General features: G+C 41.3%; 2 protein-coding genes across 4 annotated transcripts in view; one reads left to right on the top strand and one right to left on the bottom strand.

Moving 5' to 3' along the window:
- The window catches only part of ATM (ATM serine/threonine kinase), a 113,632-nt gene extending 92,524 nt beyond the window's left edge, over positions 1 to 21,108 (top strand). Inside the window, exons 51-63 of one of the 2 annotated variants that reach the window (XM_034758832.1) lie at positions 2 to 115; positions 616 to 774; positions 2,183 to 2,321; positions 3,310 to 3,392; positions 5,176 to 5,316; positions 6,683 to 6,799; positions 9,513 to 9,662; positions 10,292 to 10,457; positions 12,122 to 12,208; positions 12,310 to 12,424; positions 15,913 to 15,976; positions 16,967 to 17,103; positions 17,227 to 21,108. In XM_034758832.1, the coding sequence (XP_034614723.1) occupies positions 2 to 115; positions 616 to 774; positions 2,183 to 2,321; positions 3,310 to 3,392; positions 5,176 to 5,316; positions 6,683 to 6,799; positions 9,513 to 9,662; positions 10,292 to 10,457; positions 12,122 to 12,208; positions 12,310 to 12,424; positions 15,913 to 15,976; positions 16,967 to 17,103; positions 17,227 to 17,407 (1,653 nt within the window). In that variant the 3' untranslated portion in view covers positions 17,408 to 21,108. The remainder of the gene's footprint in view (position 1; positions 116 to 615; positions 775 to 2,182; positions 2,322 to 3,309; positions 3,393 to 5,175; positions 5,317 to 6,682; positions 6,800 to 9,512; positions 9,663 to 10,291; positions 10,458 to 12,121; positions 12,209 to 12,309; positions 12,425 to 15,912; positions 15,977 to 16,966; positions 17,104 to 17,226) is intronic. The other variant, XM_034758834.1, reaches the window with a different exon arrangement.
- A 3,643-nt stretch (positions 21,109 to 24,751) lies between these two features.
- C1H11orf65 (chromosome 1 C11orf65 homolog) lies at positions 24,752 to 55,736 on the bottom strand. Of its 2 annotated transcripts, XM_034759525.1 has the most exons (9): positions 55,682 to 55,736; positions 48,735 to 48,813; positions 46,253 to 46,345; positions 43,303 to 43,356; positions 39,466 to 39,669; positions 35,069 to 35,202; positions 29,485 to 29,655; positions 29,179 to 29,234; positions 24,752 to 25,293 (listed from the first exon to the last, which is right to left on the bottom strand). In XM_034759525.1, exons 2-9 carry the CDS (start codon positions 48,801 to 48,803, stop codon positions 25,112 to 25,114), a joined length of 963 nt encoding a protein of 320 aa, XP_034615416.1. In that variant the 5' UTR covers positions 48,804 to 48,813; positions 55,682 to 55,736; the 3' UTR covers positions 24,752 to 25,111. The 2 variants fall into 2 exon arrangements, with proteins under 2 accessions (XP_034615416.1, XP_034615409.1); XM_034759518.1 differs by lacking the exons at positions 48,735 to 48,813; positions 55,682 to 55,736 and having other exon boundaries at positions 46,253 to 46,417.
- Between the last annotated feature and the right edge of the window lie 16,353 nt (positions 55,737 to 72,089).

Here is a 72,089-nt window from a genome sequence, read left to right as displayed (position 1 = left end):
GACAATTGCAGAGAAGATTCCATCATACAAGTTTTTGCCTCTGATGTACCAGCTGGCCGCTCGAATGGGAACCAAGATCATGGGCTGTCTAGGATTTCACAAAGTTTTAAATAATGTAATTAATACTAAATCATAAGTATTGTGATTAGATTAATGGTACAGAGATGCATCTTACTTATGTTAAAACTCCTAAACAGAACATGCATCTTCCTTAGCACAATTCTATCTTGACTGAGTCATGTAGCCTAAACTATTCCATTACAGAATGAGATGTAGCAAACTTGAAATATAAAACTTGTTTTTTGTTCTGCCAATTCTCTTCACTGATTTAGGAGTCTTCTTAGAATAGTCAGACCATTGTATTAAGAACATATTTTATATAGTATAGACATCAAAATACAGACTTAGCTATGCTGTTACTTTATTTTTTTCTGTAAAGGACCATGAAAGGTAAAAAAATTCAGTCCTTTCTATGTTGATTATAATATGAAAGAGTTGAATAGTGTTTTATTGCACATTTGCTTCTTAATTTAAAATCTTAGTTTACTGCTCTGATTTGTAAGTCATTTTAATTTTTATTATATCTTTAATAACTGACTTGTTATTTCTTGACAGCTAATATCTAGAATTTCACTGGATCATCCACATCATACTTTGTTTATAGTATTGGCTTTGGCAAATGCCAACAAGGATGAACTCTTGGCAAAACCAGAGGCAACAAGAAGAAACAGACTAACAAAAAATGTACCGAAAGAAATCTCCCAGCTCGATATGGTACTCAAATCAAACTGAATTTTGTTTATGAATCACATAGTTCTGGGTTATGAATCACATTTAGTATCATAATGTCAGAAAGTTAATTTACTTTAAAAGGATGTTATAGTGCAGAGTTTCTTTTACTTGAATTTTTTGGTGGGATGAGGAAGAATGGGGAAAAATTAAATATTCATTTTTAAAATCAAAACTTGTAATTACGGACATTGGGGACCAACTAGCCTTGACAGTTGTTATTCAAATCAATTATTACAGTGGTTTCAGGGGGAAAAAAATCCTCACATTTCCTGCGGCCAGTGGTCCCTCAGTTCAGAGTATCATAAAGGAGGTTTTTTTTAGATTTTTCACCCTGTGAGATATTGTAAAGATATTTTAGCTGCATCAAGGGCTTGAGTGGGTTTATAAGCGAGAAGTCGATAATGACCAAAGATTTTTCTGTTTTAATGTTAAGTTAGTGTTTAATGTAAATCTGTAAGATAAAAGTATTTGGGTTTGTGCAACATGGTTCTAATATCTTTATTTCTTTCCCAGAGAAAAAGAGTAATGTTAATGCTATAAACCGTAATGATTTGTAACATTATATCATGGCTTCTTTTTTAAGTTAGTGTTATTGTTTGATTGATGATTATAATTGCTACGATTACGATGATTTTCCCAACCTTTCATTATTGGAGCCCCTCATTGGCACTCCTTGGGCACTTTCATTGTCCCCTTGCACTGTTGTCCTCTCATAGTTTCTGGCTTCTCTCCTTTTTCCTGTCCATTTCTCGTCGTCTTTTCGGGGGAGGTTTCCTTATCTTTTTTCCATATTTGTAGTTGGCTTTTCTCCTCCTCTTTGATAGTTCTGATCCCTTTCCCCAGCTCGTCAGTAGGCTGTATGTAGCTGTGGATTGGGGCTTCCATTGGTGTGCTAAATTGAGCGAAGTACCACAAAGTTGGGAGCAGAGAAGGGAAGCTTGGACGGGCAAGCTGCTTGAGCCTTCAGCCTCGTACATGTGAGCTGCTCCCCCAGCCAGCTACATTAGGGACAATAGCAGAAGCAGAAAAGGGGATGGTGGGTGGCTTTCCAAGAGCCACCAACCCCTTTATTTGCCCCATGTTTGCATAGGATGGAGAGTGGATCTGGTGTCCTGCAGCTTTCTCAGTCTCACTCCTTCTCCACTTTGTTTGGACATACCCACCCCCACAAATAGTTCACTGTCCTTCCCACCCCAGGTTGGAAAACACTGAATTAGCATTTATATGAATCCAGGTTTGTATTGCAGAGGATATTCAGTATCTGTGTTTCCTCTGTTTTCCCAGGATAGGTTCAATTCTACTTGATGGCAATATACTGTGTGTCTTTGACCTGGTAAGGAGTAACTTGCAAAATGTATTTGGTTTTTTGTTTTTGTTTTTTGTTCTGTAGGATCGAATGGAGGCTGCCAACAACATAATTAACATTATAAAAAGTAAGAGACCTCAGATGGTTAGAGGTGTAGAGGCACTTTGTGATGCGTACATAACATTAGCAAATCTGGATGCCACTCCATGGAAATCTCAAAGAAGTAAGTATTTGAAAAGAGGGCTTGTTGGTCAGTAGTTGGGCAAGGTATTTAGAGTCACAATTACTAAGCTTTACTCCCAGCTCTACCATTGCCTTATCTTGGGGCAGTCACTGAGTCTCTCTAGGCATCAGTTCCCCCAGCTGTAAAATAGGCATGACACTGCATAGGGTGGGGATAGGTCAGTTAACTATTGTTTTCTTTGAAATCCTTGGATGAAAGATGCTATTTAAATGTTAAGTATTATTACCAAAATGCAGACGGGCTGCTGTACTGCTACTATGTCCTAATTATGTTAAATATAAGACCTACTCTGATTTAGAAGTCATATAAAACAACTTGCACTTTGAGGTTCAACTGGAGTGGTTCTTGGATATGAGACTTCCAGAGAATTCCTAGTGCTACTGGGAGCAGGGGAGGCCAGGGGGCCATGACCCCATCCCTTTTTACTGGCCATAAGGGCGAGCAACAGGGGGGAGGGGGCAGAGAGGAAGGAGCGGAAACTGGGGTGTTGTGGGGAGGGGTGGTGCAGAGGCGAGGTCTGGTGGGGAAGTGATGGCGTGAGGGTGGGGTCTCGGGGAAGGGGCAGCGCGGGGGCAGGGATTCAGGGGGAAGGGGCAGGGTGGGGCGTTGTGAGAAGGCGTGAGGCGTCATGAGCTCGGGGGCTTGGGGAGAGGGGGCAACGCACGGGTGACAGCTCGGAAGGAAGGGGTGGCTCGGGGGGTGGGGCCACAGTTTGGTCATCGGTGGCCCCCCTACTTTTAGGGAGCTTCCATTACTCTTGACTGTGAGAGAAGTGTTTTCATTACCTCAGTTTGGCTCCCTAGATGAAAGGGCCCAAGGAGTGCTTATGGCAGTAGCTGCCCTTTCCCTCACTCAGATCTTGGGTTCAGGACCCAGACTGAGCAACCTTTTGGGGGAAAACAAGGATAAACTGATAAGTGTGAACTGCAGTTGTTGATTTAAAATAATGCATTGATTTTAACTGCAGAAGGCATAAGTATTCCTGCTGGCCAGCCTATTACTAAACTAAAGAACTTGGAGGATGTTGTTGTTCCCACCATGGAAATTAAGGTGAATAAAGTTGAGATATATTTACAATTTAATATCCATCCATTTCTTCTCAATGGAAGTCAGGGTGTGTGGTCCTTTGCCTGTGATCTTTGCTTTTTTCCCCTTTGCTTTAAATGCCCTCTTCCCCTACCTTTGTTGCATTTATGTATGTGCTTATGAGTACATATTTACATATTTGGATCATAGAATCATAGAATATCAGGGTTGGAAGGGACCTCAAGAGGTCATCTAGTCCAGCCCCCTGCTCAAAGCAGGACCAATTCCCAACTAAATCATCCCAGCCAGGGCTTTGTCAAGCCGGGCCTTAAAAACCTCCAAGGAAGGAGACTCCACCACCTCCCTAGGTAACTCATTCCAGTGCTTCACCACCCTCCTAGTGAAATAGTGTTTCCTAATATCCAACCTGGACCTCCCCCACTGCAACTTGAGACCATTGCTCCTTGTTCTGTCATCTGCCACCACTGAGAACAGCCGAGCTCCATCCTCTTTGGAACCCCCCTTCAGGTAGTTGAAGGCTGCTATCAAATCCCTCCTCATTCTTCTCTTCTGAAGACTAAACAATCCCTCAGCCTCTCCTCATAAGTCATGTGCTCCAGACCCCTAATCATTTTTGTTGCCCTCCGTTGGACTCTTTCCAATTTTTCTACATCCTTCTTGTAGTGTGGGGCCCAAAACTGGACACTGTATTCCAGATGAGGCCTCACCAATGTCGAATAAAGGGGAACGATCATGTTCCTTGATCTGCTGGCAATGCCCCTACTTATACAGCCCAAAATGCCATTAGCCTTCTTGGCAACAAGAGTACACTGTTGACTCATATCCAGCTTCTCGTCCACTGTAACCCCTAGGTCCTTTTCTGCAGAACTGCTACCTAGTCATTCGGTCCCTAGTCTGTAGCAGTGCATGGGATTCTTCCGTCCTAAGTGCAGGACTCTGCACTTGTCCTTGTTGAACCTCATCAGGTTTTTTTTGGCCCAATCCTCTAATTTGTCTAGGTCCCTCTGTATCAGATCCCTACCCTCTAGTGTATCTACCACGCCTCCTAGTTTAGTGTCATCTGCAAACTTGCTGAGAGTGCAGTCCACACCATCCTCCAGATCATTAATAAAGATATTAAACAAAACCGGCCCCAGGACCGACCCTTGGGGCACTCCGCTTGAAACCGGCTGCCAACTAGACATGGAGCCATTGATCACTACCCGTTGAGCCCAACGATCTAGCCAGCTTTCTATCCATCTTACAGTCCATTCATCCAGCCCATACTTCTTTAACTTGGCGGCAAGAATACTGTGGGAGACCGTATCAAAAGCTTTGCTAAAGTCAAGGAATAACACATCCACTGCTTTCCCCTCATCCACAGAGCCAGTTATCTCATCATAGAAGGCAATTAGGTTAGTCAGGCACGACTTCCCCTTCGTGAATCCATGCTGACTGTTCCTGATCACTTTCCTCTCCTCTAAATGTTTCATAATTGATTCCTTGAGGACCTGCTCCATGATTTTTCCAGGATATTTTTCAATAGATTTTGGTATATTTTTCTGATATTGTATATTCATTTCTTAATATAGATATTGTTTCATTAGGTTTTCATATGCTTATTTTTAGTGCTAATATGATTAATAAACTACTTGAACTTGGAGACTACAGATGTCCTATAATAACAATCTTGCATCGTTTAAAGTCTGCTAATGAAATTTGCAAAGCTTCGGGTTTATAGATAATGAAACATTTTTCCTCACTAATGAATATGATATTTTATAGTAATTTTTAATTATAATTTCAGGTGGACCCTACTGGGAAATATGAAAATTTGGTGACAATAAGATCATTCAAGCCAGAGTTTCGCTTAGCAGGAGGCCTGAATCTGCCTAAAATAATAGATTGTATAGGATCAGATGGAAAAGAGAGGAGGCAACTTGTCAAGGTGAGCTCTATCTGCTGTAGTTGCCAGAGGGCAGTGTCCTGTTTCTACAAGTCATAGACATGGAACCAAATTTTTAAATGTATTTAAGTGTTGCTTTGCTAAGTGTTTCAATGCTTAACTGACTTAGGAGCCTCACTCATTTTCAAAAGTGACATGAAGCATTTAGCAGCGAAGAGTCCTGTGGCACGTTATAGACTAACAGATGTATAGGAGCATGAGCTTTCGTAGGTGAATACCCACTTCTTTGGATGCATGTAGTGGAAATTTCCAGGGGCAGGTATAAATATGCAAGCAAGAGTGAGTACGGCTAGAGATAACGAGGTTAGTTCAATCAGGGAGGATGAGGCCCTCTTTAGCAGTTGAGGTGTGAACACCAAGGGAAGAGAAACTGCTTTTGTAGTTGGCTAATCCTGAATGGCTAGCCATAAACTAAGTATATAATATACGAATTTGTATATCTCTGTCCTCCTACAGTGTGCACATGTACTGTTGCCCACTATTGGATAGAATATGAGACCTGCTGAAGTGTGTGATTATTTATGTTCCTTCTAGTGGCTGGAGTGTGTATTGAAATAAAGCACTGTACTTTTACACTGCTAACCAAAGATGTGCTCAAAAGTTCATGCTTGTTGGTATAGAATCATGTGGGTAGAAACTCTTTATTCTAAGTGTTTAGTCTTGTTTTTCTTAGAAATAAAAGGATTAGTAGTTGGAGAGATTTTAAAAGCAGAGACTTTGAAATTTCAAACATAGGTACAAGATTCTAGAAAAGTTACTTTAGAACGGATTGATTTGATTAATGATCTCTAACTCCCTTTATTCATTCCCAAGTGGCTTTAAAAATAGTGACTGCATTAGTTCAACCAGCTTCATTCTAGCCCAACTGATTGCACAGTGATATAGCACTACTCTTGGGAAATGTGGGTTTTACAGATCTCTAGCAGTGGTAACTAGGACTGTGTTGCAATTGTGGTACACTGAGACCTCTGGAAAAGCTGCGATCTGCAGGCCTTATGGCTAATTATGGGATAGAGTGTAGCTTTGAATGAAATGACATCTTTAAAAGCATGCTAACATAAGTAAGTTACATAGGGTTTTGGAAACCCTAAAAATCAAAAATCAAATGTTTGCAATGCGAAGAAGGAATAAAAACTGGTAGATGAACTTTATTTTCAAGCTTCTGAAGTGTACTACAAAACCAAGTATTAATTATATTTACATAGTTTGACTTGGGTGAATAGGAGAACATTTAATTTTTATGTTTTGTGGAGGCTGTTGCTCTTCTAAGAGCACCTTTATGGCAATAAAGAGGAAGTTGGATGTTAGAAGAATTGTCCTTTAATTGCCTTTTGTATTTCTTTTAAAGGGCCGGGATGACCTGAGACAGGATGCTGTCATGCAGCAGGTTTTCCAGATGTGCAATACACTGCTCCAGCAAAACACTGAAACCAGAAAAAGAAAACTCACCATCCGAAGATATAAGGTAGCCTCCAGCTGCTGCTGCAGCAGAGTTGTGATAAATGGCTCTTGTGTAGTTTGACAATTTTACTCTCTTCTTTTATCTCTATAACCCAAAAGCTAGCTAAAAGCACGGTATGTTGTCAAGAAATTAACTATTTCCTCAGGTGGGGCAGAGTTCAGATAAAGCAAAGGTTACCATTTAATTTTCTCCAGTCTATAAAGTCCACGGAAAAATTATCTGATGCCCTGATGTCTATTTAAATACCCCTGGAAGCTTTCTTTGTAGAGACTTGAAAGGGTAAAATGAGAAAGCCATTTACTGCCACTCAGTTGTAAACTGCTGACCATTAGGTTTCAGCACACAAGATCATTTAAGTTTTCTCTTTAATTTCAGTCTTGTAGGATCCCTTACAAGTTCAACTGAGTCCAACAGCCCAATCCAAAATCTGCAAATGCAGGATCTGAATGTCAGAACTGTATTTGATGAGACAAAGAATGAATTTAATATTTCTGGATATAAAAAATTAGTTTGGACATAAGCTTTTCCCCTTTTTCTTCCCTCTAATGTGTATGGTGTGTACAAACATATTATAAAAGAATTTAAGATGAGCTGCTAATAAATAGTTTTAAATGAAGGTTGAATGAGCTTTGTCTTTGACAAATTGGAACTGTGTTTCAGTCTGTGAAGGGATTTATCCTAATTAGTTATGTATCCTATAATACTTTCAAGAACTCATAGGTGGATTTCATTATGTCTTGCTTAAATAGTTTTCAATCAAACTTGGTATATTTTGTAAACGTGCAAAATGAAGGAGGACAGGGAGGAAGGAAAAGTGTTCATAGGGTTTTTAAATGTATATAATAGAAATTACCATGAAAATACAAACTCCCTCTTTACTGTGAGATTTCAAGTCTTTCATAATCCATCAGCAATGAACAACAAGGATAAGAAGACAGAAGATGTACAAAAACCAAAGGAGTAGGAAGGAATCAAAACTAAAAGAGATGACTACCACTCAGCCAGAGGATTATTTAGTCTCTGTACCAATTCAGTCTGCTAAGGCAACCAACAAGGAGGGGGCAGTTAGAGCCAATTGTGATGTGAACATCTGTTCACTAGTACCTGGCAATTGTTACATGGTATCTTAATACCCGCAATTGCTTGTAATAATCCTATAAAATTTGTGTTGAACTATTAGTAATCATTGCATCATTTTACTACCTGACCAAACATGGAAACTCAGCAGGGTAATTATGTTGTATTGAAGTATTAGTAATAGCTGTAAATGGTTCCCTAGCAGTTTCTTTTGATAAAATGATGTCTTCCAGTTGTGCTTATAAAAAGCTGTATAAAAACAAGTATGATGCTGTATGGAATCTGGGGGACACTTTAGGATATTATGAATACCAATATTAATAGATTCATAGATTCTAGGACTGGAAGGGACCTCGAGAGGTCATCGAGTCCAGTCCCCTGCCCTCATGGCAGGACCAAATACTGTCTAGACCATCCCTGATAGACATTTATCTAACCTACTCTTAAATATCTCCAGAGATGGAGATTCCACAACCTTCCTAGGCAATTTATTCCAGTGTTTAACCACCCTGACAGTTAGGAACTTTTTCCTAATGTCCAACCTAAACCTGCCATGCTGCAGTTTAAGCCCATTGCTGCTTGTTCTATCCTTAGAGACTAAGGTGAACAAGTTTTCACCTTATTGTAAATATTGTAAAATATTGTAAAATTGCAATGAGTTATGTCAGATATGCCATGTAAGATATCTGCAAAAATGTTATAATTTGCCAGATATGATCATCTTGTTTATATGTGTGTATCACTGTTGTATTATGAGTTACAGATATGTATGTATGTCTGTATTTCAAATTTGTGCTATGCTTCTGGGTGACACTCCCAGACAGTTTGGCATCAGCACTGCCTAGCCTGCTTGATGGTCCATTAAGGACCATCAGCTATACAACTGACCCATTGAGAGAAGGCAAGGGATACACCTTATGACTCAGCAAGGTATGCAGGGGCATGCCTATGGACAGAAAAGGCTTCCAAGCCATGTGCTGGGCAGCTTGTGTTTGAAACAAAGGAAGCATAAGCCGCATGGCAAAAGACTATAAAAGACAGCTGCATCTTCTCCATTTTGTCTTCAGTCCTGCTTCTTACCTCTTGTTATGTATGTGACTGTTTTACCATTTAACATCTCACTTCTTGTTCTTTCTTTTTTCTTTATTATAAACCTTTAGCTTTAGACACTAAAGGATTGGCTGGCAGTGTGGTATTTTGGGGAAGATCCAAACCTATACTGACCTTTTAATGTGGCTGACCCTTTGGGGTCGGAAGAACATTTTGTATATATGAGCAGATGTTTTTTTTAAATAACTTCACTGACCTGGACCTAGGTGCTGACTGGGAGTCAGAGAACTGGGATGCAATAAAGGGGGCTGTGTGATTTCTTTTTTGCTTCTTGATAACCAATGTGGGGAATCGGAAGCACCGTTTGTGACTGGTTGAGGAGTTTAACTTCAGTGTTACCCCACCAGTCTTGGGAGTATCTGCTCTCCCCTTTGTAGCCTGCCCTGACCTTGGCATTTCCAGTGAGGGCTGCCCCAGGTACACTGGGTCATAACAAGGTATGTGGAACTCAATTGTACAGTCTACTGTAATACACATGCCTTTTTAAGAGATACATGTTAGGGTTGTGGTGTTGGTTTTCTTTTCCCAGGTGATTCCCCTTTCTCAGAGAAGTGGTGTCCTGGAGTGGTGCTCAGGGACAGCTCCCATTGGTGAATTCCTTGTGAATCCTGAAGAGGGAGCTCACAGGAGATACAGGCCAAAAGACTACAGCAGTACTTACTGTCAAAAGACAATGATGGTGAGTCACAATAGCAAAAAATCTTGCTCATTTAGTGTCGTGCAGAGATTCTTTAGAGTTTTGATCTTTTAAAAAATATATATATATATAGTGTTAATGAATACATTTCTGTTATAAACCCAATATTTAAAACCGAGAATATAGGCAATGAAATAGAACTAGTTAACTAGATCTCCGGGTTTATATGACAATAACCTGAGATTAACTACTAAAAGTCTAAATTATAAAGTAAAAACTTGGCATGTGAAGGATCAAACTATAGTTGGATCTCCAATAGTATGACGTGATAATCCCTTCCATTATCAAAGCTCGGTTGAAGTTCAGAATGGACCTTTTGTGGAAGCCCAACAGGGTATGCCATATTTTGCAGAATTAATTTACATTTGTCAGTGTTTTTCATCATAATGAGAGAACACAGTAATTTATGAAAACTAGAAAATAATTTAATTATTACCATGAATACAGAGAAGTTTTGTCACAGCTGCAAGATTGTGTATCTATGTTAGAGAGAGAGAGAATTTGATATGGGAGTAGAGCATTGTGTATTTCTTTCCAAAGAATGGAGTAGGCTCCATCCAAACTAGTTAATGGGTGAAATCATGGCTAATTTATTTGTGGTTTGTTTAAAGGATGCACAAAAACTGCATTCTGAAGAGAAATACAACATCTTTATGGACGTTTGCCAGAATTTTCAACCTGTGTTTCGCTATTTCTGCATGGAAAAATTCCTGGACCCAGCTGTTTGGTTTGAGAAACGATTGGCATATACTCGCAGTGTGGCTACATCATCTATCGGTATGTAAAGCAACTGCTGTCATTGTTTTCAAGATAATATATTTTCAAACCTAATGTTGGTAATAACTAGCATAACTATAAACAAGGAGATTAGAACATTTTACGTTAACAGCAATTAAGCTAAGACATATTGAATGGGAAATAAAAAATAACAAAAACAGGTTGTTGTTTTTTTAAATGATGACTTCCAGCACCCAGTTTATTGAAACACTGATTCCATTTGTCTCACTAGAAAGACAGTATCAAACATTGCTCTTTTGCTTTTTATAAGGTTTTTTTAAGTCCTAGAAGATTTAAAACATATTTCCAATTAAACACTGATTTCCACTGCCTTCCCTCCCCCAAGAACTGAATCAAAGGAAGGCTCCATTTTTACTTTTTTTGCGAACCAGCATCATTAGTGGCATTTATAGTAATATACTCAATTTGGGGGGGGGAATTTTTATCTAACGGCTGCTGCAGTTAACAAGGAAATGCAAAAAGTGGATTTTTAATAAGGTAAAATTGATATTTTTTTTCTTAACTCATGGATAATTGAGTTCTGGAGTTAAAATGAATATTTAGGTTCTGGACGACATCCGATAGCAGAGTGAGTGTTAAAGTAGGCTCTATCTTAGGTCTAAACAATATGGCAAGAATCCCTATTTAATATAAGATGAACATACTTAGCATGTTGCATGTATGCCTTCTCCTAGGGTAAATTCCTGTGCAGTGGGCCTGCACACAGCCCAATGACATGTTTAAGACCTCAACATGCAGCTTAAGTGGTGTGCACAGCCCTATACAGAACCATAACCTTTCATACTTTTTCACACACAAAAATAATTTCCATACTTGGAATTCAGTATGTTATATACAGTACAATGGAATCTATTGATTGACATATGTCGGGGAGACTTATTTGTGAATGACTGAATTTAGCAAATTAGTGGGTTCATTGTCAGCTAATAAGGAAAAGATCATGCATCACAAAATGCATGTTGTACATTTATTTTGACAATTGTTGTTGTGTTATTTATTATATGCCAGAATGAACTTATGAAATACTCTGTATTGTAAAAATATGAAACCTCGCTAGTAGTCACTCACTACAGCATCTCCTAGCAAATCTTTTTGCTGAAAAGTAAGGAAAGATTGCTTCTTTTGTATGTATTTATAAAATTTATAGATTAGCAAAATCCAGATGTGAGAGTTCTACTGCATATTAAATGTTTTTGACTTGTTCTTTATTTTACTGTGAATCGACTTTCTTTCTTGGACCAGTTTTATGAAGTCATAGGGCTAAATTGTCTGCTGATGCAAATGGGAAGAACTCCTCTGAAATAGACCTGTGCACATTTACATCAGCAGAAACTTTCACCTATTTTATCTAATTCATCTCTTTGGTTGCAAACTTATTGCATGACATTTGGTATTCTATACTGGAGCTACATGTATACATATAGAACTGTGTGTATTATTTTTCTCTTACTTTTAACTTGTTTACATAAATCAAGCTTATTCCATGAATATGTTCTATTAGATTTTTCAGCATTTTTACAAAGGTGATTGTGTAAGGCGTAATCATGTATTCTAAGGAGCAATCATGTACACTAAAATGTAAAGTAGTTTTACAAATCATGATTTCATACAAATCGTTTCATTTTGAGATAATCTCTTTTCAGTTGGTTACATACTTGGGCTTGGAGATAGACACGTACAGAATATCCTGATAGATGAGCAAACTGCAGAATTGGTGCACATAGATTTAGGTAAGAGGAAAAGTAAAAAAAAAAAAAAAAAAAAAAAAAAAAGCTTTCAGTTGTCTTTTCCTAAACATTTTTGTAACATTTCACTATATCTCTTACTTCAGGGGTTGCTTTTGAACAGGGCAAAATCCTTCCCACACCAGAGACTGTTCCCTTTAGGTTAACCAGAGACATTGTGGATGGGATGGGCATCACTGGCGTGGAGGGAGTCTTTAGAAGGTAAGCGATGCTTCTTAGGCCTAAGAGGGCAGCCAAAGGTCTCCTAAATTATGATTGTTTATAGTATGTAATATAGTGCAGAGAGTGTTGAGAGAACTCTTAACTTCCTATGGAGAATAATCAAATCGGAATTAGTGCCATGTAACAATCAATTATGGAATCTTTAATATTGTCCTTCGGTTGTACAGCTTCTCTCCTCATTCATCACTAATGGGTTAATGCTGCCCAGTGATGGAGTTCAGAGGTGGTCAGTTGTTGCTGGAGACTCCCATCAGTGCAGGCCACTAGATTTTCTCCCTTTGGCAATGGAACAAGTTGATGGTGCAGTTTCTCTTGACCATTTCGTTTTATGGTAGAACCCTTATTTTACTGGGGAGTGCTGGGGAGCACTCTGCTAGGTCTTTCCCTTTCGTGGCACTAGTGCCCCTTTGTGGGTTCCTCCGCCTGGTGTGATATCCAAATTCTGGAGTCCTCAGTGAGTAGTTTAAATAATAAACTTTATTAAAAAAAAGAAAGTAAAACCATAAGCACTGGAGTGCTGTTGGTCAGGCAGAATCACAGTAGGGCAAACACACGCACACCCTTAGCCAGATTGCTTGTCAAAGAACTGATAATAATGTACAATATATATAGGTGTTATCACTTGACCAATCAGTACAGAAAAACAGGTTACGAAATCAGAAACTGTTGCTGGGTAAGATAAGAAACTGGTGCTAGGCAGGAACAACCATAACAGGTTCTGGAGACCTGCACTTCTCTGGCCAGGAGTCCCTTCTGCACATGTGCAGATGCGCAATGGTAACCCAGCAGACACCTTGATTGACAGCCCTTAGGCTGCACTTGCTCTACTCACCCTATGCTGTTAGTGCAGCCTATAGTGAGTAGTTCATAAAATAGAAAACCTCAAAGTCACTGTACATACGTAGCATAAGTTGCCTTATGATGCACTGCATCACTTTCTTCTTGCCTTTAGACCACTGCAAAGCCATTTCAAATGCTTCGAAGGCATCAGAATATGAAGGCATGTCAACTTGCTCATATAAAACTGGTTGTTTGTAAGACTGGTGTCGAGAGTCTTCTGTATAACTTCAATTTTGATTTGTTTTCGTGTGATAGATGTAGCTGCACACTAGCCAAGGAAAACATGGTTTTTACCTAATAGACATAATGTTAGAAACCCCTCCCTCCACTGCATCTAGAAATGAGACCAGACATCCTTTACCAAGGTCCTAATTCCCCCATCCAGCCCATTTATACTTGACAGCTTGGCTGTTGGGACAGAACTATTAATCAGGCTTGCACTATCCTCCAGAGTGAATGGGAGTTTACTCTTCTTCAGGAAACTTGAACACGAAAGGTCTAACCTGAATCTGGATAAAGTTTATCTTGTGGTATCAAGGGAAAACAAAACCCCCAAGAACCCTGCTACCCAGCTATTCTGGATTTTCTTCAGGACAGTCTGATCTCAGAAGGTAAACGGGCTCATGCTGACTAGTACTTGGATGGGAGACTCCCTAGGAACGTTGGGTGTTCTCAGCACCCAGAGTCTTAAGAAATAGGTGGTAATAGTCACAGCAAGGGTCAGGTCGCAAGTTACACACCAATAACCATGCAATAGGTAACAGGACCAGTTAGTGACCGGAGGAACAAACCAGTTCAAACTGGACACTGCTGCAAAGGATTTATATCCCCTGTTCAAATGAAGAAAAGCTCTTGAAGCCAATGCCGAGAATTGCTCACCCTGGGTCAAAACAGACATGGCTCTGGCCATAATTTTATCACCTCTGTAAGATCCAAAACTTTATTGTCCTGGCAGGGCTCATCCATAGCCAGTTATCTCCAGTGGCTGGGATTGCTGGTGTCATGCCTTGGCTTCATCCCTTGAGTGGATTCCTCAAAATGCACTTGTAGAAATTCCTGTTGAGGACATGGAACCACACACCTGATGCAGTGCAAAATTGTGTGTCATTCTCAGATCACATCTGAATGTCTCTTTGTGGGCAGCTGAATACAAACAACATGCAGACAGTTGACCCAGTTTTCACCCTGGACTCTTTCATGCTCACAGTGGAAGCAAGATTCATTGCGGGGGGAGGGGCACATACCTGGAAAACAAATTTCCAAAATCTCAGCATACACATCCTTGTAGTTCACTTTGACAGCTCTGTCAGTGGCGTGTCTGACCTAAGACCACAAACATGGCCACATAGGATCAGACCAGCAGTTCGAGTCCAGTAAACTGTCTGTAACAATGACCAGTCAATATGTAGGCATCTAAGAGCAATGGGGGGAAAGTGTATGAGCCTCATCAAAGGAAGACTTGCAAAGTTAAGTGTCCATTCCCCTACAGAGGTATCCTTTAATAAGAAGATACTACTGGGCTGGTTCGGCTTTTGACATGTTGAAACTGTCTTCATTCCATACAATCTCAGAAAAATCCTCCATATCTTTTGGCTCAGAACAGTCTCAAACCAAGACCTATTCACACAGCGCAGCCAGTAAGATATGAGCACCATCATTACCAGGAGGCGCTGGAGATGGATTGGCCATGTGCTTCAGATGGAAACCGATTCTATTACCGGAATAGCATTAAGATGGGCACCTGAAGGCAAGTGAAAATGAGGCCACCCAAAAACAACATGGGGAAGAGCTGTGGAAGCTGAGCTGAAAAACCTGGGACACAGCTGGGGAACCATTGAAAACCTTGCCAAAAACAGGCAAGAGTGGAGGAGCTTCGTCACTGCCCTAAACACCAGAGCGTAATGGGAACATGATGATGATGACTGGGTTAGTTCCCAGATAACTTCTTAGTTTATATTGCTTTCTTTATATGGGGGAACAGCCATTCTTACCTATTATTTTACTATAATTAAAAATCTGTTCTCCTTTCCTCCCTACTTCTGTGATTCGCTGCTCACTACTTCCCATTAGTGATGAATGAGAAGAGGTGCAACAGAATGAGAAATTTCTTACCTGCTAATCGTCTTGCTGTTAGCACTTTCTCTCCTCATTCAACCCTCCCTGGCAGTTTGGTGAGTGACTGGAATACAAATGGATTTTTTTGTCTAATAGGATACTTAGACATATATTAATTAACCTTAACACAATTATATCAGGTTTTTGTTAAGTTGTTGCTAATAAACGGTTGCTGGAGTGTTACTGCAGTTTAGGAAGAACTCGTCTGCTGGCCTGAGCTGAAGTTCATGGCTAGTCTTGAAGCCTCCAGCAACAACATTGGGCTGCCTACAAATTCAGAGGTGTGGGACAGTAGCCCATTAGTGAAGAATGGAGAGAGAAGCTGCTAACAGAAAAATTTATCAGGTCAGAAATTCCTCAGTAATTTTCTAAAATGGAAGCTTCAGTGAGGATAATCTTGTGGTAAAATAATCTCTGAGAAGGGTATGAATACCAGTTGTTTAAATGATAGAAAAATAGTCTTTGGAAATGGGAGAAAATCCAAAAATGTGATTTAAAAAAATCTTTTGTAGATGCTGTGAGAAGACTATGGTTGTTATGAGAAATTCCCAAGAAGCTTTGCTGACTATCGTGGAGGTAAATGTTTCTTCATGCTTCCTGATGGAAAACTGAAAGAAAACTTTTAATTCCCTGCCTTCATATATACAGACTGGAATGTTGTGATTCTTACTGTCAGCTACAAATGAATATTTGTAACAAGCTTTTTCACATTGTAGTTCCATTGCATTTTCCAGAATTACTCATGCATGTAGCTTTTTCAAAACAGTCACCAGCTCACATTGCTGTGGTAACCGTTTCAGGCATATAAATTATTAAAATAAATTGCCTGTTATTCAGTATCCAGAAACTTCCAAAGAGAAATATAGCATTCCTACCAGGACCAATGCCATGGGAATTAAATCCCTTTTATACAGTACTTTCAATAGACAAAATGTGGTGATTTCATGCAGTGTAATAGAAAATATCAGTTTGGGTATTTTGCCCTGGCAACATGATGTTATTTTTAAAGAACATAATATTCAAGGCACAACCATAAGACAATGGTCCTGCTAATGAAAGCAGGGGGCTGGACTCGATGACCTTTCGTGGTCCCTTCAAGTTCTATGAGATAGGTATATCTCCATATATTATATTTTAATGCTAACACAAACCAAACACTCAGCAAAATAAGAGAAACAACAGTGTTTTGCTACACAAGCTTCTTAATAATTTGAAAATTAAAAAGGAATTAAAAAAGGAGAATTAGATTGTGTACTGAAAACCAATAACAATATTTAATCATTAAAAATAATGACCTTTTAATTGTAGAGATGGGACAACGTAGCAAAATTTGGATTGGATCAGAAGTTCTCTGGTGCCTGGGGATGGTCAGAGGTGTAGGGTTTTGATTCTGTACCATGTCTGCTTAATTGAGACATTCTGATTCTACTGGATTGTGCCAAATAAGAGGATCTTAGCCGTGTGTCTAGCATGGGCATCAGCTGTTTTATTTATCTCTTCCTGTTAGGGCATTGAACTAGTTGTAGTTTAAAACTTAATTTAAACAGATAATTCTTTCCTATGTAGGTGCTGCTCTATGATCCTCTCTTTGACTGGACCATGAATCCTTTGAAAGCATTGTATTTGCAACAGAGACCAGAGGATGAGGCTGACATCAACTCCACACTCAATACCAGTGATCAGGAATGTAACAGAAAAGCCAGGTAAGAGGTGCTTCTTTATTTCTTGCCTTGGATTTCATACTTTTCTCTTCTTACCCAAAGTTGTTCATCCTATTCGGGCCCCGTGTATAATCTGATTATTTGTCATTTTTATTTTGCTATCAGAGATGACCAGAGTTTTAACAAAGTTGCAGAACGTGTCCTGATGAGGCTTCAGGAGAAGCTGAAAGGTGTAGAGGAGGGAACAGTGCTCAGTGTGGGAGGACAGGTGAACCTTCTGATACAGCAGGCCATGGATCCCAAAAACCTCAGTCGGCTCTTTCCAGGGTGGAAGCCCTGGGTATGATCTTGAAGTATCCAATAGGTTTTAAAGAGTGAATAGGAAACCTGTTTTATTTTGGGGGAAGGGTGGCTGGGTCAGCATTTCATATTGATGTTTCTTAATGGAAATACTGTATCGGAATCAACAGTGTAGATTATAAAGCAGTAGTACTGAAACAAGTGTTTAATTTTTAAATGATTTTTATCAGATTATATTGTTGATCTCCAGAATTGTGTTCACCATACACAAAACCCAAAGTACAGTATTCTGGTGTTCCTATACCACACTAAGAAAATCTTTTGACCTTCCAGGAATAGATACTTTTTGCTTGCAGTGAGATGGCATGTACAGTGTTCTTGCAAAACCTTTTTAAAACATTCATCTAATCTTGGATATCAGTTAAGCATCTAGAGCTTGATTTGTGTAACATTTATAGACTATATTATTACCTCTACTGAATGAGTGATTTGTAAGCTAAAAGACATCGAATAAGTCACTTAAATGTGTTACAAAAGAAGAAGAAACACTATATCTTAAAGCCTATGTTGAAGTGATACTGGACAAAACTACAAAAAGGGAAACGTTAAATATAAAAGTTTAGTGCTAAAAATAATTTCATATCCAATGAACTGATAGGTTCTTATGTATTTTGTAGCCTAATTATATAGCTGATGATGAGAAAATGGGACATTATTGCACAGTATTTTCTAGATAAATGATCTTTGAGCCAAGCATAATATAGTGCTGCTTTTTGTGCTGCTGTAGCTTAAATTGTTTTGACACTTTCCTTGTATAAACCATGATTTTTAGCGTTTTAAGCAATGACATTAACTTTATCTCCAGCTCACCTATTAAAATCCTGATCCTGGCCTGAAACCTGACATACAGGGTCTAGCTCAAGAGCAAACACTCTTTGGATGTCTGAAATAAATGTGTTTGGAAGCTTTAGAGTTATATTTTGAATGCACAACTTGTTTATTGAGTGTGTGCAGTTTTACTTGTTACATTTCATTGCTTGCCCCTTTGTAATATATGAAACTGCCTACTTTGGTAAGATAGTCAATAAGCATGTGTAATAGGGAACTCTGTTCAGTCCATAGTGTCCATGTTATGCCTTTTGAAATCCTTCCTGAAATATTTTTTGTTTTATTTAAAAAAGTACAAATAAAAGATACAAAGTCTGACAAAATTCAACAAAATCCTTAATATGGACTTTCTGCCTTTTTCATAGCAGTGTAAGTTAATGATGGAGTGTTGGCCTAATTTAGCATTTCACTGACTTTAGTTTGCCTTATTTTTGCCATTTCATTGTAATTTTAAAATTTATTTTTTCTACACACATTTTATTCCAGACTGCTGGTAGAAATTAAGACAAGTCTTTTTTAGTTTGGTGATGCTGCAGACACATATTTCTGTTAGAGACAAAGTGGGTGAGGTAATATCTTTTATTGGACCAACTTCTGTTGGTGAGAGAGACAAGCTTTTTAATATACATTTCTCAGACCTGAAGAAGAGTTCTCTGTGGCTTGAAAGCTTGTCTCTCACCGGTGAAAGTGGGTCCAATAAAATATATTACCTCACCCACTTTGTCTCTCTAATATCCATACATTTATGTTCACACCCATCAGTCTTGGATTCAGCATTAAAATTGCATCCTGGGTTTCCTACTCTAGAGAGTAAGGGAAGAGTGAAATTGACTTCCATTAGGGGACAGTAGTTTGTAGCTACACCTCAGAATTAAATGTGTCTGATAGGACAAGTGCCCCACTATACTGTAGTATTAATGACATCATCTAGGAAAAGGAGAAGGGTCTTGGCATGCAACTGTGGGATGGCAAGCAGGAGCACACGGAGCAAAAAGCCTTTGGCCAAGATTTTCAAAAATAGGTGCCTAAAGTTAGGCTGCTAAATAAGTGTGACCTGATTTTCAAATGTACTGAGTGGTTTTAGTGGGAGCTGCTGGATGCTGAGCACGTAAGAATGTCCGGTAACTTACCTAGAGGCCTAAATATGAAATTAACCTTAGGCACTTATTTCTGAAAATCTGGGCTATTGATTTAATGGCCTGCAGTTTTGTTACCATTCCTCTAAAAAACATCAAAATAACTGTAAGGAACTCACGTTTAATTGGGCCAGGGTTCTAGCTCCTATTACATGTATAGATATAGCACATAAGTGTTTGGGTAAACTCTATCCCGACTGCACCTGTTATGGAGAATCCCCCTTGAAAGGGACACTGTCATCTAAGTAGGCCCAAAATTTAGGTTTTGTGTTAAAATAAATCATCAATCTAATATGAATAAACTGTTCATTAATTTTTAGCTTCAGAGATGAGCTAAACATTCCCCTATAGTGTTGTGTGAACTCAGTGTGCATGAGGACCAGAAAATGAAATTAATCAATCTGTTTTCATTGCCCAAGCTGCATTAATGGTGAAAAAGAAATGCATATAAATTATGTATGCTTTCATTATTCATAATGAAAGATGATGTATTAATTTTACATTGACGACGTTACTTTTGTGGAGGAATACCTAATTAAGTGATGTTAATGTGTGATGCACTAGCATTTATTCTGAGGACTCAGTTTTTACACTAACCTTGTTAAACTAATTACAGTGAATTTACTGGTGTCAAGCCACAGTACTCCACACCACCCAACAGAGACCATTTAAGCATTGAGCTTTCTTTTGGTTTTTGTATGTTGCAGTACTTCTCTCTTTTTAAAAGTAAGAACTGGAAAAGTGAATATTGTATTTGACTGCTAAACTGTATATTTTTGAGCCACATGCCTGGATTTTCCTTTGTATATGAGAGACCCAGAAAAGACCTTTAATAAATACATGAAGTGCAAATGGCATTTTATTCTGAATAATGGTTAGGCAGAAACTGAAGTGCAGTAGCATTGAAAGTGAAGTAGATTAATATCGAAGAGCCATATACATTTACTATATTAGTAATGTAAAAATAAGTGAAGCCATGTTATATTGCATTTTTTTATATTCTTGTATTTCCCTGGAGTATGTTAATTGTTATATGCTTGAAAAATGTGATGAATTTTTATAGACTGTTTCTAAGGAAGATATTAGGCCTTTGTGAGTGTATGATATGAAGGGAAGGGTTGTTGTTTTTTTTAATAGATTTAGATTTATATTTTTTTAAAGCCAGTGACAACTTCGTTGCATATGTAAAATGAACTATTGGTGTTTATGCAGTTTCTGTTGGACAAGTGTCCAACCTCAAATCTCAGCAAAAAGGCCACAGATTTCAATGGACTGTGGAGCCTGAACCTACCATTTCTACCACTAGAGAAGATTTCTCCAGAACAGCGATGGAGCTAAGTTGGCAGGGTAGTGTGGGGAAGCCAGGCTGTTTGGGGAAAGTGAAGACTTCAGTCTCCATAACTGTCGAACTGGAACCTTTCATGATGTCTAATGACCAACACCACACACTTTCTAATTAATTTCCCAGTAGTTATGAAGTGAGTTGTGTTGCTATGGAACTTTGGGCTTAAAGAATACATATTAGAATACACATCTGATTTCACCTCAAAAAACTCTGTTTAAAACTGAGAAGTTGTGAATTCATAAAATGTATATTATATTTGCATGTGGTAATGCATGACTCATTGTATTTTCCATATGAATCTTCTGTACCTGCAAGAGCTATAACGCTTTTGTGAAAAAATTTCAATAAAGATATCATTGTTAGCAATGATTGCTAAGATTGACGTAGTGAAATTCAATTGCGTGACTGTTAGAAGTTGAAGATATATGTTTTTATTATTATTACTTTTGCGGTTCAAAGCCTGAACCTAGTGTAAGCTGCTGCAGTGTTGTCTTGCAGAGTCTGCAGACAACCTGAAACAAAGACTTCGAAAGGTATGAACTCCCCTTGCTCCATTGATCTGTTGAATGTTGATACCAAAATCTAATGATGATATTTTAATGTCACTATTAACTAAACTGATCATTTTAGCAGGGGGGGGATGGGGCAAGGGAGTGAAGGTCATGATTGGAAAAATTGGGAGCTGCTGTAGAGAAGGAATGCATAGAGAAGAGTGTGTTAAATATTTCGCTTTTATCACGAGTATGACTTGGAATTGAGTTACAGAAGTTGATGTAGAAGACAAGTTATACCATATCTCCTGCTTAGGTTAAATGGTCTAGATAATACATAGTCCTGCCATGAGTGCAGGGGTTTCTCTCTGTGTGTACACACACACACACACACACACACACACACACACACACACACACACACCAACCAAAGTGTTTGCAACCCCTCCCTTTACACTCTCTCTCTCGCTCTCTCTATATATTATAGCTATAGAAAGTCCTGAAACAGATTACAGCCCATAAGTTGTTTTTATTGCCAAAACAATCTTCGGTTTATTCAATGTTTCACCCGTTAGTCCAAGCAAAAGGTCAGCTTTTTTGTGTGTGTTTTTTTCCTCACAGTTGTTTTGGAATGAATTCCATAATGTAAGGTATAACAAGGGAAGTCTCACCCCCCCAAAAATCCTGTTGATAAACTTTGTAAAGGTTATTTAAGCAAAACTGTTTTATTTTGATATTACAAACAGGCTAGGGGTTCTGCTATAGACCATGAAGTCAGGAGGAAGAAGTCAATGATGCATTACTATAACAAATATCCAAAACACAAGACCTGGTAGTAATGGGGCACTTCAGCTACCCAGACATATGTTGAAAAAGCAATACAACAAAATGCAAAAATCTAGAATACATTCTTGGAATGCACTGCGGACAATTTCATGTTTCAGAAGGTGGAAGAAGTACCCAGGGGGAGGTGCTGCAACAATTTTAGACTTGATATTGAATCACAATGAGGAGTTGATTGTGAATCTGAAGGTGGAAGGCAACTTGGGTGAAAGTGATCATGAAATGATAAATTCATTGATTCTAAGGAAAGGAAGGAATTGTGAGAGCAGCAGAATAGGGACAACAGACTTTAAAAAAAAAAAAAAAACAGACTTTAACAAACTCAGAGAACTGGTAGGTAAGGTCCCACAGGAAGAAAATCTAAGGGAAAAAGGAGTTCAGGAGAACTGGCAATATCTCAAGGAGACCATATTAAAGGCACAACAGCAAATTATCCCAATTAAAAGGAAAGAAAGGAAGAATAATGAGAAGCCAATATGGCTGTATTTGGAGTTCTTTAATGTCTGGAAATAATAAAGGAATTCTACATGAAGGGAAACAGATTTTTCAGGCTGAGAACCAAATAATAGTTAAGTATGGATGGATGGAAAAAATCAGAAAGGTTAAGGCACAAAATGAGTTACACTTAGCAAGGGGCACAAAAGTCAATAAGAGGAGGTTTTATAAATACATTAGGAGCAAGAGAAAGACAAAATAAAATGTAGGTCCATTACTTAGCAGGGAAGAAGGGTTAATAGATGACACCAAGAAGGCTAAGATGTTTGTCTATTTTGCTTCAGTCTTCACTAAAAAGATTAGTTATGACCCAATGCTTAACACAGTACCGGGCAAACTGGTTGAAACTAAATTGTCAGACACATAGATGAACATAATTTGTTGGGGAAAAGTCAACTTGGTTTATTTAAAGTGAAATCATGCCTCACCAATCTACTAGAATTCTTTGAGGGGGCCAACAAGCATGTGGATAAGGGGGATCCAGTGGCTATAGTGTACTTAGATTTTCAGAAAGCCTTTGACAAGGTCCCTCACCAAAGGCTCTTAAGCAAAGTAAGCTATCATGTGATAAAAGGGAAGGTCCTCATGGATTGGCAACTGGTTAAAAGATGGGAAACAAAGGTTAGGAATGGTCAGTTTTCAGAATGGCAAGTGGTGGATAGTGGTATCCACCAGGGGTCTGTACAATTCTATTCAACATATTCATAAATGATCTGGAAAAAGGGGTAAACAGTGAGATGGCAAAATTTGCAGATGATACAAAACTACTCAAGATAGTTACGTCCCAGGCAGACTGTGAAGAGCTACAAAAGGATTTCACAAAACTGGGTGACTGGGCAACAAAATGGCAGATGAAATTCAATGTTGGTAAATGTAAAGTAATGCACGTTGGAAAGCATAATCCCAACTATAGATATAAAATGATGGGGTCTAAATTAGCTGTTACCACTCAAGAAAGAGAACTTGGAGTCATTGTGGATAGTTCTCTGAAAACATCCATTCAATGTGCAGCAGCAGTCAAAAAAGCTAACAATGTTGGGAATCATTAACAAGGGATAGATAAGAAGACAGAAAATATCATATTGTCTCTACATAAATCCATGGTACACCCACATATTGAATACTGTGTGCAGATGTGGTTGCTTCATCTCAAAAAAGAGACACTGGAATTGGAAAAGGTTCAGAAAAGGGCAACAAAAATGATTAGGGGTATGGAACAGCTTCCGTATGAGGAGAGATTAATAAGACTGGGACTTTTCAGCTTGGAAAAGAGAAGACTAAGGGGATATGATTGAGGTCTAGAAAACCGTGACTGGTGTGGAGAAAGTAAATAAGGAAGTGTTGTTTACTCCTCATAACACAAGAACTAGGGGTCACCAAATGAAATTAATAGGCAGCAGGTTTAAAACAAAAGGAAGTATTTCTTCACACAACGCACTGTCAACCTGTGGAACTCTTTGCCAGAGGATGTTGTGAAGCCCAAGACTATAACAGGGTTCAAAAAAGAACTAGATAAATTCATGGAGGATAGGTCCATCAATGGCTATTAGCCAGGATGGGCAGGGATGGTGTCCCTAGCCTCTGTTTGCCAGAAGCTGGGAATGAAAGACAGGGGATGGATCACTTGATGATTACCTGTTCTGTTCATTCCCTCTGGGGCACCTGGCATTGGCCACTGTTGGAAAGCAGGATACTGGGCTAGATGGACCTTTGGTCTGACCCAATATGGCCATTATGTGTTCTGCCATCTCAGACCAATTCCCATTAGTTTGTTTTAGAGGGGTTTTTGTACTGTAGACCCACTACTAAGAAACATGAAATGATGGTGCTCTAGTTCAAAACAAAAAAGAGACCCCTCCCAGCCAACCCCCATTTTCAGGTAGTTTCAGACCAAGGTTAACATTTTCCATTCAGCCTTGCTCTGAAACGTAACTATTCAGTAGCTGCTCTGCCTTCATAGCAGCAAATTCCATTGATACAATTGTGATACTGTGTAGGATCTGCTGGGTTTTAGAACTCTGTAACAGTGTGTGTCAAATAGAAGCAAGAAGATGGCATTGGGCAAGTCACTTAACCTTCAGTCTCTTCACTGCTAAAATGGGGGGTAATCCATAGCTACCTCACAGAGATACTTCAAGGCTTAATGGACTCATAAGTGTTTTCAAAACATTTTGAAGCTTAAAAGTCCTGGAAGTGATAAGTATCAGTTGTAAGCATCCACTTTATATTAGAGGCTGAAAAAAAAATCTATAGAAAGAACAGATCACTATAATATTTGCTGAAGCATTTGGCATAATTTTATTGTATAGAATGTAGGTGTTCTAGAAGAGGGAGAAAAATAGGGGAGGTTATTATTAGCACATTATGACTGATTCAAACCAATTTTGGATACTGTTGTAATTTGTTTTTATAGAGGAGAGAATCATGCAGCACGTTTGTGTTTTACATGCAGATTTCTTGTTTAATCAGCTCTAACTGCTGAAGCTATAGCTCCATTTCATATCAAATTGAAGTAGAGCAAAATAGTATTCTAATGAATAGGAGCAAAATTATCATTCAGAATTGTTATCCATTGGGAGATTACAAGGTGAGTTTAATGGTGTTCTAGATGTCCCTGACTTGAAGTCTGTTTCATTTAAAGGTAATGGATTAGGGATTGGTGTTTCCTGGATGTTTCCATGGGATAGCTGTGAGAATTCACATGGATCATGTTGTGATACAATAAACTGGAAACCTAAAAAAAAAAAATTGAAATATAGGTCAGAAAAATCTGAGAGGTAATATAGATATTATTTAAACTAACTGTCCCACAGTTACACTTTGACCTATCATAGTTCTTTTCTTTTTACAATATTCATACATGTAACTTTAAAACAAAACAAAACATATAATGCTGTTTTAAAATAACAAAGATTAAACTCAGAAACTCAGCACACTTGAATAACCCTGCTTAAAAAGTTCTGTTTGTGTTAGCGAGATGGAGGCAATTAGGATGAACAAAAACAACTTTAGGAAACATACCTTGCTAGCAGTGCTTTATTTTTCTTTTTTTATTCTATACCATTGTTAAAAAATCAAATGCAAATACAGTCTAATTTTCCAACAATGAAAGATATTCCCCTTTTCTCCCCCACAAGAATAAACTGTGGGCCAAATTCTACTTTCCCAGTGGAAAAGCGTCATGCGTCTGACGAAGTGGGTATTCACCCACGAAAGCTTATGCTCCAATACATTTGTTATTCTATAAGGTGCCACAGGACTCTTTGTTGCTTTTCCCAGTGGAGTAACTCATTAGTAAATCTATAGAACTCAACAGAGTTATTCTGGATTTACACAGTGCAAATGAGAGCAGAATTTGGCCCTTTATTTGTATCTTGGCCTTCTTTTGACTTGTCCCACCACGCTCCAATCTTCTATGAGATGGTGCATATTAATACAGCCCAGTTCACTGCATAATGTCTAAATAGAGCGTCATTGTGAGCTGCTTTGTCAAGATGGCCAATAAACAGAAGAGTGGTTCTTGCCTGACTTAACTAAGGCTTTGTCTATACACAACAGTTTCACAGATTTAACTAAAATTGTTTTTAAATCAATTTTGTTAAATCAATTGAAACACCTGTGAGGGCACAAATCAGTTTATAACTGGTTTATATCAATTTAACTTTGGATTCCCTACTGCTTCAGCAACTGTGTTTCTGTCACTGGAGCAGTGGTAGCATAAGGGAGATATTTTTACATTGTTTTCTCTGATGACAGCATTACTGTTAATTAAAAATACTCAAGGCTTTTTATTTGCGTCGTACAATCATTTTAATATTAGTCATCAATTTTAGTAAATTACATTAAAAAAACCCCACAACCCTGACCTCTTCCAGAATCGGTGGAAAAATCAATTTTTTTATACATTCCATTGCACTATCCAATCTCTCTTTACTAATGGCTAGATAATGCTGCCAGTACTAAAATGTCCTTGTAATTTCTAAACGTTATAGATGACAATTTCCTAACTCGGAAAGTGTTGCAGCCATCACTGGAGGATTCTATATTAGACTTTGTCCTAACAGATAAAGAGGAACTGATTACCAAACTAAATGTTAATGTAGCTTAGGTACAAGTGATTATGACTTGATCACATTTATATTGTGCAAGCTGAATAAAATCCAGACCAGTAATATATATACCTGGTGCTTTAATAGGGCCAATTTCACAAAGCTGAAAACAATTAGGAGCTATTAGCAGAGAGGAAGAATTTAAATAGAAAAATGTGAATGATACTTGGGAATTATTTAAGAACACCTTACTAGATGCCCCTAAAGCCACAATCCCGCAACTGAGGAAGAAGGCTGTTCTGGTTAAAAAACAGCCTGGTTTAGAAGGGAAGTGAAGACAGGTATAGAAAATAACATACAACAAATGGAAGAAAGGGAAAGTTGATAGTAATGAATATAAATCAGAAGTTAGGAATTGTAGAAAATTGATAAGGGAAGCCAAGGGACACAAGGAGAATTCCATGGGCAGCAGAAATAAGGACAATAAGGAATTTTAAAAATATTAGGAACAAAAAGAATATTGACAATGGTACTTGTCCAGTACTAGATTGAAATGGTAGAATTATCAATAATAATTTAGAAAAGGCAGAGATGTTCAATAAATATTTCTGTTCATCTGTTAATAATAAAACTCTTTCCATTCTACTAGTATCACTGGAAAATGTTAAACAGAAGTTAGATATTTTTATATCAGCAGGTCCAGATAACTTGCATCAAAGAGTTTTAAAGGAGCTGGCCGAGGTGCTTGCTGCACCATTAATGCCTATTTTCACTAAATTTTGGAGCACTGGGGAAGTTCAAGAAGACTGGAAGAAAGCTCAGGTTGTGCCAATTTTTGAAAAGGGTAATTATAGGCCTGCCAGTCTGATACCAGACTCAATTAACAGTCAGCTAAAGGAAGGTAATGTAATTAATGCAAATCAACATAGTATCAACTATCTTGATATCTTTTTTTGATGAGATTACAAGTTCGGTTGAAGTATTATTTAAACTTCTGTAAGGTGTTTGCCCATTGGTGGCGGCTATATTAGGCCTCCCGTGGCACAGCCACTGCTGCTGGATGCCAGTTGTGGGTTTGGTAGGGGAAATTTTTGCTTATCATGCCCCATGCAGGTTCCAGGGCAGCTGAGGAGACAGTATGCGTTACTCAGCTTCCTGGGTTCATCAAATTACATTAAAATCTCCCTGGACTCCAGGGAGATTACTGATGAACCCAGGAAGCTGAGTAGCAGATACCACCTCCTAAGCTGCCCTGGAACCTGCATGGCACATATCAAAAGCTCAGATTCTTCCAGAAGAGAGACGAGCTTTTGAATTTTCCTGCGGGGGCGGCTTAGGGTCTGGGGAGGCGAAGCGCGGCTGTAGCTGGCCTGGGCTCCTCCGGGCAGGTTGGGGGAGGGGTTCAGGGCTCCTCCTAGTACTGGAAGTGTTAACTATGGATATAGTCCAAGTACCACACACAGTAGAATACCTAAGCCCATACAGAACACACATACACACACACACCTTTGTCTGGTTGTCAGCTCCCATCTAACAACTACAGCCAAGAATATGGTTTATTTAGTCTTAAAATATACTGGGTGCACGTGCATTACATACATTAGTGATGGAGTCATATATCAGCAATAACCCACATTAATAAATGAAAATAAATCTTACTACATCATCCCAAGAGATTCTGTTTTGTGTATTTTTAGTTTAAAATAGTAGAGTATCCCCTTGAGTCTTTCAAATGGATAGATGAATTATACAAGAATCTTCCACACTGGAACACTTGGAAAGCATAGCTCTTGCATATTTAAAACCAGGCCTTACTTGGATAGTAAGGTCTTTGGGTCAGGGCCTGTCTTTTTTGTTCTATATTTGTACAGTGCCTAGCACATTGGGGTCCTGATCCACAACTGGGGAATCCCAGGCACTACTATAATACAAATAAATAATATGCCTGTGAACCAACATATATGGTAGGTCTAATTTTAGGTTTACTGGCCTGCTAATAGCAGAGCAAAAACCATGTAAAAAAGAGAAACTAAATTACTGCATATAAAACCTGATTGTAAAAAGACACATGCATTACTAATAAAGATGATGCAGAAATTCAATTTTTAAAAGACTAGCGAGACCAGAACTTGTTTATTTTCTCAAAGATGAGCAATACTGATGTTTGGAGAAATGTTAACAAATCAGATTGTAGAAGCAAATGTGTAAATCATAATTGGTTACAGTTGAGTTTAATAAAAAGGGGTTGACTTTGAAAAGGCTATTCATATTTTCTGTAACTCTACATTCCATTTTCCTTTCCACATATTAGGTTAAAAATAACTTACACTTTTGATATTCATAACAAAGATCACTAGATCTTGATGATACCGATAAATGTACTGATTTCTTGGCAAGTTTGCATGATTGGGAATTAGAACGAATATTTTTGCCTGGAAGCCAAGCATAGTAGATATGGAAAAAATAATTGACACAATAAACATGGAACATAGCTGCAATTTTTAAAGTAATTTTTGAGAGCAAAATTGTGTTTGAAGCCATTTACCACAAATATAGTTGGCACCACTTACCCTGGTAGTTAGCTGATGAGTTGCTTGTTGCGATTTCTTTCCACTGGCTAATATATCTAAGCACATTAAATAAATACACATTCAGTTTAAGGTACAATTAACAAAATCCTGGAAATTAAACACAATTTTATTCTTTTGGGAAGTTAACTTTTTGGAAGCTGAAACATTTCCAAGAAGATCAAGGCCACAGTACAGAACAATGGAGGGAGAAGATTTAAAGTGGGAGAAGCTGGGGTTCATCAGGGCTCTATCATAAATAATAAAGTCCTTCAGAGGGAAAAGAAAACAAACAAAAAAAACACTTACTCTTCGAAGTTAAGTGCATTTGTCCATTGCAACAGTTCATCCACTTCCCATTCCATTACATTGTCTGTTCCTCCTTTCTCAACAGCATTGACGATGCCTTCTGCACTTCTCTGAATTAAGATTGCAGTGGTAGGGTCCTCTGTTTTGACCCGCAAGCTTCCTGCATAATACCTAATAGTGAAAAAAGAATTTGTTTTGCAGGTTGCTTGGAACAGTTATATTTTCTGACGGTAAGGGGCACTATAACCCAACATATTGTCTTAGTCTAGCAGAACCAACTAAGGATAACATGGGCGGTCTGTGAATAGAAATATTATGAACCTTAGTCATTATTAACTTTGATTTAATAGTGACATACTGAGGGGAAGATAATCAAGTATGTGTGTACACAATTTAAATATAGATTCTATTTTTTTCTTTTATCATTTTAATATCAAATATATTAGACTTTTTAATCCCAAGTGATCCTCAAAGCACTTTACAAAATGATATAACAGTTATGTAGGCATCACCTTCTCCACCACCATATAGAGTGACTTCTGGGTTTTTTAAACAGTCCACCACACCATACACAACAATTTGTACACTGGATATACAACTGAAACAGAGATCTTCCCAGAGGTGACCATTTCAGGCATATGAGAGGGTAAAAAATGACCTATCTCCTAGAAGAAGCTACTTTTATAAATATTTCCCTAAAATGTTAAAGTACCTGTCTTGACTCTGTACGTTAATGATGTCAGGACTATGCCTATGAGAAGGATAATCTAGTAGTAGCCTAGAATAAATGAGTAGATGAAAACCTGAGTGTCCCATTTATACTATATATTCTTAGTTCTTGTCTTTGGGAAATTATTCCCCTTTGTTTAGGAAGGAGGATACTTGCAAGAACACACATGGGCCGATTTGCCTCTTCCTCTCAAAAGAATACATCGTTCTTCATGCCTGCCCCATCTCTCAGTAATGTAGGGAGAAAGAAATCACAAGGTAAAACTGATTGTTGTTGTTAAAGAAAACATTGTTAAACACCACAAACAATCCAACTATTTTAGGCTTATTGAAATTCTTTGGGCATCACACTTCGAAATGATTTGCAACCTCTTTGTGGTGAGTAATGTTATGATATTACATAAACGAAAGTAACTTTAAAAATTATACTACAAAAACAATTGTGTGTCCACTGCCTTTTACATATAAGGATGCCATTTGAATTATATATCAGGTCAGAACAGGACAAAAGCTGAACTTCAACCATTTTCAAAATAGAGTGGTATTTCTTTCTTCTATCTCTGTAGGCCCGTGGTTCCCAAATTTTAACAACCTATGAACCCCTTTCACTAAAATATCAAGTCTCGCGAACCCCCTCCGAGAAATGAATATTTCCAGGGATTTTCTCCTTTGTCTGAGTATAAATTATAAAAGCCGTGATCTTGGAAATACAAAATTTGTTTTCATGACATGCTTATTACACACGATTAATTATTATTTATCATTACAGTATTTTTATTACATTATGAAAATGGCAACATTGTATAAGTGTTGGGCATTGGGCTGTATAAGTAGGGGCATTGCCAGCAGATCGAGGGACGTGATCATTCCCCTCTATTCGACGTTGGTGAGGCCTCATCTGGAGTACTGGGTCCAGTTTTGGGCCCCACACTACAAGAAGGATGTGGAAAAATTGGAAAGAGTCCAGCGGAGGGCAACAAAAATTATTAGGGGGATGGAGCACATGATTTATGCGGAGAGGCTGAGGGAACTGGGATTGTTTAGTCTGCAGAAGAGAAGAATGAGGGGGGATTTGATAGCTGCTTTCAACTACCTGAAAGGGGGTTCCAAAAGAGGATGGATCTAGACTTGTCTCAGTGGTACCAGATGACAGAACGAGGAGTAATGGTCTCAAGTTGCAGTGGGGGAGGTTTAGGTTGGATATTAGGAAAAACTTTTTCACTAGGAGGGTGGTGAAGCACTGGAATGGGTTACCTAGGGAGGTAGTGGAATCTCCTTCCTTAGAGGTTTTTAAGGTCAGGCTTGACAAAGCCCTGGCTGGGATGATTTAGTTGGGGATTGGTCCTGCTTTGAGCAGGGGGTTGGACTAGATGACCTCCTGAGGTCCCTTCCAACCCTGATATTCTATGATTCTATTATTCTAACACACTTCCAAAATCTCACTTTCGTAGCTTATATCACTTTGAATAAGCCTGTTATAAGCCAAGGCTCCTATGTTTCATCAAGGATTATCAGATGTGAAACAGCATGAAGGTATTTAAAAAGCCAACTCAAAGAGTTCCTCCTACACAAGCATTCAGATCTTGAGCAGTCCAGGCAAACAATTAGGGTGGCCAGACAGCAAATGTGAAAAATCGTGACGGGGTGGAGGGTAATAGGAGCCTATATAAGAAAAAGACTCAAAAATTGGGACTGTTCCTATAAAATCGGGACATCTGGTCACCCTACAAACAATGCACGTTACAACAAAGCTTAAACTTGTTCTTCATCATAATTTTAAAAACAATACTAGCTGCCTATTTAATTTTAAAAACAGCTAAAAATATCCACCTCCCGTTCCATTTCTTATAGGAGTCTTGAAGTTTAAATCTCCTCTGTGTGACAGGTATGCTTGCAAATCTGCTTAGCTCTGGAAGCTGCTGGCGCTGTGCTGCTCAGGGTCCCTAGGAACAGCTCTGTCCGCCATGAGGGAATTTTTCCCGAGAACCCCTGTAACATTTCATGAACCCCGGTTTGGGAACCACTGCTGAAGGCCTATTCCTTTCTCTGGCATAAGAAAGGCTGTACCGGGTCAGACCATCTAGCCCAGTGTGCTGTCTACCAACAGTGGCCAATGCCAGGTGCTCCAGAGGGAGTGAACCTAACAGGCAATGATCAAGTGATCTCTCTCCTGCCATCCATCTCCATCCTCTGACAGACAGAGGCTAGGGACACCATTCCTTACCCATCCTGGCTAATAGCCATTAATGGACTTAACCACCATGAATTTATCCAGTTCTCTTTTAAACTCTGTTATAGTCCTAGCCTTCACAACCTCCTCGGGTAAGGAGTTCCACAAGTTGACTGTGCGCTGCATGAAGAACTTCCTTTTATTTGTTTTAAACCTGCTGTCTATTAATTTCATTTGATGACCCTTAGTTCTTGTATTATGGGAATAAGTAAATAACTTTTCCTTATCCACTTTCTCCACATCACTCATGATTTTATATACCTCTTTCATATTCCCCCGTAGTCTCCTCTTTTCCAAGCTGAAGAGTCCTAGCCTCTTTAATCTCTCCTCATATGGGACCTGTTCCAAACCCTTAATCATTTTAGTTGCCCTTTTCTGAAACTTTTCTAGTGCCAAGCAAATTCCCATTGACTTCAATAGACCTGAAGAAGAGCTCTGTGTAAGCTCAAAAGCTTGTCTCTCTGACCAACAGAAGTTGGTCCAATAAAAGATATTACCTCCCACACCTGGTCTCTCCAAGGAAAGTTTTGCCTGAGTAAGGAATGACAGATTTAGCCCATTATTTTTAAAATGCTCATTATGGTGACCCAATGACACCCAGAAATAATCATCTGCTTCATAGACTGTAATTTGGGATCAACTTATTATCTTGTTTCTTTGGCTGGGGTAAGAGGAACTTTAACATTTCCATTACAGCAGCTTGTTGTGTTGTACTGCTGAAACTCTGGCGAAAGTGGAGTCGTGTTCTCCTCCTCAAAGTGAGAGTAGCATTATGTTAGATGTGATGAGGTGGGTACTGCATTATAATATAGACATATGTGAGCTTAATTCTGATGAATCCGTATTAAGCCGATGTGTTTGAAACTGATGATGTGCAGCACAATACTGTTATCCCTCTCGAAAAAACAAATAAGGGCTTGCATGAATTCTATAGCCTATGTAATGCAGGAAGTCAGGCTAGTGGAACTGATCCTAGAGATTTCTCTGACCCTTAGAATCTGTGAATATGTTACTATATAAAACTCATACCTCTGCATGCTATATTTTTTCTAATACATTAATTTTGAAGTAATCTTTAAAATAAAATGAATGTCCAGTTAAATGACACCCAGTGGTATGCCTGTTTGGTGACGGAGGCACTTGGGATTGCAGTTGTGTATTTTTTATACATGTCCACCTGATCCTGAAACAATGGTTAATTCCAAGGAATAATTTGTTTTCTTTCTTCAGAAAACAGACTATAAAATTTGGCCTACTCAAGCAGGGGTTATAAAAATATAACTGTTTTGTACTGGGAGCCACAATTTTTCTTCCATTGTGCTAGCATTAGAGATGATTGCTCTATCTGCCTTCCTACCTACTTAACATGGTTTAATATAGATGTTAAATAATATAGGGAGAAGATTCTGTGGGATTCCACTGGTCAGGACCTTGGAGGTGGATAAACAATTGCCCATAAGTAGCTATTGGTTTGGTCTAAAAGGAAGGACCTGAGTTATTTCAGGGTGTGACCTTCCAACCCTGCAAGTTCTTGGAGGCTGGACTAGAGAGTTTAGTGATCAGCAGTAACAAATGTCAGACAGGTCCAACAGGATGAGCATTGATGTTCTTTCCTTATCTATGGACCAAAGAATGTCATTAACAGAGCAACAAGTGATGTGTCTGTACTGTGGCCTGGTCTGAAGCCTGACTCAGATGGATCCGGGATTCCGGCAACTGATAGGAGCCACTGGAGAATGTTTTTTGCTAGTTTCTTAATTAGTTTGCTTAGAACAAGGAGGCTAGACACTGGCCATAGCTGCAAGGTCTTGAGTGTCGAGCAATGTTTTTTTGGTTCTGGTTAGACCCTTCTTAGGCTGCATGGTAGATTTCTCTTATTAAATGAACTATTGGCAATCTCAGTTAGGAATGCTCCATGGTATTCCATACAAATCTACCATATAGCAACAGCAGTTGTCTTTGTCACAGATGGTGAACCTGCTTGCACTCAGTGATTCAATGACTATTGTTTGTGTGTATAGGTTGGTGTCTTGGAATGAAGGTGTTATGTTTCTGAACTTGTTCTCAACTTGTTCCCGGTGGCTTATACAGCCATTCCAGCTATGGGTGATCTTCTCTGGGAAACAAGATCAAAATTCCTGGGAGCAGGAGGTTCTATATTCTAGAGATGATGGGGGCAGTGATCTCCAAGCAGAAGAGGAAGCTGCCTATATGTGGAGTTCCTCTTTTCTGAATAGAACTTGGGAAGAACTATCACCCTCTGTGATGCTGTCTTTCTCTATGCTTCCAGATATTTATGTGGAAATCCACATGGCAGATAGTACAGCCCAATGTCACATCACCTCCTTCTGTGTTGCCTCCACAGCCGCCAGTGCATAGCTGCAGAGGGATCTAACCAATAAAATAATAGCTCCTGCAGGAGCTATCCAGTCTCAGATATAGAAGAGGCAATATCCTGCTGCCCCAAATGGAACTAGCTCCATCTGGAAGTTCAACAGGACTTGGTAGTGATATACAACTTCATTACTTATAACACAGTTACATGGCGTTTTAAGATAATTTATCCATGAAAGCTAATGATTTCTGAAAAGACCCATGACCAGTCTGAAAATTGCATCAACTCACATTTTTGTCATCCATTCAATTTTTCTCCTTTTTCTTCTCCGGTCAATGTCTTGTTTCCTCTTCAACTTAGAGTAATGGAATTCCTTTTCCTTTGTGTTGTCCTCATCAGTTAAGGGATCTATGGTTCTCCAAAACTACTGGCAAATGTGATGTATTGTTTGGACTAGTTTCACAAAAACACCATTACTGATTTTCTTCCCCACTACACCCCTGGGCATGTCTTCTCAGTTATAAACCCCATGATTGGTCCTTTACATTGAGAATAATTAAAGATTTACCACTTGCCTGTTTTGCTTATCTGTTCAGCATAAGATACATTATCTTATCAGTAACTTGAAAGACACAAGGCTAAACATGTATCAGGGGGGTAGCCGTGTTAGTCTGAATCTGTAAAAAGCAACAGAGGGTCCTGTAGCACCTTTAAGACTAACAGAAGTATTGGGAGCATAAGCTTTCGTGGGTAAGAACCTCACTTCTTCAGATACATCTGAAGTGAGGTTTTTACCCACGAAAGCTTATGCTCCCAATACTTCTGTTAGTCTTAAAGGTGCCACAGGACCCTCTGTTGCTTAAGGCTAAACATGCAAGGAGTATATTTTCTCTTGCAAACATTAATTCAATGGTAATTGCTCCTTGCCTTGGTAAATTTCTGCATAAAAAGAATACTGATTCTTTAATAGCTGATAAGCTGTTTAATATAGTGGAGAGAAAAATCTCATGGATAACATACTGAGAAGTTATATAATAATCACACAAATAATGGCCAAACACAGATTAGGTTTCTCAGAGAAGCTCCAGAACTGTTATTCAGAGGCTACCACTAGACAGGATTAAAGGAATAGGCATAAGGATAGATGTAATAGGGAAGAGGGAGAAAGTAAGAAGCATGATTTTATGCCTAGAATAAGAGAACATGAGTCAGAAGTCTGATTCCTATTCCCTACACTGCCACTGACTCTCCGTGACCTATACAAGTCACTTAACTTCTTTGACCCTCAGTTTCCTCATTTGTAAAATAGAGATAGTAACTTTTTCCCACCTTTGTAAAGTATTTGGAGATCTTTGGATGAAAGGTGTCACTATGTATATGCAAAGTCTTATTATTATGGAAGGAAAGGGTTACCTACATTTCTGTAACTGTTGTTCTTCAAGATGTGTTGCATATATCCTTTCCACTATAGGTGTGTGCACACCTCGTGCACAAATGTCAGAGATTTTCCCCCTCAGCAATACCCATTGAGGTGGCTCAAGTGCCCTCCTGTTGCTGTGCACAACTGCACGCTGATGTAAGAGGGTGGAGTGGCTCCTGACCTCCCTCAGTTCCTTCATACTGGATGTACTCTGATATAGAGGGGAAGGCGGATGGGTCATGGAATAGACATGTGTCACACATCTCAAAGAGCTGTTATAGAAAGGTATGTAACTGTTTCTTCTTTAAGCAACTGCACATGTCAATTCCACTCGTGTTGATTGGGGTGAAGGATCGCTCAGCTGATCTACCAGTGTGTTTGCTTCCCTGGAAGGGAAACAGTTTTGAGGTGAATTGAGTGGGTTATATAGAAGTCCCAGAGGCGAACTGCCTCCTGGCAGAGCTGGGTTGACCATGCCCCTCCTTGATTGTTTATATAAAATATAATCACTGAGTTGTCTGTCATATTCCACAGATTTCCCCCTCCCCCCATGTAGGAGAGGAAGGTTGAGCAGGCTAAATGTACTGCTTGTAACTCCCTGACATTTATGTGAGCCTCTAGGTCCGGAGGTGACCAGAGTCCTTGAGTCTTCAGGGATCCAATATGAGCTCCCAAACCTAGAAATGATGCGTCCATGACTAGAGTGAGTGTTGGCAGTGTTGGAAGGAAGGGAATGCCCACACAAACTTTTAGAGGGTCTGTCCACCAATCCAGAGACAACAAGACTAGCTCTGGCACTTGAACCATCTTGTCCAAGTGGTGACGATTCGGGGCAAATACTGATGCCAGCTATGTCTGTAGTATCCTGAGTCGCAGTCTGGTGTATTGCACTACCTAGATATATGCTGCCATGTGACCTAACAGGTTGAGGTACTTGCATGCTGTTGTGAGCGGGTAAGCTTTCATTTGAAGTACTAGGTTCTGAATGGTTTCAAACCTGATTTGTAGAGTCGAGGACTGCTCCAATAAATTCTATTGTCTGTATAGGCCTCAGCATTGATTTTTTCTCTACTCCTTAAGAGCTCCAGAGCATTGAATATGGATAGAGCAATGAATATGCTGGAGAGGACCTGAGATTCTGATTGACCCTGATCAACCAATCATCCAGGTATGAGAACACATGGACATCTGATTTCTGAAGATGAGCTACTACCATTGTCATGCACTTTGTGAATACCTGAGGAGCAGCTGCCAGGCGGAACAGACATACTCAGAACTGATAGTGTCAACCATTCACCACAAACCTGAGAAACTTTCTATGGTTGGGACATATTGTGATATGGAAGTAAGTATCCATCAAGTCAAGGGCGTCAAACCAGTCTCCTTATTCCAGGGAAAGGATAATTGTCAGTAGGGTAACCAGGCGGAATTTTATTTTTTTCAGCAATTTGTTCAACTCTCTTACATCTAAGATGGGCCTGAGGCCTCCTTTGACTTGGGGATCAGGAAATAATGGGAATAAAAGCCTTGTACTCTGAGGCCCAATAGTACTTCCTCTGTGGCCCCTGTCTGAAGCAGAGATTGAACCTCCCACTGAAGGGCAATCTTGCGAGAGTGGTCCCTGAAGAGGGACAGGATGTGGGTGAAGGGTTGAAGTAAATTGGATGGCATACCCTCATAGACTCATAGACTTTAAGGTCAGAAGGGACCATTATGATCATCTGGTCTGACCTCCCACATGATGCAGGCCACAAAGCCGTCCCTACACTTTCCCTTGACTCTGCTGTTGAAGTCCCCAAATCCTGTGGCTTAGAGACTTCAATTAGCAGAGAATCCTCCTGCTAGCAATCCCTGCCCCATGCTGCGGAAGAAGGCGAAAAACCTCCAGGGCCTCTGCCAATCTACCCTGGAGGAAAATTCCTTCCCAACCCCAAATATGGCGATCAGTAAAACCCCGAGCACGTAGGCAAGATTCTCCAGCCTGACCCTCATTAGCCATTATACTATTTACCTGCCATAGCACGCTGTTCCTTTGACTAAAATCATGTTATCCCATTAAACCATTCCCTCCATAAACTTATCTAGCTTAATCTTAAAACCAGACAGGTCCTTCGCCCCCACCGTTTCTCTCGGAAGGCTGTTCCAATATTTCACCCCTCTGACGGTCAGACCCTCAGTCCACCATGCTTAAGACCTACTGGTCTAATGTTATATGGGTTCAGGCACTTAGAAAGTGGGAAAAGTGATTGGTAAATAAAAAAGGAGGAACAGACAGAAATGAGGAGACTGGTACACTGTCTTCAACAACCCCATCAAAATGCCTGCTTGGAAGAGGCGGCTGGACAGAATGAGCTAAGGGAGGGGAGAAGTGGAGTATGTTAGAATAATAGGATTAGAGAAGACGTCTGATGGTGTCACATCGAATGATTCATGTCACTATGCAGTGTATTAGAAATTATTTAAATGTTGTAATGCTGTGTATCATATCTGAAAAAGAATTCTGTTCATTAGTGCAGCCCTGTGGTTGCTCTAACTTGCCAGCTCAGACTCAGGACAGAGAAGAGCGAAAGATGGCTTAGATCTGCCTTTAACTCCACAAACCTTCAGATACCAAGTAATCCAGCCCTAAATCATCTGATGATTGATACTTGAAATGAAGTTATACTGTTCATAGTCATTCTTGGGGTCCAAATAATTCTCTGAATAACTAATTAAATTCTGTAATTACTCTGTGTTATGTTTGTACAAACCTTTCACCTTTAAAAATATTACCAATTATTTCCAAAATAATTTAACAGAACATAAATGGCTTAATTTTAACATAACATAATTTCAATATGTTTTATATTTCAAGCTATGCATTGTATTATTGTATTTTTAATCCAAACAAAATTATACCTTAATATGGAGAAGTATGAAATTGTATTTTAATATTTAAGTATTATATTGTACTTAATAAACAGGTCTATTTCATATTCAGCACAAGATCTTATAGTACGGTACTTATGGTAATTTAATCATATTCTATTTATTATGTTGTTCAGTGACCTGGTGATGAGGAACATTTTATAAATAAATGATCGTGATATTATTATAACATCTCACAAGGAGTGACTATTACCATAGGTAATTATTTCAAATAAAGATCCCACACATTATGAAGTGATCCATATAGTGAGTGAAATTAAATCTCCATAATGTGTAGGTTATGTAAGAAAAAGAAGTTAACATTTTAAAGAAAAAATGTAAATGCTATTCTTTGCTTACTCTGATTGAAAGAAGTCTCCAACCATTATTCTCCACACGCTTGTACCAGCCACTGCGGTCATCTTTCCAAATCTTTCCATGAATAGCCTCTGGCAGCAGCTGTTTGTATGCTGGCTTTGTATAATCTTTAGGGCTGTTAGCACACATATCCACAATGGGTCTATAAGTGAATATTTTGTAATATATACTTGGAGGATATTTAGTCTGTAAAGAAATATCACACTTGAAAGTTAGAGATCCAGCTAGCGACAGAGTGTGTTATAAACAAAAGTTCCTACTTTTTCAAAAAATTGTCAGATTAATACCTTGTTTAACTCTGTTGACATAAACGGGTTTACAACAGCCATGAAACTGTTCCTTTACCCATTTCAAAGTAGCTTAACACTGTACAGGATAGGCTGAAATTGGAAGATTTGATTGGCTGATTACAATTCTGAGTGAAATTAAAGATCCAGACCTCAACTCAGTGAAATCAGTGGGAGTTTTGCCATTAACTCTAAGTGAGTGCAAGGTCTTTGGTGTGTTGTCACAAGAATACACAACATTTATGAGTATTTATTGTTTCTCTTCTAATGTTTATTTTTCTGAACTGAATGGGGGAAGTTTATTGGGAAGAGAAATGGAATTGAAAAATATTTAAATATGAAAAGTTAAGTGTGCACAGGAGCTAGAACAGGGACTGTGAGTCTGTACTTGTGGGTTTTACTTCCAGGTACACTGCAAACTCGCTGTGTGAATTGAGTAAGTCAGGGGTCGGCAACCTTTCAGAAGTGGTGTGCCAAGTTCACTGTAATTTCAGGTTTTGCGTGACAGTAATGCATTTTAACGTTTGTAGAAGGTCTCTCTCTCTGTCTATATTATATAAATAAACTATTGTTGTATTTAAAGTAAATAAGGTTTTTAAAATATTTAAGAAGCTTCATTTAAAATACAATTAAAATGCAGATCTTATCAATTAGTGTGATCCTTGCCTGGGATCCTTGTCTGGGGTTCCAGCCATCAGCCCCGCTCAGCCCGCTACCGGTCTGGGGTCCAGCCGCTGGCCCTGCTCAGCACGCTACTGGTCTGGGGTTCCATTCACTCAGCCGGCAGCGGGCTGAGCGAGCTGGTGGCGGGCTGAGCGGGGCCGGCGGAGGGCTGAGAGGCTCAGTCCGCTGCCAGTCTGGGTGCCAGCAGCACTTCGCCTGCTGCCGGTCTGGGGTTCCGGCTGCCGGCTCCTTGCCAGTCAGGGTCCCAGCCACTGGCCCCGCTCAGCCTCCTGCCAGCCTGAGTGAGCAGAACCCCAGGCTGATAGCGGGCTGAGGGGGGCCGGCGGCCGGGATCCCGGCTGGCAGGAGCTGGCGGACGGAACCCCAGACCTGCAGCGGGCTGAGCGGCTCGGCCCGCTGCCGGTCTGGGGTCCTGGCCACCATCCCCACTCAGCCCGCTGCCGGTCTGGATGAATGGAACTCCAGACCGGCAGCGGGCTGCGTGGTGCCAGCGGCCTGGACCTCAGACCGGCAGCAAACTGAGTGGGGCTGGTGGCTGGAACCCCAGACAAGGATTCCAGGCCCTGCTCAGCTGCTGCTGGTCTGGGGTTCCATCCGCCAGCTTCTGCCAGCGGGGATCCTGGCCACCGACCACCCTCAACCCGCTACCAGCCTGGGGTTCTGCTCACCCAGGCCGGCAGGAGGCTGAACGGGGCCAGCAGCCGGAACCCCAGACCAGCAGCAGGCTGAGTGCTGCCAGCACCCCGCTGAGTGCTGCCGGCACCCCAGACTGACAGCAGACTCAGCCGCTCAGCCCCACACTGGCCCCGCTCAGCCCGCAGCCGGCTGAGTGAATGGAACCCCAGGACAGCAGTGGGCTCAGCGGCTCAGCCTGCCTCCACTCTGGGGTTCCAGCCGCCGGCTCCTGCCAGCCGGGATCTCAGCCGCTGGCCCCACTCAGCGCCTGCTGCCAGCCTGGGGTTCCCTGAGGATCCCCAGGCCGGCAGCGGGCACTGAGTGGGGCTGGCCGGGACCCTGGCTGGCAACAGGGCAGCAACCGGAACCCCAGAGCGGTGGTGGACTGAGCTGCTCAGCCCGCCGCCGCATGCCATCAAAAATTGGCTCGCATGCCACCTTTGGCACGTGTGCCGTAGGTTACTGACCCCTGGAGTAAGTCATATAACCTTTCTTTTCATCAGTTTTCCTGTCTGTAAAATAGTGATAATAATTTACTTCTCTCAGATGCCTATTCTGAGGATTAGTTAGTCTTTGTAAAGCAATTTGATAGCCTCAGATAAAAGATGCTAGTACATGCAAATTAATACTTTTACTTAATGGACCTTACTGATGATCTAAAGATGAGAAAATACATTAATAAATTAGATTATAACCTGTAATAATTTCTGCATTGAAACTAATTTAGCTGCTTGGATGGCTAAATGGGTTTTAAAGAACTGAGAGGGTTTTTGTTGTTGTTGGTTTGGTTTCAAGCAACCCACTCTCTCAGTCAGAGGTGCTGTCATTTCATTGACAAGTCCTGGTCCATCTGGTATGTTCTCAATTGAAGTATATAGGTTAGCAGCCCTGTTTCCATAGTCCAAATCTCTTAGTAGTAAATAGATGAGAGAGGGAAAAATTCTGTCTAACCCATGATTTTTCTTCCTAGAACTCCTGAACGCCTATTGTGAAGAATGACATGGAGGTGATGGAGTACAGACTGACAATCTGTGAGGGAGTTAAAGAACTTTCAAAGAGGAATAATAGGTAATTAAAGCATACATTCTCTCCCTCTGCTAATATTACTTTTTACATGGAAAATGTTATGATGAAAGATAATCATGTATGTCTCTCTAACACTAGAGATGGAAACCTAGAAACATACGGTCATGTTAGACAGTCTTGTAAATATATTGCAAATACGACAGCTTAAAATGCTAGGACAGTTCTGATTAAAATAACCATTTTTCAAATTTATATTTTGTCATGGTGCTAATGTTTGGTAAGTAAAGAAAAGAGTATGTTGGCTCCGTAATTCCAATCTAAAAACTTCACCCACCTCCACACTTACTTTCACTGAACTGGATAATCTTGTAAGTAATAAATCAGCTCAGAGCCTTGATCTCTACACTGTGCCTTCCACCAGAGAGCAAACTGTTGCTCTGATGTTTTATTAATAGCATATGTCATCAAGGTGAGGTTTACTAATGATGTATTATTCATAAGTTAGTATTAGCCAGGGAAGAGTAGGTCAGAAGCAGAAACCAAATAATTACAGGGTAGAAGTCTGCCAAATACAATTTACTAGAAATTGCTAGCCAGGCAGCAGGGAAGAATATTAGCAATGAATCAGCTTCTTTCCAGCTATTTCAAGTGCTGTAGCAATAGATTTATAATCCTGTATTAGATATTTTGAAAGCAGGAGAATCTTACACAGGGCTTGTGCTATTCCAGAGTGACTGTTCAGCTGTCTAATACTAATAGGCAAATACTTAAAGCCAAAATCTAAGCAGACTCTTGGGTCAAAATTTTCAAACTAAATCCATATTTAGTCACTTAAATAAAGGCTTGGGTGAAATCCTGGCCCCATTAAAACCAGTGGAAAAACTCCTGTTGACATCAATAAGGCCAGGACTGCACCCCTGATTATCAAATCCAGAGCAGCGAGAGCACCCACAAATCCAACTGAAAATTCAGACCATTTAGTCAGGTGCTTAAGAATGGATTTAGGAGGCTAATTTCAGGCACTCTGGTTATAAAATACTAACCTTGCTAGTTTGTCAGAATACAATTAATATAGGTCTATTAAGTTGTGATTACCTAGATATAGAATCAATGTCAATATTTCAATATTCTTTAAAACGCTACTTACACCACCTAGTCTGAATCGGATATAAACACCTGCTGCAGCATCTAGTAACTCTGCCTGCAAGAAGAAAAAGACATTAATCCACAATGCTTCCAAATCAAGACAGAAAGATACAGTAATGGACAGTTAAATAATTTAGTTCGTCATACATAAAGATGTGTTTAGATTCTTCTCTGACATAAGTCCAATATCATATTAATAGGGATGCACACAATATAAATAGGTTGATATTTTATTCCTATGGAAGTGCCGTGTTTTCTAGATGAAAAAGGCTTTCATCTATACATTGAAGTATGTAAAAAGTTTAAAAGGCAGAATAATGGGCCTCATTCTGCTCTCTGCAGTATGGTGTGGACATCATACTGTAGCATGCAAGAAGCAAACAAGTGAAGGTGGGCGAGCAATGGCTTTGATTAAATTTTCTCCATATCTACTTAAGACATCCATCACCGTAGCATCTGAGGACAAGAAACAATAAGTAGGGTTCACAGAGTGATGTCTATAATTGACTCTCTTCCTTGCTTCTTCATTATATTACTGTTTTTTGTTTAATTTTTTTTTAGGATGAGGGAGAAGATTTTCTCTTTCACTCTTGTTCTTGTTGTTGTATTTCTTCCAAGGAGGGATAAGGCATTTATATGGATAATGTGAATATTTGGAGTGATAATACATGATTTTTTTAAAGTAAGCAAGAGTTCTGGAAGCAATACAAAACTCTCATACACCTGACCACAAGTCAGCCTCTAGCTACTGAGGAATAGGAAGAAAATTTCCTGAGGGGTGGGTTTTCCTATAACTGCCTGCTGCAAGTTTTTTTGCATATCCACTCAAGCATCAGATACTGGTCTAGATGGGCCACTGTTTTTATCGAGTCAGCATTTCCTATGTGACTATTTCCTTGGGGCAATTTATTGCACAAAGGCTTTTGCAGAAAGATAATTTTTACAACATGCTCTGAAAATAATTGGGCTTGGTCTGAAACAGTACGAGTCAGATTGAACCCCAAATGCCTTTTACCATCTGTTAGCTATTAAATGGCCTCTCTATATGAAATGAGTTGGGGTCCTCAATTCCTAGAAAACAACTGACTTCTATGGGCTCAGCCTTCTCCTTTCCTTTTTCCCTCTAATTCTACCTTGGGTATGCTTTTACTTTTGTTGTTTACTGATACTTTCTTTTGTAACTACTATATATTTCTTTTGGGGCATACAGTTTCAGTTGTGTGCAATCCACAAAGTATCCTACATCCAATACTTCTGTTAGTCTATAAGGTGCCACAGGACTCTTTGTCGCTTTTTACAGATCCAGACTAACACGGCTACCCCTCTGATACTATCCTATATCAGTAAATCTTGGACTTCAAATGATGGAACAGTCAAAAAATGTATTTGATTTATAATGCTGTAATGATCCTTGTCTCCCAATACTATGCCCCAAATAAAAGATAGTGAAACAAATGTAGTGCCCATCTTTAAAAAAGGGAAGAAGGAGGATCTGGGGAACTACAGGCCAGTCAGCCTCACCTCAGTCCCTGGAAATATCATGGAGCAGGTCCTCAAGGAATCCATTTTGAAGCACTTCAAGGAGAGGAAAGTGATCAGGAACAGTCAGCATGGATTCATCAAGGGCAAGTCATGCCTGACTAACCTAATTGCCTTCTATGATGAGATAACTGGCTCTGAGGATGAGGGGAAAGCAGTGGACGTGTTATTCCTTGACTTTAGCAAAGATTTTGATACGGGTCTCCCACAGTATTCTTGCCAGCAAGTTAAAGAAGTATGGGCTGGATGAATGAACTATAAATGGATAGAAAGCTGGCTAGATGGTCGGGCTCAACGGTAGTGATCAATGGCTCCATGTCTAGTTGGCAGCCGGTATCAAGCAGAGAGCCCCAAGGGTCGGTCCTGGGGCCGTTTTTGTTCAATATCTTCATTAATGATCTGGAGGATGGCGTGGACTGCACCCTCAGCAAGTTTGCAGATGACACTAGACTGGGAGGAGTGGAGGGTAGGGATAGGATACAGAGAGACCTAGACAAATTAGAGGATTGGGCCAAAAGAAATCTGATGAGGTTCAACAAGGACAAGTGAAGAGTCGTGCACTTAGGACGGAAGAATGCCATGCACTGCTACAGACTAGGAACCGAGTGGCTAGGCAGCATTTCTGCAGAAAAGGACCTAGTTATAGTGGATGAGAAGCTGGATATGAGTCAACAGTGTGCCTTTGTTGCCAAGAAGGCTAATGGCATTTTGGGCTGTATAAGTAGGGGCATTGCCAGCAGATTGAGGGATGTGATCATTCCCCTCTATTCAACATTGGTGAGGCCTCATCTGGAGTACTGGGTCCAGTTTTGGGCACCACACTACAAGAAGGATGTGGAAAAATTGGAAAGAGTCCAGCAGAGGGCCACAAAAATGATTAGGGGGCTGGAACACATGACTTATGAGGAGAAGCTGAGGGAACTGGGATTGTTTAGTCTGCAGAAGAGAAGAATGAGGGGGGATTTGATAGCTGCTTTCAACTACCTGAAAGGGGGTTCCAAAAGAGGATGGATCTAGACTGTTCTCAGTGGTACCAGATGACAGAACAAGGAATAATGGTCTCAAGTTGTAGTGGGGGAGGTTTAGGTTGGATATTAGGAAAAACTTTTTCACTAGGAGGGTGGTGAAGCACTGGAATGGGTTACCTAGGGAGGTGGTGGAATCTCCTTCCTTAGAGGTTTTTAAGGTCAGGCTTGACAAAGCCCTGGCTGGGATGATTTAGTTGGGGATTGGTCCTGCTTTGAGCAGCGGGTTGGACTAGATGACCTCCTAAGGTCCCTTCCAACCCTGATATTCTATGATTCTACAAAATTAAAATTAAAACACTAACATCTTGAACTATATTGTACAATACGTGTGTAACATGTACAGAGATATAGCAATGAAAATACATCAGTAAATACAGCCCTTACCTCTCTAGGGTCAATGCATTTCATCAGAAGATGAGGGTCCCCAACTCCTCTAAAGCCTATTAGTTCTTTGTAGTATCGAAAGACACGGACATTCTGTAGAGAGTGATAAATATACCAAGAAAAAATATTGTCCCTGGATTTTTTCCAGATTTTGAACATAGTCATGACACTATTCAGGGTTTTCCCATGTCAAACCACACAGAATTTAGGACAGTGTAGGGCACAATTCATCAAATGGTCTCACAGAGTTAAACTTGTGCCTGGTGTACTCATCCCAGTCCTGAAGAGTAAAATTAATAGCATTACAGCATTGCTGAATTCAGTCAAATATGTGTAACAAAAACTGAGTCTAGTGCATATTTGAAAAAGTTTATATTGCGAGAAAGAGTCCTGTGGCACCTTATAGACTAACAGACGTATTGGAGTATAAGCTTTCGTGGTGGTATTCACCCACGAAAGCTTATGCTCCAATACGTCTTTTAGTCTATAAGGTGCCACGGGACTCTTTCTTGCTTTTTACAGATCCAGACTAACACGGCTACCCCTCTGATACTTAAGTTTATATTGTTTATTTTGGTATTAAGTCAAAGTGAGTTAAAAGTGAGAGGGCTTTCAGAGAAAGAAATGCATATGGATACAAATTAAAAGCATGGAATTGCTGCCATATACTAGGGGGAATTTTAAAGTAGAGCATCTAAATCTCCTAATTTACCACAGTTATCTTTGAGAAGATCTCTTTGGTAAGATTCCCCACGAGACCACCTTTTCTTCCTCAGCTTTGGATTTAGGAGATTACCTTTACAATAACTTTTTAAAAGTCTGTCCATTTCTTTCACCGTGAACTAGGTTATCACCATGGACCTAAGTGCCTTTTACACTTCCCATTTCTGTCCAACTTCCTCCTTTGTTTCTCTTTACCATCATTCCATCATTAACAACTTATAACTCTTTAAATGGCAACATTCCCCAGTAATACAGTAGTCACCCACCCTCCTGATGAGGGCTGTCCTTCTGTTCCTAAAGCTATTGTAATCGGTGCCTCACTGCATGCTATGCGCTACTGTAGACTGTGCAGAACACAGTATAAAAAGACCAAAACACTGTTGAAGGAAGCCCACACATTCCCCCTAAATTAATACACCATCCCCCTTTGGTAATGTGATGTGATTTTTTTTCCTGTGGCAGCTATGGAATTCTGCTTTTGACAAAATTGTGATGTTGTGCAGTCTATATGGTTTTATAAAAACATGATAATAAGTGAATATAATGTAACTGGAATAGTTTTATAAAAACATGATACTAAGTGAATATAATGTAACTGGAATATGCTTTATGCAAAAGGTCTCTTGTAAGGTATTATTACAAAGCTTATAATATACTGAGTGTGATCATCCTATTTGTATAAATGTACCACTCTTGTATCTAAAACTAGAAATATAAAATATAACTCTGAGGGCCTATTGTAATTATGCAAAGTGTGGGCCATTAATGGTGGTTTGGAATCTTGATGACTCCCACTAACCAGGACCATTGTCTTCAGCTGGCTAAAGAAGGAGCCTCTCCACCCCCCAGGATACTTGAAGGAAACTGGAACAAAGGACAGTAACTACAGGGGGTGTGAGTGATTGCTGGATCCAGGCTAAAAGGAGATTAGCCTGTAAAAGGGAGCATTCTGGAACTGGTGAGGATCTTATCTGTATTTAGTTTGATTAGACATAGATTTGCGCATTTTATTTTATTTTTGCTTGGTGACTTACTTTGTATTGTCTGTTACTGCTTGGAACCACTTAAATCCTACTTTCTGTATTTAATAAAATTACTTTTTACCTGTTAATTAACTCAGAGTATGTATTAATACCTGGGGGAGCAAACAACTGTGCATATCTCTCTATCAGTGTTATAGAGAGCGAACAATTTGAGTTTACCCTGCATAAGCTTTATACAGGGTAAAACGGATTTATTTGGGTTTAGACCCCATTGGGAGTTGGGCATCTGAGTGCTAAAGACAAGCACATTTCTGTGAGCTGTTTTCAGGTAAACCTGCAGCTTTGGGGCAAGTAATTCAGACCCTGGGTCTGGGTTGGAGCAGACAGGAGTGTCTGGCTCACCAAGACAGGGTGCTGGAGTCCTGAGCTGGCAGGGAAAACAGGAATAGAAGTAGTCCTGGCACATCAGGTGGCAGTTCCCAGGGGGGTTTCTGTGATCCAACCCGTCACAAATATAAAATTACATATCATTTGTAATATACTGTATCTGCAGGCTTCTGTGGATAGTTAACTCTCTATTAAGTTTTATGGCCAGCATCAGCCCTATGTATGGGGACAACTGTACTGGAAGTGGGATTCACACCACAGGAGTTCCTGCTCCTGGCAGACTTTCCATCACCACTTTGGTTTATAGAGGAGAAAAATATCAAAATTGTTACTTAAGTGTTTAATGATTAAAATAAATTATTAAACATAAAATAGTGCTTCACACTCACAATACATCTTTTCCAGCATCTCTGAATGACTCTTGCAGCCTGGTTCTGTTTGTCTTCTTCCATTGGCATTTACAAATGCCTAAAACAATAAGGCTATTGTTCACAACTATTCAATATTGCCTCAGTTGCTATTTGCACAGCCTTTTTCTTTTATAACCAGTTTAAAGTAAGTAACTGGTAAAAAACACTTTTTAAAAAATGCCTGTCTTTTAAGAGTGTTATAGCTGTGTTACCTCACCCACATTAGCTTTTAAGACTTGAATTAGGATAGAGAAAAAATAGGTTACTCATCAATAATTAGTTTCTATTAAGTTTCTATTAAGTGATATCCCCTCTAGACCAATAATCTTAGGTAGAAATTACAAAATAAAATAATTCATAGAATTTGGATAAGTAATTGTGAAATACAGATACAGACAAAAAACAATACCTGCTTTTCAAAGATGGTCATGCACAGTTGCATTCAGCATGGATGTACTGTTTGAAATCAAAGTGATTTAAATAACTGATTTTAATCATGCTTTAAATCAGCAAGCAGGAAACCTCGATTTAAATAATCAATTTTAATTGTGATTTGCATTTGTACTTTAGTTCTTTTTCTGAAGAAAGGTTGATTCTCATTGGTTGGATTTGCAACTAAATATGGCCTTTACACTAAATTTGGTGCTTCTTTTTGCTCATCAGGACAATACGCTATATTTATTTACATTAATTTAAGCAATTATAGAGCTTAACATATATTAATATAGAGTCTTAATTTTTACATTTTTTATTATGTAGAAAATGGTGAATGATACATTTCTTATTCACTAGATGATTTTTTTTAACTTGTGATTTGTGGCAAGCTCTATTTGGATGGAAATTCAAATTATATTAAAAATGCAAAAGCACAACATTTCAATTTGTTATGAAATAAAACTATCTTAAATGTGCTACATTTATCAAAATATGTTTTGCATTTAAAGCTATCTGATTTATTAAATAATGGAATCATTAGCTGTAGATAGTGAATTGAACTGATTGTTTCTTATCAGATTTTAGAACTAGTAGATCTCATTCTCTCATATGTCAGACTAAGATTTAGTCACAGATATTTTTAGTAAAAGTCATGGACAGATCACCGGCAATAAACAAAAATTCATGGCCAATGGCCTGTCCATGACTTTTACAATAAATACCCCTGACTAAAACTTAGCAGCTCCTGGAGCCCGGAGCGTCACTGCTCTGGGGAGGCCCAGGGACCGACGGCTGGCCCCTGTTCTGGCGGCAGGGGCTGACTACCCTCTGAGGTTCAGTGTGGCTGGCCCTGGGGCTGCCCCAGCAATGACCAGTGCAGCTGGCCTTAGGGGCCGCCCCAGCAGCCTCCTGAGCGGCTGGCCCCCAGAGCCACCCCAGCTGCCACCTGAGCGGCTCCCAAAGCGATCGGCACACACAGCCCTCCAGCAGCGGCTCCTAGGTGGGTTTGGGGGGTAAGGGGTCTCCGTGCACTGCTGCCGACAGGCGCCACCTGCACAGCTCCCATTGGCCGCAGATCCTGGCCAATGGGAGCTGCGAAGTTGGTGCTTGGTGCGGAGACAGCGCACGGAGACACTCCCACCCCCCAAGGGCCACAGGGACATGCTGGCCACTTCCGGGAGCGACGCAGCGCAGAGGGAGGGAGGCAGAGTGGGCAGAGCGCTGCCTTAGCCCTGCTGGTACGTCTCTGCGTGTCTCTTGGGGGCAAGGAGGCAGCAGGTCTCCGTGCACTGCCCAGGGCAGGGGCAGCGCATGGAGTCTCCTCCCCCATGTTGGGCGTGCAGAGATGTGCCAGCAGCCGACCGCTCCAGGAGCAGTGTGGGGCCACTGGCCACGGCATGAAGGCAGCCTGCCTGCCTGAACCCTGCTGCACTGCTGGCCAGGGACTCAGGGGCAGGTTGTCAGATGAGATTTGTCCTGCATTTTGCCCCCCCTCCTTCATTGGGGGCCCCGTGCCACCGCACTGTTTGTTTCCTACTAAATCTGCTCCTGGCCTAGAGTTTCTCTCCCCTGCAGCCAGTTTCTCAGCTTTGACTGGTCCTGCAGTCAAAAAGTCTCTTCTCTTTCCAAAAGCCTGCCCCTGTGTTCTTCTTCCTGCTCTACGTTTTCTTTGTCTGTCTGACACACCCCGTCTCTGTGTTTTTAAAGTGCTGTACCAATGTTTCATCTCCTTGTTCCTTCTCATGGGGAAATTATATTTCTTTAAACCCTAGCCCTCTGCAGAGAAGTTGGAGAGAGAAAACTGGTTTTACCTAGGATGCAGTGGCAGGAGCACCGGGCCCTTTAAATCACTAACCGAGACCAGCTGCCGGAGCCCCAGCGACAGCAGGGCTCCGGCGGCACTTTAAAGGGCCTGGGGCTCCCCTCGACAGCCACCCCGGGGTGGCAGCGGCAGGGCTCCTGCATTGATTTAAAGGGCCCGGAGCTCCATGGCGGCTGGAGGCCCAGGCCTTCTAATTCGCCCCTGAGCCCCGGGGCTCCCAGCTGTCACTACAGCTGGGAGCTCTGGGGTGATTTAAAGGCCTTGGGGCTCCCAGCCACACCCAGAGCCCCAGGGCCTTTAAATATTGAAAGGCCCCCCTAGTTTGGGGGGAGGGATAGCTCAGTGGTTTGAGCATTGGCCTGCTAAACCTAGGGTTATGAGTTCAATCCTTGAGGGGGCCACTTAGGGATCTGGGGCAAAATCAGTACTTGGTCCTGCTAGTGAAGCCAGGGGGCTGGACTCAATGAGCTTTCAAGGTCCCTTTCAGTTCTAGAAGATAGGATATCTCCAAAAAGAGGAGAGAGGCCATGCCTCTTCCAGTTGAGGCCATGCCCCCGCTCAGGACTCCTGCATACCAGTAAGTCCTTTAAGTTACTTTCACCCCTGATTTCAACTAACCCAGGTGATGCAATATGGGTGCTTTGTCAGTGCCTGATCCCAGCTGGGACTCGGATGGTAGTAATTTAACTGAAAGTCAATCTGAATAAAATAGAGGTGATGGTAATAGATTGAGGAAGAAGCTTGAAGTGATGGTCAAGTGATTCTTGCCCTCATGATCAAGGACGTGTCTCATCCTGTGTCCTAGAAGCTCACAATTTAGGACTGATTTTAGGACCTCATCTGCTCTTGGATTCTAGGTGCTATTAGGGGCCAAGGCCAAAATCCACAAAGGGACTTCGGCACTGCAACATCTAACTCAGGGATCGGCAACCTTTGGCACGTGATGTGGCGGGCCAGGCCGGTTTGTTTACCTGCCGCGTCCGCAGGTTTGGCCGATCTCGGCTCCCACTGGCCACGGTTCGCTGCTTCAGGCCAATGGGGGCTGCGGGAAGTGGTGTGGGCCGAGGGATGTGCCGGCCACCGCTTCCCGCCGCCCCCATTGGCCTGAGACGGCAAACTGCGGCAAGTGGGAGCCTCGATTGGCCGAACCTGTGGGCGCGGCAGGTAAACAAACTGGCCCGGCCTGCCAGGGTGCTTACCCTGGCGAGCCGCGTGCCAAAGGTTGCCGATCCCTGATCTAACTTTTAAGCACCTAGCCATCCAGTGCATGCCAGAGACTGAGTTAAGTGCCTAGGCACCTTATAAGATGCATGAGCAGAGATAAGTACCTAACGATGGGATTCACAGAGCCAGCACACTAGAAAAGGAGCTGCCTAAGCTAATAAATAGCAGACTCTGAGGAGAGATGTGTGTCCTAAGCCCCGTCTTTCTCATGGAGTTAGGTGCCAAACAGTCCAGGCTGGATCCCATTTGGGATCCACGGCCACGAACCTTCACCTGCGTCAGGCACCAAAGCCATCTCTTCCCAGAACAGCAGTGGCACAACACATGCCTAACTCCATGCAAAATAGCCACATGGTGGTGAGTGAGGGAGAAAGACTCCCTTATAACTTTTAATTCAGTTGTTAGGGAATTTACCTAGGATGTGGGAGACTCTGGTTCAACTCCCTCCCCTGCCTGCAGAGAAGGGATGTGAAGATCGTTTATCTCACCTCTCAGGTGAGTACCCTAACCACTGGGCTCTGGGATATTCTGAAGTGGGTTTCTCCGTAAGGTGTTCCACTGGATATAAATAATTAAATATGCACTAGGCCAGAAAGAGAGTGAAAATGACTATAGTCCAGTGGTTAAGGCACTCATCTGTGAGGTGGGAAACCTATATTCAAATCTCTTCTTATCAGTCAGAGGGGGAAACTGAACCACAATTTTCCACATCCTGTGTAAGTACCCTATCCACTAGACTAAAGGTTGTAGGGGAGGATAGGCCTTCCCCTTCCCCCACCCCCATTTTATGTGGGATTAGGCATGCTCTGTGACTGCCTGACAAATTGGGCTGCAACTGAGATACATGAGGGAATTGTAGTGGAGTTTAGGCATGAGACAGGGCCTGGGCACCTACACTGAAGCATTGTGTGCATGCCCACCAGCAGTGACTTAGAATCTACTCCGTGAAAAAACCCCTGCAGAAGTGAGTCTCAGAGTTTCAGCTTCAGTCTGAGCGGAAAGCTCTACACTGGTATTTTTAGCACCATAATGCAAGCCCTGGTGAGCCCAAGTCAGTTGACCCAAGCTATGAGACTCACGGTGGTGGGTTGTTTTATTTTTTTTTGCTGTGAACTTAGGCACCTAGAGGACTTTTATGGGGAAAAATTTAGGCACCAAGAGATTTTAGGAGCCTCCAGAGTTAGGCAGCAGCTGAGCAGGTGCTTTGAGGATCTCAGTGGTGCCTATATTTTTGAGTTAGGCAGGAGTTAAGTGCCTAAATCCTTTTGTGGATCTGGACTAGAGAGATAAAGTGTGTGTGTGTGTGTGTATGTTTTAATCTGTGCCTGATGGAGTATTTGTCTTTTTTTGATTCCAGAGTTTGCCAGACCTATCCTTGTTGTTGTGACTTCTAGATTGGATTATTGCTATACGCTCAGTCTGGGAATACTCTAGCCTGACTGTTAGTTGGACAACCAACAAGGAATCTGATGGCACCTTAAAGACTAACAGATTTATTTGAGCATAAGCTTTCGTGGGTAAAAACCTCACTTCTTCAAGGAGTGAGGTTTTTACCCACGAAAGCTTATGCCCAAATAAATCTGTTAGTCTTTAAGGTGCCACCAGACTCCTTAGTCTGTATCTACAAAAACAACAACACGGCTACCCCCTGATAGTTGGACAACCAGCTATACTAGCTGTCCAACAGACCCACTGGCTTCTTGTTCATTTTTACTTGGTTTAACAATTTTATTAATAATAGTTATGGCTATGCATGCAAAAACATCATAGCTAAGTTTAGGGAGGCAATAGTCCCTCTCTATACAGCATGATTACAGGGTACATAGAATAGAATGTACATATCTGAGCATAAGTACAACAAATATAAAAATGGAGGCACTTTTCAGAAGTGCAACAAAAATGTGAAGGGTTGGAAGCTTATTTTCAGAGGAATGATTACAAGAATTATATATAAATATAATATAGATATATGGGATACATATTTACTAGTATTTGAAGGAGAAGAATTGATGAGGCTATTACAAGAAGTATATTCAAAACTAGAAGTAATGGTAGGAAATTGAGCAAAGAAAACATTTATGCCTAATATCAGGAACCATTGCCTAAAAGTCTATTAAAAACTAGATTGGGCACAGCACTCAATGAACAATTCTGCATTGTAAGGCCATGAATTGAATGTGCTAAAGGGTCTTTTTCATTTCTAATTACTGTGATTCTAAAATTATCACTGAATCTGGATAACTGTAATTGCCTGATATAAAATAGCACATATTTTCTATTATCTCTGGAACAAATTTAGATATACCCTCTGGTTTAAACCCGCCCCCCTCCCCCCAAAACAGGTTTTCTGCTTTAACAGGATCAATCACAAATAGCAATTAAATTACTAATGGTTCTTTTCTCTTGTTGATGTATGTGGACAACTTCCATTAACGTTAATGAGATTTGCACACATACAATGAATAGAGAATAGACTCCTAAGTGATGACACTTATATAAACCTCATTAAATAAAATGAAAGGGAAAGATAAAAGTTCCTACCCTATAGGTGAACATCCCCATAACAAAGCACTAGACAATGAAAAGTAGAGAATTATTCTGAAATGGTCCACATGACCTAACAGGTCATTCCAGTCTCTAACTATGAATAAGCTCTCCTGGCTAAAGAAGTTACCATTTACCCACCAGTCAGTGTTTCCTGCTTTTCACATATTTTCTAACAAACTTATTTTACCTCTATACTATGATTCATTATTATTTCTTTAGTGCCGAAATGTGCTTGATGCTGTGCAGTACACAAAAATAAAGATAGTTCTTCCAGCAAACAGTTTATATTCTAAAAAAGACAGGTTTTGCTAGGAAATCCAGAAGCGGAGAAAATCTTAATTAATATCTACAAAGCAAAATAAAACAAAATAAAATAAAATTTAAAAAACCACTGCAGAAAGTCTTAGAGCATGGGGTCAACACACTGATTGTTTTCGATTTCCACGCCCACTCCCACCCCTCATTCTATCCCATAATTACCTGTAGGGTAGAAATGGGTTTTTATTTTATTAGCCTATATCCATATGTTTGAAATGTATTGGAAATCTTAATGAATAATATCTACTTCATCTTCCATTGTTTACTACCTAGGGTAGTACTTTGGAGAACTTAGAGCATGTCTTCACTAGCAACCTGGCTGTGTAGTCACGGCACCAGTGGTGGGAGAGCTCTCCCAGCGCTATAAAAAAAACCCACCTCCACGAGGCGAATAGCTACCAGCGCTGGGAGGAAACAGGGAAACCCTGGGACCAGGAATTGGGGGAGGGGCCCCGGAGCGGGTGGGGTCGGGGCCAGGAGGTGATTTCCCCCCCCTCCCCTCCTGGGTGAGCTGCTCGCGACAGGCGGGGGGGTGGGGAGGGGGGAGAGCCCTGCGCGGCCACCCTCCCCCCCACCGTACCGGGTACCGGCCACTGCAGTGCGAGGTCGGTTCGGCTGGCGGCGGCCGAGCGTCCCGTTGCTATAGTAACCCGCAGGCTGGGGGAGGTGACTGAGGGGGCGGGGCTTATAGGTGAGAGGAGGGAGGGGAGGAAGATGCAGAGATGGGGAGGTGTCTCCCGGCTGGGGGCTGAGGGGGGGGGTCCGGGGTAGGTGTCTCCCAGCTGGGGGCTGTGGAAGGGGGTACGGGGGAGGCGTCTCCTAGCTGGGGTCTGAGGGTGTGTGTGTGTCTGAGGGAGGTGTATTCAGCTGGGGACTGAGGAGGGGGAGGTCCAGGGGGGTCCAGAAGTTTCCTTCTGGCTGGGGTGCAGAATGGGAGCCAAGGGCTATGGGGAACTGAGGAAGATGAGGTCTTTCCTGGGTTGGGACTACTGTTCCAGGTCAAGGCAGGAGCAGAACTGCCCCCATTTTCCGTCAGAGGGAAATGGTTCACCAGCCCCAAAGGAGGCTCACCTCACTCGTGTCCTCCCCAAATGAGGGTCCCCTTCTGTAAGGAGCTAGTTGCCCTCATCTCATTGGGCATCCTCACCTGTCAGGATTGGACCACAGATTGTACTGTTTACCCCAGACTGAAAATACTGTAGGAAGGGAACGGGGATGGGGGAGTGACAGGGCAGATACAGGCTATATCTTGAATATAATGGTGCCACTGGCAGAGAAGACATTTCTTAGCTTGTATTAGTGCTCCTTCTTGAAGAGCAGTCCTGAACACCAAAGAGAATTCACCTGGAATACAAAGATGACTAATATATATTTTGTGCATATAGGAGAGGAAAGGTAGACCAGTAAATGGGACACATAGGACTTTGGAGACCAAGATTTATTTTCCTGCTCTGCCACAGATATCCTTTGTAACCTTGGGTAAGTTGTCTTCCTGATCCTCAGTTCTTTGTAAAAAGTGAGTCAATAGAACTTTCTAGGGATGTTGTGAGTATAAATACATTAAAAGATTAAGAGATACTCAAATACCATGTTAATGGGGGCTTTACAGGCACCTAGATAAGTAGTTGCAATTTATAAACTCTAGGACTGAAAGAGAGCTCGACCTCGTGGTCATTTAATCCATCTTCCCATGCCGAAGCAGGACATATATACCTAGAAGGACCAGCCCTGACGGCCTCTTCTTAAAAACATCCAACAATGGGGATTCTACAAGATCACTTTGTTAATCTATTCCAGTATTTAATTATCCTTAAATTTTTCTTAATATCTAAGATAAATCTCCCTTGCTGCAGATTAAGCCCATTACAGTACTTCTTGTTCTACCTTCAGTGGACATGGAGAACAACTGATCAGCACCATCTTTGTAACAGCCCATAACCTATTCAAAGACTTATGTCCCTCCCTCAGTCTTCTTTTCTCAAGGCTAAACATGCCCTGTTCTTTAACCTTTCCTCGGAGATCATATTTTCTACGTCATTTTTGTTGCTCTCCTCTGGACTCACTCCAAATTGTCCACATCTTTCCTAAAGTGTGTCACCCAAAATTGGACAGTTCTCCAGCCGAGGCCTCACCAATTCCAAGTACAGCAGAAAAATTTCCTCCCATGACTTACATACAACACTCCTGTTCATGCACCCCAGAACAATATTTGCCATTTTTGCAACTGCATCACATTTTTGGTTCATATTAAGTTTTGATCCATTACAACCCCAAATCTTTTTCTGTAGTATTACTGCCTAGCCAGTTATTTCCAATTTTGTATTTGTGCATTTGATTTTTTTTCCTTCCGAAGTATAGTCCTTTGCACTTGTCTTTATTAAATTTCATCTTGTTGATTTCCAGTTCTCCAATTTATCAATGTCCTTTTGAATTCTAATGCTGTCCTCCAAAGTGCTTGCAACCCCTTCCAGCTGGGTGTCATCCATAAATTTTATAAGCATACTCTCCGCCCCCTTATTCCAATCATTAATGACAATATTTACTAGTGCAAAACACCACTAAATAATGTCCTCCCAGTTTGATAATTAATCATTAATAACTAAGACTACGATTTAGTAATGGGTATTTTTAATAAAAGTCATGGACAGGTCACGGGCAATAAACAAAAATTCACGGCCCTTGACCCGTCCATGACTTACTATAAATACCCCTGACTAAATCTTAGCTGGGGGGCACTGCTGCTCTGGGGGATCCCAGGGAAGCTGCTGCTCTGGGGCACCCCAGGGGGCCACTGATGGGGGGACGCTGGAGGGGGTGCTGCTGGGGAGGGTCGGGAGACTGCTGGGGGGGGCGCTGCTGGGGAGGGCCGGGAGACTGCTGTTCTATGGGGTGCCCCCGAGGGGCTGCTGCTCTGGGGGGTACACCAGGCCAGTGGCACTAGTTGCCGGGGGGCACCAAGCAGCAGCTATTCCGGCCATCCCCCAGGGCTGTCCCCCCCTCCCTGCTGCTCCGGCCTTTCCTGGGACCACTGCTAAGGGCCACAGAGCTGCGGCTGCTCTCGCCACCCCTGGGACCACTGCTCAGGTGGTCTCCGGGACCAGCTGCACTGGCGGCTACTGGGGTGGTCCCCAGGGCCAACTGTCCGGCCGCCCCACCAGTAGCCAATATGGCTGGCCCTAGGGCAGTTCCAGCAGCAGCCGATACGACTGGCTGTGGGGCCACCCAAGCAGCTGGCTGCAGAGCAGCTCCAGCAGTGGCCGGTGTGGCTGTCCCTGGGGCTGCCTGAGCAGCTGTCCCTGAGGCCAGCTGCTTGGGTGGCCCTGGGGCCAGCCACATGGGCCACTGCAGAAATCATGGAGGTCACTGAAAGTCACAGGTTTCAGAGTAGCAGCGTGTTAGTCTGTATCCGCAAAAAGAAGAACAGGAGTACTTGTGGCACCTTAGAGACTAACAAATTTATTAGAGCATAAGCTTTCATGGACTACAGCCCACTTCTTCGGATGCATATCACGAAAGCTTATGCTCTAATAAATTTGTTAGTCTCTAAGGTGCCACAAGTACTCCTGTTCTTCTTTTTACTGAAAGTCACAGAATCTGTAACTTTCGCGACCTCCGTGACAGACACGGAACCCTATTAATAACTACTCTGAGTACAGTTTTTCAACCAGCTGTGCATTCACTTTCATACTTTGGGGTGCAATCCAGAGAAGTAATCACCACTGGACCTGCAACCCTGGGTTCCTTACAATGCTTTGCTGCTTTAGGTCACCGCATGGGACATTCATAGTCAACTTACAACTGTGCAGGTCACACCCTGACATTGCCGGCCCACAACATTTTGGCACCTGAGGCGGGGAGCTCAAATGCCCCCTCGCTTGGGCCAAAACTTTGAAAGGTCTCAATTCTGCCTTCTTCCTATTCTAGTCCTCTCATGATACTGCTTTGCTACCTACCTCAATAAAGGAGAACTAACAACTTAAAATGCTGTGTTCAAAAATTTTAAGTAACACTTAACTTTCGAACGGCTGAACAGCAAATGTAACTTTTCTTGTCTGCATAGTAAACATTGGCATTTTTATCTGTTTGATTATTCAAAGTGGTGCTTTCCGTGCCATCTTGGTTGCAAAGATTTGAACTGCTTCCTGAAGGTCCACAGTCCGGGCCAGCTCATGCTCTATTGAGATGGTTGCAAGGCCGACCAGCCTCTCCTTTGTCATTGTGGAGCATAGATGTGTTTTTATTAACTTCAGCTTGTAGAAGCTGCATTCTCCACTGGCAACTATTACAGGAAGCGTTAGAGTTATGCGCAGAGCAACAAAAGCATTTGGAAAGAGAGTGGTCATCTTATTTGTGCACATATATTCCAGAACAGCCTTTGGAGTTGATCCTGCTGAAATGTATCTTGAAAGGGCTTTCAGTTCATCACCTAAATCACTCGTATCAATATCATGCATGTCATCATGTGTCAACACTGTCTCTAGTGCCCTGCATTGCTGGTGTAGGTCTTCTTCAGGTATAGTGAGGAGTTTTGGAATATCATACAACATTCCAAATATACTGCTGTGTTCCTTAGGCTGCATGAAACATTCTTCAACTGACTGTATTGCACAATCTAGCACCTGGTTAAAGAATTCAACTTTGAATTGTTGTTTGGGGTCTCTTATGGGATTATTCCATGTCTCATAATCAAAATGTCTTCTTCTTTGGTGACTCTTGTATTCTTGAATGGGTGGGAAAATAACTTCAGTGTGAATTTCCTCTGCCAACTTCTGTGCAGTCTTTAGAACATTTTGAAATCCCTCATCTGACCGGTAAGACTGTAGGTATGACGTTGCTTTGTCCAGTTGTTCCATTGCTCCAGACATATCAAGGTCAACACCTTGGAGTCTCTTGCTTACAACATTTATTTCAAACAGTATGTCATGCCACAACACTAAGCCACATAGAAATTTGAAGTTATGTATGTTTCTGGTGATTCCATTTCCCTCTGCCACTGTTCTCCCAGGAACAGTTCCTGTCATAGCATTATCCTCCATAATGGCAACTATGCATCATCTGTCTTCCCAATTTGGTGTTTGATAGGCTTTATCGCCTCCACTCGACTTTCCCATCGTGTGGCACTCAGTGGTTTCAGTGTCAGAGAGGATGTTCCCAGATGTTGCTTCAAAATTTGCCATCGCTGAGTTGATGCAGAGAAAAATACAGAGATGCTTTGAATTACATTTAAAAATTCAGCAGCCTCACTAGAAGCTGATGCTGCATTACTGACCACCTAGCTGAATGAATGAGAACTACATGGGACAAAAAAAGCTCAAGGGTTTAACTCTCGGATCATGTCTGCACTCCTCTGTTCTTTCCTCTCATGTTGGCACCATTATCGTAGCCCTGACCTCTCATGTCAGCTATCGCAATTCCCGTATCTTCCAGCTTTTTAAGAAGCACATTTGTCATACCAGCTCCTGTAGTATCATCTATGTCAATAAATTCTAGAATATGCTCTCTGACAGTCACCATTGCAGGGACATTTTCACTAGGTTCTGTTGTTGTTACAAAACGCACTATTAAAGTCATTTGTTTCATATGGCTGACGTCAGGTGTGCAATCCAGAATAACACAGTAATATCTTGCTGACTTCAGATCTGCCACAATCTTCTGTTTGACTTTTGTTGCCAGTAACTGTATGATCTCATTCTGAGTTGTTTTTCCAAGGTAGTGGTGTGTGTACATTTCTTGGGTGGTGACTCTTCTTAGATGCTCCTGGAGTACAGCATCCAACTCAGCCATCAGCTCCACAATTTTAAGGAAGTTTCCATTGTTTGGCACACACAGCTGATCTGAAGTGCCATGCAGTGCTAGGTTTTGGGAAGCAATCATTCTCACAATGACAATGAGCCTTTTCAGAACATTTTGCCAGTAAAGAGACTCTGATGCAATCTTCTCTTAATGCTGATCATCATTAGCCTTTAACCTTAGTCTCATCTCAAGCTCTTTCCACCTATGGAATGCTCTCTGGTGATTTGCTGCCTTCTCATGGCATGCCAGATTTCTAGCCTGATTTTTCCAGTTCTTTGTTCCTGTAGAACCCAATGTGGCTGGAACGTTAGACTGGAAGAGTTTGCAACAAAAACAGTATGCAGCATGCTGGGTTTTTGAGTACATAAGCCATGGCCTCTCCACTTTGTCACCATTGGGGATTTCACGCCAGTAATGTGTTGGATGGAAACTTTTATTTTCATTGTCTTTGGGGAACATGAAGTTTTTCACTTGCTGTGGCCCATGCACTACAAGGAAGTCCCTCAGGCTACTGCTCAAGTGGGTCCACAGTCCTGGATCATCTAGACTTAAGGAACTAAACTCAGCAGCAGCTGTTCCTTGTGCCTCCACCACACTCGTCTCTGATCTACACTTTTCTTCAGGAATGTGCATGGTTACATCCATTTGAGATAGAGATATAGATGCTGCAGTAGGTGCCAGGTCACCTACACTCTGACTAACTGGAAGATCAGGCATCTCCTCACCACTCACATCCACACTGGGGCCGAAAGGCTCACCGTGAACATTTGTGTCTGTGTATCTCAGGAGAGCTCCTTCCTGCTTAGATAGAAAAGCTTCCTTTGCTTTCTTTCTTTTTCTGAATGCTGCCCCAGAGGGGCGTTTTCTTCTTTCACTCATGACTGCTGTTCTGTGCCAGCTATAGTGGCTCTCAACACTCAATTGAAGGGGACAAATAAGCAGGCTGGTAGCAGGGCCTGAGTGAGGGAAGATATCAGCGTCTTAAGGGCCTAACTGGCTCCTATTACTTCAGTTGACTTCCTGTTCTCCTCAAGTGGGTTCAGGGAAGCAGCGGGAAACAGAAAGCTCCCTGAGAAGCTGGTGTTAGTCAGTCCAGGCTCCTGGGGGTGCTAGAGAGGTACATAAGAGGCTCCTCCTCCTCCTCCTCTGTCTCCCTGCAGTTCCTGCTGCTTTCTGTTATTCCCTCTCATCTTTTCTCCTGCCTGCCTGTTATGTCTCTTGTGTCCGCCTTCCTCCAGCACAGCACTCCACCATCTCTGTGCATCTAGAGCAGAGAGAATACATATGCACCAGCATCAAACACCATTTTCTACACTCTGGGTCCTAGTGGCACCCCCCCACACAGTCTGGCACCTGAGGCGGCCACCTCAGTTCACCTCATGGTAAGGCCAGCCCTGCACCCTGAGTGTATGTGTGCTAGACAGCTCTGACCCCAGCAGCCTGTCTAGAGCTCCACACCCCCACTTTCTAGAAGCCTGTCTAGAGCTTCCACCAGCCTTAGTTACAGCCAGCAAGGTGACCCCAACATGCTCCCATTCCTGGATTTTCCCAGAACCATATGCCAGCCCTCATCTGGACCACTCAGAGAAATAATAAGGTTTGTTGCTCCTTTAAAGAAACAAAAGCACATTACAGCTTATTAACTGGTGTAAAACCACCCTTCCCTTCAAACACAGCATTAAGTTGGTTTATAGTGAAAATAAAACAAATGTATTAACAAAATATACATAGGACTAAGTGAGTTCAAGTATGAGGAACTTTCTAGTGTCTAAGTCTAAACTAGCTACGGTCTTTGTTCTACCAAGATTTCTTACCAATCTTTCTTCTTTCCAGTCATGGCTGACTTTCTCTCAGTTAAGACTTTCCACAGAAGCACAAATGACTGGTTTCTCTTGTCTTCATAGATGAAATATATTTGCCTAAGCAGGTTTCTTACTTACATCCAGTTGCCAGAGACTTCAGCTCTCCCTTGGTTGAAAGACCCATCTTTCTCAGCTTGCAAGTGCTCTGTTCCCTTGTGTCTGTCTAGTGATGGATGTCACAGATGGCTTCTTTCTTTCTTATATCTTCCAAAGTTCAATGACCTTATTTCAAGAGGCAGGGTGACCTTACTCTGTTTTTCTCTTCCTGTGGACTTCCTGTTACCCTGTATGTAAGTGGAGCTTCCATTGTTTTGATTCCACCATGCTTAATTTAAAAGGGAGACAAGTAATTAGCTGCAATATTTTCTCCTGTCTGGGAGAGACCAGTTTCTCCCTTTGTATGGTCACAGACTGTAAAGTCTAATATCAATGAGTATCCGTAATTCCTTATATAGCTTTAATACATACATTTTACAATGATATTAATCATCAGTGTGGCATAGGCTTTCATAAAACACCTCACTTGATAAACTTTTATAATACAGTAAGATTATATGCAGTCAGTAGATTCAGTTGCTTATCACGTGAGGTTCAGACCCCCTGTCTTTATATCCAAGATAAAGTTTCTCTTCCCTGCTGAAAGCTGTTTCCTCCCCCACTTGTTAACATGATCTTCATTGTCTCTGCCTGACGACCGGGCTGGGCAGAGACACAAACACATTCCTTTGTCGAGGGCAGACCTGTTCTCCTCATGGTATGCCTGGTTTAAATACATTTTAGTCATAATTTCAGCATGTATCCATAACTTAATACACAATGCATACATACATCACACAAGAATATGAATGATCAAGGAGTTATTAGTTTTCCAATGACATACTACATGATATCTTTTAGATCCAGATTATACCCACAGGGAGTTGGGGTATGCTGAATTGGTTAGGTCAGCTGAAACTCATCACCTGATACCAGTGAGCCCCTTCCCCTCTGGCACTGGGATGCTCTTAGGATCACACCCATGTTATAGTAATTTCATCTAGACCACATTGTGATGGGTTGGACCCCTTATGAAGCCACCTGATGTGCTGAGATACCACTGAGTCTACTTGTTCTGGCAGCATGGGCCCCCTTTAACCTGTCTTGCTGAGCCAGGCTCTTAAAACCTCCTCTAACACACAAACAGGCAGAGCCACACCCAACTGCAGATCAGCTCTGGGAAGACTCAATTTAAAGGATTTGCTTCAGCACTCAGATGTCCACCTCCCTTGGAGTGCAGATCCAAGACGGGAGTTTGACAGAGGGAGGCTTACGATGGTTAGGAAGACCCGCAACACCTGTGCCAGCACTGCTACTGTCTCCTCCACCTGTGCCTGTAGCCAGACAGAGTGCCTAAGCATGGATGCCTCTACCCAGATCCTGGTGTGGTTTTGCAAAGACTGTAACTTGCAATTTCCACTTACTGATATCCAGGCTGGGGGGACCATCCAATGTGAGAGGTGCCTGCTGGTGGAATCTCTCAGGCAGCAGGTGGGAGAGCTACAGGAGGAGGTGGCTAGGTTGAGGAGCATCCGTATCCACGAGCAATTCCTCGACAGTGTCCATGTGGAGACAGCTGAGGTAGCTGTCCCAGTACACAGGACTGCTGATACACCACTGGTGGAGGAGGAGATGGCTCAGGGTGGACACTGGCAGCTGGTTACTTCTGGCAGCAGGCAGTGCTCCACCCTTGCTCCGAACCCTCCTGCCGTGGTTATAGGTAACCGTTATGCTCTTCTTGATACAGGAAAGAAGGAATCACTCCCTACAGTAAAGGAGGAGAAGCCTCGTACCCCTAAGGCTGGAAAGTCTGCTGCCACCACTGCGAATAGGAAACGTAGGGTAGTGGTGGTCGGAGACTCTCTGCTGAGGGGGACGGAGGCGCCCATCTGTCGCCCTGACATTTCATCTCGGGAGGTATGCTGCCTGCCGGGGGCCCGTATCCGAGACGTTACGGAGGCATTGTCGAGGATTATCCGGCCCTCTGACTACTACCCCATGCTACTCATCCATGTGGGCACAAATGATACTGCGCGGTGTGACACTGAGCGGATCAAGAGTGACTACAGGGCTCTGGGAGTACGGGTGAAGGAGTTTGGAGCACAGGTGGTATTCTCTTCAATTCTTCCTGTCAAAGGTAGGGGCCCGGGCAGAGACAGATGCATCATGGAGGTGAATGCCTGGCTGCGAAGATGGTGTCGCCAGGAGGGCTTTGGCTTCCTAGACCACGGGATGCTATTCGAGGAAGGACTGCTAGGCAGAGATGGCGTTCACCTTTCGAGGAGAGGAAAGACCCTGTTCGGACACAGACTGGCTAACCTAGTGAGGAGGGCTTTAAACTAGGTTCGACGGGGACAGGTGAGCAAAGCCCACAGGTAAGTGGGGAACATGGAGACCGGGGAAATGAGTCGGAAACAAGAGGGAGTGTGGGCTATATTGGCAGAGAGAAAGGAGAGTCAGGACAAAACTGGGAGGAAAGATCAAACCAGTATCTTAGATGCCTATATACAAATGCGAGAAGTATGGGGAATAAGCAGGAAGAACTGGAAGTGCTAATAAATAAATACAACTATGACATTGTTGGCATCACTGAAACTTGGTGGGATAATACACATGATTGGAATGTTGGTGTGGATGGGTACAGCTTGCTCAGGAAGGATAGACAGGGGAAAAAGGGAGGAGGTGTTGCCTTATATATTAAAAATGTACACACTTGGACTGAGGTAGAGATGGACATAGGAGACGGAAGTGTTGAGAGTCTCTGGGTTAGGCTTAAAGGGGCAAAAAACAAGGGAGATGTCATGCTAGGCGTCTACTACAGGCCACCTAACCAGGTGGAAGAGGTGGATGAGGCTTTTTTCAAGCAACTAACAAAATCATCCAAAGCCCAAGATTTGGTGGTGATGGGGGACTTCAACTATCCGGATATATGTTGGGAAAATACCACAGCGGGGCACAGACTATCCAACAAATTCTTGGACTGCATTGGAGACAACTTTTTATTTCAGAAGGTTGAAAAAGCTACTAGGGGGGAAGCTGTTCTAGACTTGATTTTAACAAATAGGGAGGAACTCGTTGAGAATGTGAAAGTAGAAGGCAGCCTGGGTGAAAGTGATCATGAAATCATAGAGTTTGCAATTCTAAGGAAGGGTAGAAGGGAGAACCGCAAAATAGAGACAATGGATTTCAGGAAGGCAGATTTTGGGAAGCTCGGAGAGCTGATAGGTAAGGTCCCATGGGAATCAAGACTGAGGGGAAAAACAACTGAGGAGAGTTGGCAGTTTTTCAAAGGGACACTATTAAGGGCCCAAAAGCAAGCTATTCCGCTGGTTAGGAAAGATAGAAAATGTGGCAAAAGACCACCTTGGCTTAACCACGAGATCTTGCACGATCTAAAAAATAAAAAGGAGTCATATAAAAAATGGAAACTAGGACAGATTACAAAGGATGAATATAGGCAAACAACACAGGAATGCAGGGGCAAGATTAGAAAGGCACAAAATGAGCTCAAACTAGCTACGGGAATAAAAGGAAACAAGAAGACTTTTTATCAATACATTAGAAGCAAGAGGAAGACCAAAGACAGGGTAGGCCCACTGCTTAGTGAAGAGGGAGAAACAGTAACAGGAAACTTGGAAATGGCAGAGATGCTTAATGACTTCTTTGTTTCGGTCTTCACCGAGAAGTCTGAAGGAATGCCTAACATAGTGAATACTAATGGGAAGGGGGTAGGTTTAGCGGATAAAATAAAAAAAGAACAAGTTAAAAATCACTTAGAAAAGTTAGATGCTTGCAAGTCACCCGGGCCTGATGAAATGCATCCTAGAATACTCAAGGAGCTAATAGAGGAGGTATCTGAGCCTCTAGCTATTATCTTTGGAAAGTCATGGGAGACGGGAGAGATTCCAGAAGACTGGAAAAGGGCAAATATAGTGCCCATCTATAAAAAGGGAAATAAAAACAACCCAGGTAACTACAGACCAGTTAGTTTAACTTCTGTGCCAGGGAAGATAATGGAGCAAGTAATTAAGGAAATCATCTGCCAACACTTGGAAGGTGGTAAGGTGATAGGGAATAGCCAGCATGATTTGTGAAGAACAAATCATGTCAAACCAATCTGATAGCTTTCTTTGATAGGATAACGAGCCTTGTGGATAAGGGTGAAGCTGTGGATGTGGTATACCTAGACTTTAGTAAGGCATTTGATACGGTCTCGCATGATATTCTTATCGATAAACTAGGCAAATACAAATTAGATGGGGCTACTATAAGGTGGGTGCATAACTGGCTGGATAACCGTACTCAGAGAGTTGTTATTAATGGTTCCCAATCCTGCTGGAAAGGCGTAACGAGTGGGGTACCGCAGGGGTCTTTTTTGGGACCGGCTCTGTTCAATATCTTCATCAACGACTTAGATATTGGCATAGAAAGTACGCTTATTAAGTTTGCGGATGATACCAAACTGGGAGGGATTGCAACTACTTTGGAGGACAGGGTCATAATTCAAAATGATCTGGACAAATTGGAGAAATGGTCTGAGTTAAACAGGATGAAGTTTAACAAAGACAAATGCAAAGTGCTCCACTTAGGAAGGAAAAATCAATTTCACACATACAGAATGGGAAAAGACTGTCTAGGAAGGAGTACGGCAGAAAGGGATCTAGGGGTTATAGTGGACCACAAGCTAAATATGAGTCAACAGTGTGATGCTGTTGCAAAAAAAGCAAACATGATTCTGGGATGCATTAACAGGTGTGTTGTGAGCAAGACACGAGAAGTCATTCTTCCGCTCTACTCTGCTCTGGTTAGGCCTCAGCTGGAGTATTGTGTCCAGTTCTGGGCGCCGCATTTTAAAAAAGATGTGGAGAAATTGGAAAGGGTCCAAAGAAGAGCAACAAGAATGATTAAAGGTCTTGAGAACATGACCTATGAAGGAAGGCTGAAAGAACTGGGTTTGTTTAGTTTGGAAAAGAGAAGACTGAGAGGGGACATGATAGCAGTTTTCAGGTATCTAAAAGGGTGTCATAAGGAGGAGGGAGAGAACTTGTTCACCTTAGCCTCTAAGGATAGAACCAGAAACAATGGGTTTAAACTGCAGCAGGGGAGGTCTAGGTTGGACATTAGGAAAAAGTTCCTAACTGTCAGTGTGGTTAAACACTGGAACAAATTGCCTAGGGAGGTTGTGGAATCTCCGTCTCTGGAGATATTTAAGAGTAGGTTAGATAAATGTCTATTAGGGATGGTCTAGGCAGTATTTGGTCCTGCCATGCGGGCAGGGGACTGGACTCGATGACCTCTCGAGGTCCCTTCCAGTCCTATAATCTATGAATCTATGAATCTATAAGATATATTAAGAAATTTGCCCCCTCGCTCAATGTGGAGAGAGGTGTCTACACTTCTTACCCCCCACAGTTAGAAATTAGAGAAACTGGGTTTAATAATAAACAAAACTAATTTTATTAACTATAAAAGGCAGATTTTAAGTGGTAAAGGGGGTAACAAACAGAACAAAGCAGATTACTAAGCAAATGAAATCAAACAGGCAAACTAAGCTAGTTTCACTAAAGAAATTGGTTACAGATAGTACTATTCACCCTAGATATTGTTGCAGAAAGTTTGCAAAGTTTCTGTGGTTCAGAGTTCCAGTTATATTCCTTTTCAGACTGGACACTTGTTTCAGTCTGGACTCCCCCCTAGCCTTCCCTTTTGCAGTCTATCTTCTTGGGCAGACAGGCCATGGAGAGGAGGAGTCCTGTTTGCCTTCTTCCCCACTCTTAATAGGATTTACGTAAGGCGGGAATCCTTTGTTTCCCAAACTTGACCCCGCCTTCCCTCATAGTGGAAAGTTACAAGAAGTCCCAGGTAACGTTTTAGTAGCAGCTGACAAGACCACCTGACCCTGTAGTATCACAGCTTCCATAAATCAGTGGCAGTATGGAGCATCCACAGGAAGGCCAAGCTTTTCACAGTCCATTGTCCTCGCTAATGGGCCATCCGCCCTGTCTGGGTTTTCCATTGTTGTACCTGAAGTGTTAGCAGTGGGGATCACCCAAAGTAGCATAGTTGAAATACAGATACATAGTCAATATTCCTAACTTCAGATACAGAAATGATACAGGCATACAAGTTGGATAATCGCATTCAGTAAATCATAACCTTTCAAATGATATCTCACATAAGCCATCTTGCATAAAGTATATCTCAGTTATGTCATATTCATAGCATAAGCATATTTTCATAAGGAATATGAAATACAATGTCACACACATTTCCCTAGTTTGCTTATGAGAAAGTCATGTGGGACTGCATCAAAATCTTTACTAAAATTAAGTTATACTGGGTGTACTGCTTCCTCACATCCACTAGACCAGTAACCCTGTTAAAGAAAAGAACAGGAGTACTTGTGGCACCTTAGAGACTAACAAATTTTAACAGGAGTACTTGTGGCACCTTAGAGACTAACAAATTTAAGTTGATGGATTTCCACTCCATACGGCTAAATGCAGTGCCTTGCATAATGACAGGTTTCAGAGTAGCAGCCGTTGCTACTCTGAAACCTGTTAAAGAAAGAAATTACGTTGGTTTGGCATGATTTGTTCTTAATCAATCCATTTTGTTTATTATTTATCACTCTGTTATCCTCTAGGTGCTTACAAATCGATTGTTTAAGAACATGTTCCAGTAGTTTTCCAGGCATAAAACTTAGGCTGACTAGTCTATAATTCCCTGGATTCTCTTGTTCCTCTCTTTGAAGATAGATACTATGTATGTTCTTCTCTGGAGTCTTCTCTCAGTCTGCCATCAGTTCTTGAAGATAATCACGCTATTGATTCCAAGATTGCTTCAGTTAGTTTCTGTGACGTTGTGCAGTCTATATGGTTTTATAAAAACTTGATAATAAGTCAATATAATGTAACTGAGATAGTTTTAGAGAAAATACGGTAATAAGTGAATGTAACGTAACTGGGATATGCTTCATGCGAAAGGTCTCTTGTAAGGTACCATTACAAAGCTTATAATCTACTGAGTATGATCATCTGATTTGTATAAATGTACCACTCTTGTATCTAAAACTAGAAATATAAAATGTAACTCTGAGGGCCTATTGTAATTGTGTAAAGTGTGGACCATTAATGATGGTTTGGAATCTTGATGACTCCCATTGTCTGCAGATGGCTGTATTTACCTGTGAGTCTTCCTGTATATGTGTGTGCTGGCAAGTGAGTAATGAAGTCTTGCAGTGACGTGATCATGTCACCTGAACTGGAATCCATCTTTAACCTGGTGCTTTTCCAGTGAGGGGGGGTGGAAACCCAGAGAGACAAAGAGTTCCCGCCTTATGCAAAAGATATATAAAGGGGGGAAGAGAACAGAGAGGGGGAGGAGCCATCATGAAGAATCCCCTAGCTACCACCTGATCTGCAACAAGAGCTGTACCAGGGGAAAGAATTGTGCCCAGGCCTGGAAGATGTCCAGTCTGAGAAAAACTTACTGAAGCATCTCTGAGGGTGAGATTATCTGTATTTAGTTTGATTAGACATAGATTTGCGCATTTTATTTTATTTTGCTTGGTGACTTACTTTGTTCTGTCTGTTACTACTTTGAACCACTTAAATCCTACTGTCTGTATTTAATAAAATCACTTTTTATTTAGTAATTTACTCAGAGTATGTATTAATACCTGGGGGAGCAAGCAACTGTGCATATCTCTCTATCAGTGTTATAGAGGGCGAACAATTTATGAGTTTGCCCTGCATAAGCTTTATGCAGGGTAAAACAGATTTATCTGGGTTTAGACCCCATTGGGAGTTGGGCATCTGAGTGCTAAAGACAAGCACACTACTGTGATCTGTTTTCAGGTAAACTTGCAGCTTTGGGACAGGAGATTCAGACCCTGGATCTGTGTCTGGAGCCAGACGGGAGTGTCTGGCTCAGCAAGACAGGGTGCTGGAGTCCTGAGCTGGCAGGGAAAACAGAAGCAGGGGTAGTCTTTGCACATCTGTTGGCAGCTCCCAAGGGGGTTTCTGTGATCCAATCCGTCACAGTTTCTTAAGTACCTTATGGTGAATTTCCTCAGGTGCTGCTGACTTGAATACATCTAATTTAGCTAAATATTCTTTAACCTTCCCCATTGTTGTTAATACTGTGTTAAGTATCTGGTCAGAATTTACCTTGTGAAGACTGAAGCAAAATAGGCATTAAACATCTCAGCTTTCTTGATGTCATCCATTATTATCTTTCACTCCCAGCTAAGTAGTGGACCTACATTTTTCTTTGTCTTCTCTTGTTCCTAATGTACTTATAGAAACTCTTCTTACTGTCTTTTATGTCCCTTGCTAGGAGCCTTAGCCTTTCTGATTTTCTTCCTACATCTTCTGCTATACTTTTGTACTCATCCTCAGCAAGTTGTCCATGTTTCCACTTTTTATAGGATTTCTTTTTGATTTTCAGGTCATTAAAGAGCTCCTGATGCAGCCGTATTGGCCTCTTACTATTCTTCCTTCCTTTTCTTCTCATTGGGATAGTTTGCTGTTGTGCTGTTAATATTGTCTCTTTGAGAAACTGCCAGCTCTCCTGAATTCTTTTGTCCCTTGGATTCTCTTCTGATGGGAACCTACCTACCTACCAGTTCTCTGAGTTTGTTAAAGACTACTTTTTTGAAATCCATTGGCCTTACTCTGCTCCTCTCACTCCTTCCTTTCCTTAGAACCATAAAACGTATCATTTTATGATCACTTTCATCCAAAGTTGCCTTGCGCCTTAAAATTCACAACCACTTCCTCATTGTTATTCAGAATCAAGTCTGAAATGGCTGTCCCCCTGTTTATGTCACCCACCTTCTGAAACAAGAAGTCCCCAACACATTCTAAGAACCTTTTGAAAATGTTGTGTTTTGCTGTATTACTTTTCCAATAGATGTCTGGGTAGTTGAAGTTCCCCAATACTCCCATGCTTTGTGTTTTGGATATTTCTGTTATTTGTTCTAGAAATGCCTCATTTGCCTCCTCCTCTTGATTTGGAGATCAATAGTAGACTCCTACCATGACATTGCGCCAGTTTTTCCCCCCTTTTATCTTCACCCAGGGACTTTCAACTGGTCTGTCTCTCACCTGCTCAAGGATCTCAGAACAAGTGTACATTCTTGATGAGGTGCATTAAGATTTATGGCGGCCCTGGGCAAAAATAACTTTTGAGCCCCCCACACCCCATCGCCATGGGGCTCCACCCCCTGCTCCTCCTCTCCCCCAAGGCCCCACCCCTTGGCTAGGCCAGAAGCTGGAGCCAGGCTGTGGTAAG

The sequence above is a fragment of the Trachemys scripta genome, chromosome 1 (assembly GCF_013100865.1).
Source record: "Trachemys scripta elegans isolate TJP31775 chromosome 1, CAS_Tse_1.0, whole genome shotgun sequence".
Taxonomy (NCBI): Eukaryota; Metazoa; Chordata; order Testudines; family Emydidae; genus Trachemys; species Trachemys scripta.
The sequence above is the reverse complement of the archived record's forward strand: the minus strand, read 5'-3'. Positions and strand labels throughout refer to the sequence as shown.

Coding starts and splice junctions, on each gene's coding strand:
- C1H11orf65 (XM_034759518.1), bottom strand. CDS start 46,417: ATGACTATGTTCAAAATCTGGAAAAAATCCAGGGACAATATTTTTTCT. Junction 35,203..39,465: donor GGAGACTTCTTTCAATCAGA/GTAAGCAAAGAA, acceptor ATTTGCCAGTAG/TTTTGGAGAACCATAGATCC. Junction 25,294..29,178: donor CTCATCAGCTAACTACCAGG/GTAAGTGGTGCC, acceptor TTTTTTTTTTAG/GTTTCCAGTTTATTGTATCA.